Below are 72,089 nucleotides of genomic sequence, written 5' to 3'. Positions count from 1 at the left end.
AACCCATCCTCCCTATAGGCTGTCTCATCGTTGTCAGTGATCAGGCCTACCACTGTTGTGTCATTGTCAAATGTAATGATGGTGTTGGAGTCGTGCCTGGCCTTGCAGTCATGAGTGAACAAGGAGTACAGGAGGGGACTGAGCACGCACCCCTGAGGGGCCCCTGTGTTGAGGATCAGCATGGCAGATGTGTTGTTACCTACCCTTACCACCTGGGGGCGGCCCGTCAGGAAGTCCAGGATCCAGTTGCAGAGGGAGGTGTTTAGTCCCAGGGCCCTTAGCTTATTGATGAGCTTTGAGGGCACTATGGTGTTGAACGCTGAGCTGTAGTCAATGAACAGCATTCTCACATAGGTGTTCCTTTTGTCCCGGTGTGAAAGGGCAGTGTGGAGTGCAATAGAGATTGCATCATCTGTGGATCTGTTGTGGCGGTAAGCAAATCGGAGTGGGTCTGGGGTTTCTGGGATGATGGTGTTGATGTGAGCCATGACCAGCCTTTCAAAGCACTTCATGGCTACAGATGTGAGTGCTACAGGTTGGCAGTCATTTAGGCAGGTTATCTTAGTGTTCTTGGGCACAGGCACTATGGTGGCCTGCTTAAAACATGCTGGTATTACAGACTCGGACAGGGAGAGATTGAAAATGTCAATGAAGACACTTGCCAGTTGGTCAGAGCATGCTCGCAGTACACGTCCTGGTAATCCGTCTGGCCCTGTGGCCTTGAGAATGTTGACTGGGTGCAGAGAGCATGATCACACAGTCTCATGCATGTTCCAGTGTTATTTGCCTCAAAGCGAGCATAGAAGTAGTTTAACTCGTCTGGTAGACTTGTGTCACTGGGCAGCTCTTGGCTTTGCTTCCCTATGTAGTCTAATGGTTTGCAAGCCCTGCCACATCTGATGAGCGTCAGAGCCGATGTAGTACGATTTGATCTTAGTCCTGTATTGATGCTTTGCCTGTTTGATGGTTCGTCGGAGGGCATAGCGGGATTTCTTATAAGCTTCCGGGTTAGAGTCCTGCTCCTTGAAAGCCGCAGCTCTACCCTTCAGCTCAGTGTGGATGCTGCCTGTAATTCATGGCTTCTGGTTGGGGTATGTACGTGCAGTCACTGTGGGGACGATGTCATAGATGCACTTGTTGATGAAGCCAATGACTGATGTGGTGTACTCCTCAATGCCATCGGAGGAATCCCAGAACATATTCCAGTCTATGCTAGCAAAACAGTCCTGTAACTTAGCATCCGCTTCCTCTGACCACTTTTTTATTGATCTAGTCACTGGTGCTTCCTGCTTTAATTTTTGCTTGTAAGCAGGAATCAGAAGGATAGAATTATTGTCAGATTTGTGAAATGGAGGGCGAGAGAGAGCTTTGTATGCATCTCAGTTTGTGGAGTAGAGGTGGTCCAGAGTTCTTTTTCCTCTGGTTGCACATTTAACATGTTAATAGAAATTTGGTAAAACGGATGTAAGTGTCCCTGCATTAAGTCCCCAGCTACTACGAGCGTTGCCTCTGGGTGAGCATTTTCTTATTTGCTTATGGCGGAATACAGCTCATTCAATACTGTCTTAGTGCCAGCCTCTGACTGTGGTGGTATGTAAAACAGCTATAAAGAACATAGATGAAAACTCTCTTTTTAGGTAGTGTGGTCTACAGCTTATCATGAGAAACTCTACCTCAGGCGAGCAATAGCTTGAGACTTCCTTAAATATCATGTACCAGCTGTTGTTTACAAGAGTACATAGACCGCCAACCCTTGTTTTACCAGACACCGCTGTTCTATCCTGACAGTACATTGTATAACCAGCCAGCTGTATGTTAATATTTGTTAGTAGAATGGAGGGAAATGGGGGTTTATTCAATCACCTTTCAAATTTTCAGGAAGCAGCCCGACCTTCGGTCCCTCTTTCCCCTCCTCCTTTTCACACAGATCACGGGGGGTAGGTGTCACGTCCTGACCAGTAAAAGAGTCATTTGCCATAGTAGTATGGTCAGGGCGTGGCAGGGGGGTTGTTTTGTGTGTTTTGGGGTTTTTTGGTTCTAGGGGAATTTGTTCTAGTTTTCTATTTCTATGTTTCGTTTTTCATGTTTGGCCGAGTATGGTTTCCAATCAGAGGCAGGTGTCTTTCGTTGTCTCTGATTGGAAGCCATACTTAGGCAGCCTGTTTTCCTTTGGCTTTTGTGGGTGGTTGTTTTCTGTTTAGTATGTTAGGATACCTGACAGAACTGTTTGGCTGCCATTTGTTTTTTCTTTGTGAAGTGCTTTTTTCATTCAAAAAATAAAAGATGAGCACTCAACACGCTGCGCCTTGGTCTGTTCACTACGGCGCTTGTGACAGAACCACCCACCAAAAGAAGACCAAGCAGCGTGGGAGGAGGTATGTGGAGTCTTGGACCTGGGAAGAAATCCTGGATGGGGCAGGACCGTGGACAAGGCCGGGAGAGAATCGTCGCCTGCCGGAGGAGATAGAGGCAGCGAAGGCGGAACGGCGTTACTGGGAGGAACGGCTGGAACGTCAAGAGGAGGCTGAGAGGCAGCCCCCCCCCCCAAAAAAATGTTGGAGGGGCATACGGGTAGTTTGGCTAGGTCAGAGAGGAGCCTAACTTCCCGGGCGTACAGGAGAGAGCCGTGGAGGTAAACTGGAGCCAATAAAGGAGTCAAGCGCTGAGTTCGACGCGAGATTCCGGGAAATGGTACTGGCAGAGAGGGCACTGCGGAGCGGGCGTGCAGAGGGACGAGAAATGCATTACGGGGTGATGCGCACTATCTCGCCCATCCGCACGCACAGTCCGGTGCGGTCGGTATGGGCCCCGCAGCGTTGCCATGCGAGAGTTGGCCGGCAGCCAGGAAGAAGTGAGTCGGCTCAACGCATCTGGCCTCCAGTGCATCTCCTTGGCCCAGTTTATCCTGCGCCTGCTCTACGCACAGCAGCCCTCATTCCCCAGCACAGCCCAGTTCGCCCTGTGCCAGCACTCCGCCCGTGCCAGGCTACAGTGACCATCCAGCCAGGACGGGGTGTGCCAGCCAAGAGCTCCAGACCTCCGGTGCGCCTCCACGGCCCAGTGTACCCTGTGCCTGCTCTGCGCACCCAGTCTCCTGTGCGTCTCCCCAGTCTGGTGAGACCGGTTTCAGCTCCCCGTAGGAAGCCTCCAGTGTTGATCCATGGCCCGGAGCCTGTAGGGATGATCCATGGCACGAAGCCTCCAGTGATAATCCATGTCCCGGAGCCTCCAGTGATGATCCATGGCACAAAGCCTCCAGTGATGATCCATGGCCCGGAGCCTGTAGGGATGATCCATGGCATGAAGCCTCCAGTGATGATCCATGGCTCGGAGCCTGTAGGGATGATCCATAGCACGAAGTCGCCAGTGATAATCCACAGCCCGGAGCCTCCAGTGATGATCCATGGCACAAAGCCTCCAGTGATGATCCAAGGCACGGAACCTACTGCGACACCCCTCAGCCCAGAGCCTCCAGCTACGCTCCTCAGCCCGGAGCCTCCAGCTACGCTCCTCAGCCCGGAGCCTCCAGTTACGCTCCTCAGCCCGGAGCCTCCAGCTACGCTCCTCAGCCCGGAGCCTCCAGCGACGCTCCTCAGCCCGGAGCCTCCAGCAACGCTCCTCAGCCCGGAGCCTCCAGCGACGCCCCTCAGCCCGGGGCCTCCAGCGATGCCTCTCATCCCGGGGCCTCCGGCGACGCCTCTCAACCCGGGGCCTCCGGCGACGCCTCTCAGCCCGGGGCCTCCGGCGACGCCTCACAGTCTGGGGCCTCCGGCGACGGTCTGCAGCCCGGAGTCTTTGGCGACGGTCTGCAGCCCAGAGTCTTCGGCGACGGTCTGCAGCCCAGAGTCTTCGGCGACGGTCTGCAGCCCAGAGTCTTCGGCGACGGTCTGCAGCCCAGAGCCTTCGGCGACGGTCTGCAGCTCAGAGCCTCCGGCGGTGGTCGGCAGCGCAAAACGGGGGCTACGCCCGGAGCCAGAGCCACCTCCGTAGCTGGAGGATTGGTGGAAGGGCTTGGGTGTAGCACAGGAACCGTCGTAGACGGTGGCCACCCTCCCTTCCCTCCCTTTAGGTTTGGGGTTGTTTTTGTGGGTTTTTTGTTTGGGGTGCAGTCGGGGTCTGCACCTTCGGGAGGGGGGGGGTACTGTCACGTCCTGACCAGTAAAAGGGTCATTTGCCATAGTAGTATGGTCAGGGCGTGGCAGGGGGGTTGTTTTGTGTGTTTTGGGGTTTTTTGGTTCTAGGGGAATTTGTTCTAGTTTTCTATTTCTATGTTTCGTTTTTCATGTTTGGTCGAGTATGGTTTCCAATCAGAGGCAGGTGTCTTTCGTTGTCTCTGATTGGAAGCCATACTTAGGCAGCCTGTTTTCCTTTGGGTTTGTGGGTGGTTGTTTTCTGTTTAGTATGTTAGGATACCTGACAGAACTGTTTGGCTGTCGTTTGGTTTTTCTTTGTGAAGTGCTTTTTTCATTCAAAAAATAAAAGATGAGCACTCAACACGCTGCGCCTTGGTCTGTTCACTACGACGCCTGTGACTGCTTCCTCGGGCCTGTTCCCGAGGAAGCAGTATATCCTTCTAGCCGGGCTCATCAGAGTCATGAAAGGAAAAAAAGGATTCTACCAATCCGTGGTAAGTAATCGTAGTCCTGATGTCTAGAAGTTATTTTCGGTCATAAGAGACGGTAGCGGCAACATTATGTACAAAATAAGTTAAAAAATGAGTTACAAACAATGAAAATAAACAAACAGAAACACAATCGGCTGGGGGCACGTAAAATGTCTGCCTTCTCCGGCGCCATCTTACTTCATATCCTTTTACCAGTTCTGGCATTGCAAATATTAAAATGTATGCTTCCATTTGCCAGGATAGTCTGATTGGTACCTTAACCTCAGATTGCTATGTAAAACAGCCGCTCTCTGAGAAAAACATGAAAATGTGTAATGATGGCTGCAATTGTGCCAGTATGCATGTATGAGGGAAGTACTATGGTGTGTGTGTTCATTTTTGCTGAGGACAATAAGACCAAAGCTCAATAATCTTCAATAATCACAGGGAGGGAGTGAGGGAGGGGGAGAGAGAGGAGAGAGAGAGAGAGAGAGAGAGAGAGAGAGAGGAGAGAGAGAGAGAGAGAGTGCTTCTGTCATATATTCTCTTAATTACCACATTGTATGAGTTAAACCATGTAGAATATTGGACTGTTGAAAACTACAACTCCCTACTACATCGCACAGGTCTCTACAGAAACTGAGCATCAAGCTCACAGAAAAAAATGAAATGAAATGGAATTCAAATAATTTAATCCATGAAACATTTTGGTTAATTGCTCGGCATTATTACCAGATAAAGGGGGCTATGCAATGAGCAGTGGAATGAGGCGCAATCTCCTCTCATCACCTGACTTCAATGTCATTTTGTGTGTACACACATACACACGTGCACACACACAGACACACACACACCATCAGGTAAAGGTCTCCCATTGGTGATCTGTGAGTTGCCTCAGTTCAAACAGATCAATATGACGCTGGCACATCCCTCCCTCCGCCAACCAGGAGAAAACAATTAGAAGCCATTGATCCTGTGCCAGTCCCCTCCATAAATATGCATGTGTCCTTGACCTACCTTCTGAGAGAAAATATAGGCAGAGAGAGAGCGAGAGACCAGAGAAAAACCAGAGATGAACCAGAGAGAGACCAGAGAAAGAAAGAGACCAGAGAGAGACCCTTTGAGACCAGAAAGAGGCAAGAGAAAGAAAGACCAGAGAGAGACCAGAGAAAGAGCAGAGAGAGAGAGAGAGAGAGACCAGAGAGACCAGAGAGAGACCAGAAAAACAGAAACACCAGACAGAGACCAGAGAGAGATCAAATAGACCAGAGAGAGACCCTTTGAGACCAGAAAGAGGCAAGAGAAAGAAAGACCAGAGAGAGACCAGAGAAAGAGCAGAGAGAGAGAGAGAGAGAGACCAGAGAGACCAGAGAGAGACCAGAAAAACAGAAACACCAGACAGAGACCAGAGAGAGATCAAATAGACCAGAGAGAGACCCTTTGAGACCAGAAAGAGGCAAGAGAAAGAAAGACCAGAGAGAGACCAGAGAAAGAGCAGAGAGACCAGAGAGACCAGAGAAAGAAAGACCAGAGAGAGACCAGAGAGAGACCAGAGAGAGATCAGATAGACCAGAGAGACCAGAGAGACGAGAGAAAGAAAGACCAGAGAGAGACCAGAGAGAGATCAGAGAGAGACCAGACAGAGAAAGACCAGAGAGAGACCAGAAAGAGGCTAGAGAGAGACCAGAGGGAGACCAGAAAGAGATCAGATAGACCAGAGAGACCAGAGAGAGATCAGATAGACCAGAGAGACCAGAGAGACGAGAGAAAGAAAGACCAGAGAGAGACCAGAGAGAGATCAGAGAGAGACCAGACAGAGAAAGACCAGAGAGAGACCAGAAAGAGGCTAGAGAGAGACCAGAGAGAGACCAGAGAGAGACCAGATAGAGAGAGAGAGACTAGCGAGAGAGAGTCCAGAGAGAGACCAGTGAGACACCAGAGAGAGAAAGACCAGAGAGAATAGAGAGAGACCAAAGAGAGGCCAGAGAGAGAGAGAGACCAGAGAGACACCAGTGAGACACCAGAGAAAGAAAGACCAGAGAGACCAGAGAGAGAAAGACAAGAGCGACCAAAGAGAGAGAGACCAGAGAGACCAGAGAGAGACCAGAGAGAGAACCCCCCTCCACACACACACAGAAGGACACACACACCCGCAGAAAAACACATGGAAACACACGCACAGCCCATCTCTTTACTGCCCTAACACTACATCCATCCTGCGTTCAAAGCCGAAGGGTGTAATAGAACAACCCTGTGTCTCGTCGCCACGTCACATAGTATTAGCACACCCAGGAGATGGCTAATTCAGATGACAGCTGTCAACAGCCTGGTTTAAATAGCCACTCCATAAAATACATAGCTGGAATTGTATCAAAGCCACTATGGCGATGGATAAGTTTACAGTTTACGCAGTGTGTTTGTTAAAAGAACATTTACATTTACGTCATTTAGCAGACGCTCTTATCCAGAGCGACTTATAAATTGGTGCATTCACCTTATGATATCCAGTGGAACAACCACTTTACAATAGTACATCTATATATTTTTTGAGGGGAGGGTAGGGGGGGGGGGGGGGTTAGAAGGATTACTTAATCCTATCCCAGGTATTCCTTAAAGAGGTAGGGTTTCAGGTGTCTCCAGAAGGTGGTGATTGACTCCGCTGTCCTGGCGTCGTGAGGGAGCTTGTTCCACCATTGGGGTGGCAGAGCAGCAAACAGTTTTGACTGGGCTGAGCGGGAACTGTGCTTCCTCAGAGGTAGGGAGGCGAGCAGGCCAGAGGTGGATGAACGCAGTGCCCTTCTTTGGGTGTAGGGACTGATCAGAGCCTGAAGGTACGGAGGTGCCGTTCCCCTCACAGCTCCGTAGGCAAGCACCATGGTCTTGTAGCAGATGCGAGCTTCAACTGGAAGCCAGTGGAGTGACGTGAGAGAACTTGGGAAGGTTGAACACCAGACGGGCTGCGGCGTTCTGGATGAGTTGTAGGGGTTTAATGGCACAGGCAGGGAGCCCCGCCAACAGCGAGTTGCAGTAATCCAGACGGGAGATGACAAGTGCCTGGATTAGGACCTGCGCCGCTTCCTGTGTGAGGCAGGGTCGTACTCTGCGAATGTTGTGGAGCATGAACCTGCAGGATCGGGTCACCGCCTTGATGTTAGCGGAGAACGACAGGATGTTGTCCAGGGTCACGCCAAGGCTCTTAGCACTCTGGGAGGAGGACACAATGGAGTTGTCAACCGTGATGGCGAGATCATGGAACGGGCAGTCCTTCCCCGGGAGGAAGAGCAGCTCCATCTTGCCGAGGTTCAGCTTGAGGTGGTGATCCGTCATCCACACTGATATGTCTGCCAGACATGCAGAGATGCGATTCGCCACCTGGTTATCAGAAGGGGGAAAGGAGAAGATTAATTGTGTCATCTGCGTAGCAATGATGGGAGAGACCATGTGAGGATATGACAGAGCCAAGTGACTTGGTGTATAGCGAGAATAGGAGAGGGCCTAGAACTGAGCCCTGGGGGACACCAGTGGTGAGATCACGTGGTGCGGAGACGGATTCTCGCCACGCCACCTGGTAGGAGCGACCTGTCAGGTAGGACGCAATCCAAGAGTGAGCCGCGCCGGAGATGCCCAACTCGGAGAGGGTGGAGAGGAGGATCTGATGGTTCACAGTATCAAAGGCAGCAGATAGGTCTAGAAGGATGAGTGGTAGGTGTGTGTGGTGGAAGGTGTGTGTGGTGGTAGGTGTGTGTGGTGGTAGGTGTGTGTGGAGGAAGATGTGTGTGGTGGTAGGTGTGTTTGGTGGTAGGTGTGTGTGGTGGTAGGTGTATGTGGTGGTAGGTGTGTGTAGTGGTAGGTGTGTGTGGTGTGTGTGGTGGTAGGTGTGTGTAGTGGTAGGTGTGTGTGGTGGTAGGTGTATGTTGTGGTAATTGTGTTTGGTGGTAGGTGTGTGTGGTGGTAGGTGTATGTAGTGGTAGGTGTGTGTGGTGGTAGGTGTGTGTGGTGGTAGGTGTGTGTGGTGGAAGGTGTGTGTGGTGTGTGTAGTGGTAGGTGTGTGTGGTGGTAGGTGTATGTTGTGGTAATTGTGTTTGGTGGTAGGTGTGTGTGGTGGTAGGTGTATGTTGTGGTAATTGTGTTTGGTGGTAGGTGTGTGTGGTGGTAGGTGTGTGTGGTGTGTGTGGTGGTAGGTGTGTGTAGTGGTAGGTGTGTGTGGTGGTAGGTGTATGTTGTGGTAATTGTGTTTCGTGGTAGGTGTGTGTGGTGGTAGGTGTGTGTGGTGTGTGTGGTGGTAGGTGTGATGTGTGTGTCAGGTCAGTGTGACGTGTGTGTCATCACCTCCTCTCCTCTCCTCTCCTCCTCCTCCTCCTCTCCTCCTCCTCCTCCTCTCCTTCTCCTCATCTCCTCCTCACCTTCTCCTCCTCCTCCTCCTCCTCCTCCTCCTCCTCACCTTCTCCTCCTCTCCTCCTCCTCTCCTCCTCCTCCTCTCCTTCTCCTCATCTCCTCCTAACCTTCTCCGTCTCCTCCTCCTCCTCCTCCTCCTCCTCCTCACCTTCTCCTCCTCTCCTCCTCCTCTCCTTCTCCTCATCTCCTCCTCTCCTTCTCCTCTCCTCCTCCTCCTCCTCTCTTTCTCCTCATCTCCTCCTCTCCTCCTCCTCTCCTCCTCCTCTCCTTCTCCTCACCTCCTCCTCCTCCTCCTCCTCACCTCCCCCTCCTCTTTTGCGCCCCCTTCCAAAGAGCAATGTTGTCCTCCTCCTCTTCCATGCCTCCTTCTTACCTTCCTCCATTCTTCTGCTTCTTCCAGACATCGAGCTCCTCCTCCTCCTCCTACCCCTCACATCTGTCACTCCACTGTAATTATGAGAGGTGAAAGTAATGTGTCTCAGTATGAATAGGTTCAGGGGCCTGATTGTGATGTCTAGTGTTTCATTACCATGTCAGGGGCCGGATGGCCGCATGCGTCGCCATGTAGAAAATCCTATTTAGGCCCTCATTTAGGTGGCTCCCTGTCCCGCTGATAGCAATCACACTGTAATTGTGTGTGGGGCCTGACAGAGCGGGCCTCAGACAACAGAGAGACGGAGAGCGAAGGAGGGAGAGAGAGCGAGGAGGAAGTGAAAGAGAGAAAGAGATCTGACATCACATCCACATAGGTACCTTTATCAATCGGTCATTCCAGTTTTAATACGCAGAGCACTAATTGGGAGGAGAGATCACGTTAAGTAAATCATTTTGATTTATGACACAATCCCTGTCAGATATTACATATGTCCTTCCTGATTTGAAGACAACAACTAACCAGCCCTCTAGCAATCAATATTTGCACATTTTCCATGTCAAAGTAGTTAACTAGTTTAGTATTTATTACTTTTTCCCCCCAGACAAACATTTCTGAAGATCTGACCGTGTGTGTGTGTGTGTGTTTCCAGTGCTCCTAGGCCAGTGGATACTGGCTGTCTAATTGACTAATTTAAACGCTGTTTGCCTAAAGGAGGGCCTTTGCGTTAAATGTTTGATTGCCCTCATATTAAACATAGTTACTCCCATCGTCTCTTAATAAGGACTTTATGAGGTTTTCTTACTCCTCATCTCCCTTCTCTCTCTATTCACCTTGCATAATTAAGTAGAATATTCAAAAATATGGAAATGAAGAAGCTCTCTGAATTTGCATAATGGTCATTATACCATAGTATGCATTTTTTTCAGTTTGGTTTATGTGAGCAGAAGCAGGGGATGTTTTCTATGTGTTCTTCCCAAATGACACCCTATTCACTACATAGTGCTATGGGCCCTGGCCAAAAGTACTGTACTGTAGGGATTTGTTTTCCATTTGAGACACAACATTGGTCATGGCTCATCTAGTGTGGCTGCTCTCTGCTCAGTCAGTTAATGACCCTTGAACCAAGCCCAGTTTTACTACACTGTAGGAAACATTACATTACAATACGATAGTATCGATCGGTGGAACAACAATTACCTGTCCGTTTCCACAAGATAAGGTGCGACCAGTGAAGCATTTATTTATTTTTGGAAATACAACCAATATTTATCTTTCTATTTATTTTCCCTTTTGTACTTTAACTATTTGCACATCGTTACAACAAAATGTGAAATGTCTCAATTATTTTGAAACTTTTGAGAATGTAATGTTTACTGTTCATTTCTGATTGTTTATTTCACTTGCTTTGGCAAGGTAAACATGTTTCCCATGCCAGTAAAGCCCTGAATTGAATTGAGAGCGACAGACAGAGCGACAGACAGAGCGACAGACAGAGCGACAGACAGACAGACAGACAGACAGACAGACAGACAGACAGACAGACAGACAGACAGACAGACAGACAGACAGACAGACAGACAGACAGACAGACAGACAGACAGACAGACAGACAGACAGACAGACAGACAGACAGACAGACAGACAGACAGACAGACAGACAGACAGACAGACAGACAGACAGACAGACAGAGGGGGACTCTAACCACAGCACTTCACCACAAACTTCCTTATAGTAGTTATTCTCACAGTTGTTCATTTGACCAAAACCTGTGTATTTCTTATGATAAACACTGGACTGGAAAGAGATGTAAACCAACAGGTAGTTAATAGAGTTGTACCAAAGTAAGGAAAGACAAAAAGTTCTCTCAGAGCCAAAGTGATCCTCTTATTCCTCAACTACTCCAGTCTCTCTCCTCCGGTCTCTCTCCTCCGGTCTCTCTCCTCCGGTCTCTCTCCTCCGGTCTCTCTCCTCGGCCCTAATCTCTGGTGGGTCCTACTGTAGGGTTTTACTGGCCCTGGCTGACAGGGTGTCAGGCAGTTAGCCATGCTGTCTGTGGAGCATATACACACACACGCACACACACACACACACACACACACACACACACACACACACACACACACACACACACACACACACACACACACACACACACACACACACACACACACACACACAGACAGACACACACGCACACACACACACAGACACACACACACACACACACACACACACACTGTGTGACGTAGTCTGTCAAGTCTGTCAACCATGGTGTCTGTGGAGGAACAGCTCAGTCTGGGGGTCTCATTAAGCCCCCCACACAGACCTCATCCTAACCCTGTCAAGACCTCACACACAAGCACATGCGGGTTCATTCATTTGTTAAATGACTGTAATGTAATGTGTGTCTGACACTGACAGCAGATGAGGTTGTAAGGCAGTAAGAAGTGAAGCCTTACCCCTCCCTCTCTGCTCCCTTTCTCTCTCTCCTCTCCTCCCTCTCTCCTTTCTCCTCCCTCTCTCCTCTCCTTTCTCCTCCCTCTCTCCTCTCCTTTCTCCTCCCTCTCTCCTCTCCTTTCCTCCCTCTCTCCTCTCCTTGCTCCTCCCTCTCTCCTCTCCTCCCTTTTTCCTCCCTATCTCCTTCCTTCCTCCTCTCCTCCCCGCTCCTCTCCTCTCCTCTCCTCTCCTCTCCTCTCCTCCCTTTTTCCTACCTCACTCCTCCCCTCCCTCTCTCCTTTCCACCCTCTCTCCTCTCCTCCCTCTCTCTTCTCTTCCCTCTCTCCTTTCCACCCTCTTTCCTTTCCTCCCTCTCTCTTCTCCTCCCTCTCTCCTCTCTTCCCTCTCTCCTCTCCTCCCTCTCTCTTCTCCTCCCTCCTCTCCTCTCAACACCGCTGTGCACCTCTCTGACTTTTAGGCATATGATCAGCAGCAGCCACTAATGAATGGTCAGTCAGGTAATTGAGGCTCTGGTGGCGGCCGGGCGGCTTGACAGAGCAGGTGTCCCACATGGCAGCCTATTCCCTATGTAGTGCACTACTTTTGATCAGGGTCCATAGGGTTCTAGTCGAATGTAGTGCACTACATAGCGAATAGGTTTCCATTTGGAACACAGCCTGGGTGATGGCACAGGAATGCTAGCAAAGCTAGACAGACGCTAGCTCAACAGTAGCAACTCCCAGAGCTTAGCTGTACCACCAACTCACAGGTGACTCTGTAATGTGGAAAACATTGCATTTAGGTTAAGCAGACACCATTTTAATAACAGTTCCCTTGCCTGTGTTCATTAGAAATGTGACTGACAGGTAATTCAGGTGAATTTGTTGAATTGTCCACTGCAGCGGTTCTTAACCCACCAGCAGTGAAATAACTTGACAGGTAAAATCCTGATGAGACTGACTCTGTCCTAATATGGACACCGCAGACAGGAAAGGATTAAACAGACAGAGTTAAAGGTTAACATCCTCAGTGTCACACTATTATTGCACCCTGGAGTGATGTCACTATGCCTGCCATGGCTCTGCCAGAGGCGCTGACCTGAGGAGAGCTCAGAGTGAATTATGGGTTGTGTTTAATTCCCTTCTGTGACAGCCACAGAGATACATGGTAAATTGGATTTTTTGGAATTGCGCTGAAGCAGGTAAGGGAGACATTCCTTGTTGCCTCCCCTCTGTCAGGTATTGTTGAGAGTTTTCTCTCTCTCTCTCTCTCTCTCTCTCTCTCTCTCTCTCTCTCTCTCTCTCTCTCTGGGCTGTTGATGGGACAGGGCAGTAGCAATCTAAACTAATCTCATCTACACATACCTCAAAGTATCACACAACAGTGCCTGACTGAGTGACATCTGGTACATTTGCAGACCCACTGCTCAGTTCATCTCATTGCTAAAGTGACTTTTACCATTGGTTTTAGGGCACTACCTTAAAGGGTCAGACTGGGATGCCCCTCGTTGCACACGGAAGTATGCATACACATGCATGCAATCATCAACACACGAACGCCTTTCACTTTCAATGAGTATCTAAGTTTGGCTTGATATCTGGACTCCTGTCTGAGGAAGTCTATCGTTTCATGACACTCCAAAGGTGACCCTACAAACTGTCCTATGCTCTATTCAGTCACAGCTTCCCTAGAATCAAATAAAATCACATTTTGTTGGTCACATACACGTGGTTAGCAAATGTTATTGTGAGTGTAGTAAAATGCTTATACTTCTAGATCCGATAGTGCAGCAGTAGCTAACAGGTAATATCTAACAACTCCACAACTAAACCTAATACACACAATCTAGTAAAGGAATGGGATGAGAATATATAAGTATAAAATATATGGATGAGCAGTGACAGAGCGGCTAAGATGCAAAAGATAGTAAAGAATAGATAGTGAAGGATACAGTATACAGTATACACATATGAGATGAGTAAGGAGAGATATGTAAACATTATTAAAATGACTAGTGTTTCATTTATTAAAGTGGCCAATGATATCTGTAATGAACACGATTGGAGACAGAGAGCTGGTTTGAAGCGCAGGACGCAGCAGGTGTTTATTTTTAAAGGACCACAGGAGGAGGTAGGTAGCTGGGTCCAGGGGCAAGCAGAAGGTCATACACAGGGGGAGGCAGGTAGCTGGGTCCAGGGGCAGGCAGAAGGTCATACACAGGGTGTCCAAAAGGCAACAGTACAGGCAGGGAAAAGGCTAGTAACGTAGTCCGGGAGATCAGGCAATAGGTAGATAACAGGAAATCTGATGTGTGTGTGAGAACAGGTGATGAGAATTCATGTGATTGGGATCTGGAGAGAGCGGCGTTTAGGGGATCTATGTGTTTGAGAGTGTGAGCTGGAAAGTGGGCTGGAAAGTGAGCTGCATTCAGGGGATCTACGTGTTTGAGAGTGTGAGTTGGAAGCAGACGTTACAGTACCCCCCCTTCACGGGCTCATGACGGCCTAGGAAGCTGAGCAGGGGGCCTCCCCCGGCACGTGGAGCTGGGCAGTCAGGACGGTTACGGTGGAAAGCCAGGATCATGGCTGGGTCGAGGATGTCCTGGGCGGGGTCCCAGGACCGTTTTTCAGGTCAGTACCCCTCCCAATCCACCAGGTAGTGGATGCGACTTCCCAGGCGCTTGGAGTAAAGGAGGGCTGAAGTCCACAATCATCTCTTTTGTTTTGCTGACATTGAGTGAGAGGTTATTTTCCTGACACCACACTCTGAGGGGCTCCACCTCCTCCCTGTAGGCCATCTCGTTGTTGTTGGTAATCAAGCCTACCACTGTAGTGTCGTCTGCCAAATTGATGATTGAGTTGGAGGCGTGCACGGCCACGCAGTTGTGGGTGAACAGGGAGTACAGGAGAGGTCTGAGAACGCAACCTTGTGTGGCCCCAGTTTTGAGGATCAGTGGGGTGGAGATGTTGTTTCCTACCTTCACCACCTGGGGGCGGCCCGTCAGGAAGTCCAGGACCCAGTTGCACAGAGCAGGGTCGAGAACCAGGGTATCAAGCTTAACGATGAGTTTGGAGGGTACAATGGTGTTGAATGCTGAGCTGTAGTCAATGAACAGCATTCTTACATACAGTTGAAGTCGGAAGTTTACATAGGTTGTGAGTCATTAAAACTCGTTTTTCAACCACTCCACCAATTTCTTGTTAACAAACTATAGTTTTGGCAAGTCGGTTAGGACATCTACTTTGTGCATGACACAAGTCATTTTTCCAACAATTGTTTACAAACAGATTATTTCACACAGAAGTTTACATACACTAAATTGACTGTGCCTTTAAACAGCTTGGAAAATTCCAGAAAATGATGTCATGGCTTTAGAAGCTTCTGATAGGATAATTGACATAATTTGAGTCAATTGGAGGTGTACCTGTGGATGTATTTCAAGGCCTACCTTCAAACTCAGTGCCTCTTTGCTTGACATCATGGGAAAATCAAAAGAAATCAGCCAAGACCTCAGAAAAAAATTGTAGACCTCCACAAGTCTGGTTCATCCTTGGGAGCAATTTCCAAATGCCTGAAGTATAAACACCATGGGACCACGCAGCCATCATACCGCTCAGGAAGGAGATGTGTTCTGTCTCCTAAAGTTGAACGTACTTTGGTGCGAAAAGTGCAAATCAATCCCAGAACAACAGCAAAGGACCTTGTGAAGATGCTGGAGGAAACAGGTACAAACGTATATATATCCACAGTAAAACGAGTCCTATATCGACATAACCTGAAAGGCCGGTCAGCAAGGAAGAAGCCACTGCTCCAAAACCGCCATAAAAAAGCCAGACTACGGTTTGCAACTGCACATGGGGACAAAGATCGCACTTTTTGGAGAAATGTCCTCTGGTCTGATGAAACAATAATAGAACTGTTTGGCCATAGTGACCATCGTTATGTTTGGAGGAAAAAGGGGGAAGCTTGCAAGGCGAAGAACACCATCCCAACCAAGAAGCACGGGGGGTGGCAGCATCATGTTGTGGGGGTGCTTTGCTACAGGAGGGACTGGTGCACTTCACAAAATAGATGGCATCATGAGGAAGAAAATGATGTGGATATATTGAAGTAACATCTCAAGACATCAGTCAGGAAGTTAAAGCTTGGTCGCAAATGGGTCTTCCAAATGGACAATGACCCTAAGCATACTTCCAAAGTTGGGGCAAAATGGCTTAAGGACAACAAAGTCAAGGTATTGGAGTGGCCATCACAAAGCCCTGACCTCAAACCTATAGAAAATTTGTGGGCAGAACTGAAAAAGCGTGTGAGAGCAAGGAGGCCTACAAACCTGACTCAGTTACATCAGCTCTGTCAGGAGGAATTGGGCCAAAATTCACCCAACTTATTATGGGAAGCTTGTGGAAGGCTACCCAAAACATTTGACCCAAATTAAATAATTTAAAGGCAATGCTACCAAATACTAATTGAGTGTATGTAAAGTTCTGACCCACAGGGAATGTGATGAAAGAAAAAAAAAACTGAAATAAATCATTCTCTCTACTATTATTCTGACATTTCACATTCTTAAAATAAAATGGTGATCCTAACTGACCTAAGACAGGAAATTTTTGCTAGGATTAAATGTCAGCAATTATGAAAAACTGAGTTTAAATGTATTTGGCTAAGGTGTATGTAAACTTCCAACTTCAACTGAAGGTGTTCCTCTTGTCCAGATGGGATAGGGCAGTGTGATGTCGATTGCATTGTTTGTGGACCTATTGCGGTTGTAAGCAAATTGGAGTGGGTCTAGGGTAACAGGTAGGGTGGAGATGATATGATCCTTTACTAGTCTCTCAAAGCACTTCAGGATGACAGAAGTGAGTGCTACAGGCGATAGTCATTTACCTCAGTTACCTTAGCTTTCTTGGGAACAGGAACAATGGTGGCCATCTTGAAGCATGTGGGGACAGCAGACTGGGATAGGGATTGATTGAATATGTCCGTAAACACACCAGCCAGCTGGTCTGCGCATGCTCTGAGGATGCGGCTAGGGATGCCACCTGGGCCGGCAGCCTTGCGAGGGTTAACACGTTTAAATGTTTTACTCACGTTGGCCACGGAGAAGGACAGCCCACAGTCTTTGGTAGCGGGCCGTGTCGGTGGCACTGTATTGTCCTCAAAGCGAGCAAAGAAGTTGTTTAATTTGTCTGGGAGCAAGACGTCGATGTCCGCGACGGGGCTGGTTTTCTTTTTGTAATCCATGATTGTCTGTAGACCCTGCCACATACGTCTCGTGTTTGAGCTGTTGAATTGCGACTCCACTTTGTCTCTATGATGACGCTTTGCTTGTTTGATTGCCTTACGGAGGGAATAACTACACTGTTTGTATTTGGTCATGTTTCCAGTCGCCTTGCCATGATTGTCACAATGGTGGCTTGAGGAAGCAGGAGAGGTGGAGTCAGGCGCAGGAGACAGATGATTCCGGGAATAATACTTTTAATAAATATTTGCACGGAAAATACAAGCACAGAGTGCAGGATGTGCAAAATCGAAGGCACCACCCTCTACGAAAGAAAACTAGGGACGCAGCCCAACAATAATTCCATGGAAAAATACAAACCCTCACAAGCAACATCAGCCCAGACAATAAACAATCCCGCACAACCCACAAACCTAACTAGCTAGCCTAAATACCCCTCCCCACTAACAACTAATACAAAACAGGTGCGTAACTAACCTAGACCTAACTCACAGAACGTGAAACAGAGATCAGTGGCAGCTAGTAGGCCGGCGCCGACGACCGCCGAGCGCCGCCCGGCCGAGGAGGGGCGCCACCTCCCGTAGGTGTCGTGACAATGACTAAATGTGTCAATCCACGGTTTCTGGTTAGGGAAGGTTTTAATAGTCACAGTGGGTACAACATCTTCTATACACTTCCTTATAAACTCACTCACCGAGTCAGCGTATACGTCAATGTTATTGACTGAGGCTACCCGGAACATATCCCAGTCCACGTGATCGAAACCATCTTGAAGCGTGGAATCCGATTCGTCAGACCAGCGTTGGATAGACCTAAGCACGGGATAGACCTAAGCTTCCTGTTTTAGTTTCTGCCTATAGGAGGGGAGAAACAAGATGGAGTCATGGTCAGATTTGCCAAGAGGAGGGCGGGGGAGGGCCTTGTATGCATCGCGGAAGTTAGAGTAGCAGTGGTCAAGTGTGTTACTCGCTTGTGTACTGCAATCGATATACAGATAGAATGTAGGTAGCCTTGTTCTCAGATTAGCTTTGTTAAAATCCCCAGCTACAATAAATGCAGCCTCAGGATATATGGTTTCCAGTTTGCATGTCCAGTGAAGTTCCTTGATTGCCGTCTTGGTATCCGCTTGCGGGTGGTATACACAGCTGTGATGATAACCGAGGAGAGTTCTCTTGGGAGATAATACGGTCAGCATTTGATTGTGAGGAATTCTAGGTCAGGTGAACAAAAGGACTTGAGTTCTTGTATGTTGTTACAATTACATCATGAGTCATTAATCATGAAACATACACCCCTGCCCTTCTTCTTACCAAAGAGATGTTTGTTCCTGTCGGCGCAATGCACTGAAAATCCCATTGGCTGTACGGACTCCGACAGCATGTCCCCAGCCAGCCATGTCTTCATGAAACAGAGTATGTTACAATCCCGGATATCTCTTTGGAAATCAACTCTTGCCCTAATTTCGTCAACTTTGTTAACTAGGGACTGGACAATAGCGAGTAATATACTCGGAAGCGGTGGGTGGTGTGCGCGCATTGAAGCCTCGCTAGAAGACCGCTCCGGCACCCTCTCATCCGGCGGCGTTGTTTTGGGTCGGCCTCAGGAATCAGTTCAAATGCCCTGGGAGGTGCAGACAGATTTGCTTTGGGAAAATGGTATTCCTGGTCGTAGTGCTGGTTGTGCTGGTAAGTTGCATCTCTGATATCCAATAGTTCTTTCCGGCTGTATGTAATAACACTTAAGGTTTTCTGGGCTAACAATGTAAGAAGTAGTACATAAAAACAAAATACTGCAGTTTCCTAAGGACTTGAAGTAAAGTTGACATCTCCATCGGTGCCATCTTGTCAAAATGGAGAGGTAGACAGTTCCAGGGTATGAGAAGGTGACCCTATCAAACTGTCCTACACTCTATTCAGTCACAGCCTCCCAAGAGGCAGACAGTTCCAGGGGATGAGAAGTCTACTTCTAGAGTCTCTCCTTCCTCTCTCCACTCTGTTTTTGTCCTACCAGGTCTTTAGGGCATGAATGTAGGGAGACTGTTGAAAGTGGACATCGGGGTTAATACTTGGCTGTAAGCAGTACTCATGACTGGGGATTGGGAATGTATTGTGTACTGTAGCCTGTGCCTTTTCCATGAGCTAAAACTAGTGGACATGACATCTCCTTCCAACTGTCTGCCTTTGGGCGATTCTTGCGTTCATACCAATCTAAGAATTCAACTAACCTTCTCTACGTTGCTGTACACTATCTCATGAAATTAGGTAAACTTGTACAATTCAAAGTTTTTCCCTCAGAGGTGACCCACATGTACAGCTAGGAAGGTTGGAAGTCAGAATGACATTGGACAGAGATGTGGAGAATTGATAAAGGGATAGACAGGCTAGTAATGTAGTCTCCTTACTGCATGAAGATTTCAAATATGATGTAATTCAATGTGCTTATCAAACAGAGATGTGGAATACATAATGTGTTAGACATGTCATTATATTCTATATTCTATCAAAGATGACAGTGGAATCCACCAACTTCAGACAAGAGCAGCCCTTTCTATGTCACTTCCTGTAATAGCTGTCTGCTTCCCAGATGAAACCTTATTTCCTTTATAATGCTCTACTTTTGACCAGAGCCCTATCGGCCTTGATCAAAAGCAGTGCACTATAAAGGGAATAGAGCCCTATGGGCCTTGATCAAAAGCGGTGCACTATAAAGGGAATAGAGCCCTATCGGCCTTGATCAAAAGCGGTGCACTATAAAGGGAGTAGAGCCCTATCGGCCTTGATCAAAAGCGGTGCACTATAAAGGACATTTGGGATGCACCTGTCTCTATCGGTCCCAATCTCTGTCTTTTACCAGACATCTGTCCCCAGTCTTACCCTGTCCTGCCGGCGCAGTCATGCCACAGTGACATATAGCTACCATTAGCCAGGACATAGTTAAATTATGATAAAACCCCTCCCACCGCTTAGGCCCTGATTAAAGGCGCAGTCCAAGGGTTGATAAAGAGATCCCATCTGCCTCCCATCACCTAACAGCCATTGCTGTTCAGTTGGTGTTTTGCCTCATGCTTTCACATCACCACCACACATGCGGACGCGCACACATAGACACAACACACACACAGACACATAGACGCGCGCACACACACACACACACACACACACACACACACACACACACACACACACACACACACACACACACACACACACACACACACACACACACACACACACACACACACACACACACACACACACTGAGAGAGACATAGACGCACACAGACACACACACACAGACACACACACACACACAGACGCACACACACACAGACAGACGTACACACACACACACGCACACACACACACAGAGAGAGACATAGACGCACACAGACACACACACACAGACACACACACACACACAGACGCACACACACACAGACAGACGTACACACACACACACACCACACACACACACACACACACACACACACACACACACACACACACACACACACACACACACACACACACACACACACACACACTGGAGCTGATCCAGATGGATGTTCTTGGGAGAGGCAGAGGCATCCCACCTTCAACCCATTTTGGACCTGTCACACACACACACAAACATTCAGGCACACACACTCGGGCATGCGCACACACACGCGCTCACACACACCACCTCTAAGATCACAGAAGCACACTCTCATAGTGGCAGGTTTTATAAATGGATGAAAATAAAATATCAAATAAGCATTAAAGAAGAGAGAGGAGCAGAGGAGGAGAGATGGAGAAGAGGAGGAGGAGAAGGGGAGAGGAGGAGGAGAAAGAGGATAGGAGGAGAAAGAGGAGAAAGAGGAGGAGAGGATGAGAGGAGGAGAGGAGATAAGGAGAGGAGAAGAGGAGAAGAGGAGAAGAGAAGGAGAAGAGGTGAGGAGGAGAGGAGGAGGATAGGAGGAGAAGAGGAGAAAAGGAGAGGAGAGAAGGAAAAGAGGAGGAGAGGAGAGGAGAGGAGAGAAGGAGAAGAGAAGAGGAGGAGAAAAGGAGAGGAGAGAAGGAGAGTAGAAGAGGAAAAGAGGAGAGGAGGAGGATAGGAGGAGAAGAGGAGAAAAGGAGAGGAGAGAAGGAGAGGAGAAGAGGAGAGGAGGAGAAAAGGAGAGGAGGGGAGGAGAAGAGGAGAAGGGGAGAGAATGAGAGGAGAAGAGGAGAGAAGGAGAGGAGGACGAGAAGTAGAGGAGGAGGAGACAGAGAAGAGGAGGAGAAAAGGAGAGGAGAGAAGGAGAGTAGAAGAGGAGAAGAGGAGAGGAGGAGAAGAGGAGAGGGGGAGGAGAGGAGGAGAGGAGGAGGAGAGAAGGGGAGGAGGAGGTGGAGAAGAGGAGAGAAAGAGAGGAGGAGAGAAGGAGGAGAAGAGGAGAGAAGGAGAGGAGGAGAAGAGGAGGAGAGGAGGAGGAGAAGAGGAGAGAAGGAGAGAAGGAGAGAAGAGGAGGAGAGGAGGATGAGAAGAGGAGAGAAGGAGAGGAGGAGAGAAAGAGAGAAGAGGAGGAGAGGAGAGAAGGAGAGTAGGAGAAGAGGAGGAGAGAAGGAGAGAAGAGGAGGAGAGGAAAGCATTAATCCAATACAAGCCTAGCGCTCCACTGAATACAGGGGGATAGAGAGGGTGGGAGAGAGAGAGAACAAGAATGATCACCTCTCGTCTGTGTTCCGTCAAGGGAGAAATTACACATTTACTGAGTTTTTTTCAAGCGGCAATGGGTTCCATAGATCAAAACCAATGGATTTACGAGCCAATTTTCAACATGATATATAGACACCAGGAATCATTTTACCTGTGTTACCAGCCTCTCACCGCCTTCCATGCTCTGGGGTGAAGTTTCCCATGGGTACAGATCTAGGATCAGCTTTCCCTCCCCCAATCCTAAACTTAACCATTATTTTTATTTGACCTTTACTTAACTAGGCAAGTCAGTTAAGAACAAATTCTTATTTTCAATGACGGTCTAGAAACAGTGGGTTAACTGCCTTGTTCAGGGACAGAACGACAGATTTTTACCTTGTCAGCTCAGAGATTCAATCTTGCAACGTTTCAGTTACTAGTCCAACGCTCTAACCACTAGGCTACCTGACACCTCATTAGTGGGAAAAATGCTAAACTGACCCCAGATTAGAGGCAATTTACACCTCCTCCCACTGAAAACAGCTTGTGAGTCCCTCAGATATGCTCCCTGTCCAACTATAGCAGGTTCCTCCAAATGAATAGCACATCGCCAAGTAAGTTATGGTTTGCCACACTCTCTCCCTCTCTTCTTTTCTCTCTCTCTCTCTCTCTCTCTCTCTCTCTCTCTCTCTCTCTCTCCTTCTGTCATTCAAAATAATATATTCTAGATGGATGAGTAAAAATAAAGCCAATGGACATTGAATCAAACATGTTGGACACTGAAACAAACAATAATTTGACACTCTAACATACTAATTTGACAATGGTTTCGCACACAGCAGGTTTCAGATCCCACCTGTTCCACCACCAGTTCATGAGGATTTTGACTGTTAAGATGCACAGATACAGTAGGCCTACACATAGCCCTGGGACGTAGAGGTGCTGGGGATGCTGCAGAACCCCCAGAAAAATCATTACAAAAAAAATGTTACATATAGATACAGTACCAGTCAAAAGTTTGGACACACCTACTCATCCAAGGGTTTTTCTTTATTTTTACAATTTTCTACTTTGTAGAATAATAGTGAAGATATCGATACTATGAAATAACACATATGGAATCATGTAGTAACCAAAAAAGTGTTAACAAATCAAAACATATTTTAGATTCTCAAATTAGCCACCCTTTGCCTTGATGACAGCTTTGCACTGGGTCTTTACTAGTCCTGTATAGACATCTTCAGCGCGCGCATTTTTTTTTTTTTTTGCATCCATTTTCCTCAATCAAAAAAAATGGAACTGGAATTAAAATCCTTCTTCACTTCCTCAACTGACTGAATTTAAATAAAATTGAGTGAATATCCGTGGCTAAACTCCCTCCTCTTTCTGGCTGAGGGGGCTACTCGTCGTTTGGGCGAGCTGAAGTCTCCAATCACCAGTTCTGGATCCAGGTGCCATCGACCAGCACCAAGTGCTCTCCAGAGAATTGCCACTTGGCTTTGTGGATATAGGATATACACTGAGTACAAAACATTAGGAACACCTGCTCTTTCCTTGACATAGACTGACCAGGTGCATCCAAGTAAAAGCTATGATCCCTTGTTGATGTCACCTGTTAAATCCAATTCAATCAGTGTAGTTGAAGGGGAGGAGACAGGTAAAAGAAGGATTTTTAAGCCTTGAGACATAGATTGTGTATGTGTGCCATTCAGAGGGTGAATGGTCAAGACAAAAGATTTAAGCCCCTTTGAATGGGGTATGATAGTAGGTGCCAGGCGCACTGGTTTGGTTGTGTCAAGAACTGCAACGCTGCTGGGTTTTTCACGCTCAACAGTTTACTGTGTGTATCAAGAATGGTCCACCACCCAAAGGACATCCAGCCAACTTGACACAACTGTGGGAAGCATTGGAGTCAACATCAAATCAAATCAAAGTTTATTTGTCACGTGCGCTGAATACAACAGGTATACAATACAACCTTACAGTGAAATGCTTACTTACAGGCCTTAACCAATAGTGCAAAAAATGGTATTAGGTGAACAATAGGTAAGTAAAGAAATAAAACAACAGTAAAAGACAGGCTATAAACAGTAGCGAGGCTATAAAAGTAGCGAGGCTACATACAGACACCGGTTAGTCAGGCTGATTGAGGTAGTATGTACATGTAGATATGGTTAAAGTAACTATGCATATATGATGAACAGAGAGTAGCAGTAGCGTAAAAAGAGGGGTTGGCGGGTGGTGGGACACAATGCAGATAGTCCGGTTAGCCAATGTGCGGGAGCACTGGTTGGTCGGCCCAATTGAGGTAGTATGTACATATGTACATGAATGTATAGTTAAAGTGACTAATGATAGTTGGACCAGCATCCCTGTGGAACACTTTCAACACCTTGTAGTAAATCCCTCGACAAATTGAGGCTGTTCTGAGGGCAAAAGAGGGTGAAACTCTGTATTAAGAAAGGTGTTCCTAATGTTTTGTACAGTATGACGTAACACCTTGTTCCTGGCCGGGTTCCATACTGTATGTGCTGTAGACTACTTTTCTATCATTAAACACTACAGTATGGAAACAGACTACCTCGTTGGTAGCTTTCGAGGGTGATCCAAATCTATTCGATTCTAATCAGGTCATTACATCAACAAATGGAAACCTTGGCACTGTAAGGTTCTATCTAACATTTTGGTATAAAATGTGTTATTCATATAGTTGCTCTTCAGGTGGTCCTTCACATGTGAGATAAGTCTGATTTGTGAAAAGGAAATTTACGACAACAAAAAAGAATATTCTGAAAGTCGTTTCTGCGCAAACACCTTTGAACTTGGTGCTATAAGGTTGTGTCTGCAATCCAATCACACAATGCTGGGTTGTCCATAAACAAATAACTGTATGTAAGGTGATGTACTTATTGAATCATGAAGAGGAAGACATCTCAAAACAGTTCTGAGATCTGGGACATGAAAAATACTCCTTATCTCAAAAGCATCCATTCAGCAAATAGACCCTTATAGTCTCAAGTCCTTGATTATTCATATCATAGGTTCTGGTCCTCTTTTGCAATTACTTTCATTTTTTAAATCCACTTTTTCAGAAGAATGGCCATAACTTAAGTTATTTATGGTAAAAACAAATATATACAGGTGCCTTATATTATTTTTATCAGATTATGAAATTACAGGTGGCCTATAGTGCAGTGGTTCTCGGGACACCTGGGGGTACTTGGCCTATCCACAGGGGGTACATGAGAAGACTCATGGTAAAATGCACATGAGGGGGTACATCAGGGGTACTCTGGACAGAGCAAAATTCAGTTGGTAGAGTGGTAGAGTAGCCAAAAAAGGTTGTGAACCACTGCTATAGTGTGCTCCCCAGGCTGCACCCCAGTCCCCGCAGGCACACAGCTCGAAAATCTCCTCAAATGACTCACTTTCTAGGGACAAGAAAATGATCATCCATAAGCTATAACAACACAATAATACATTTTATATATTTTTTCTTGTAAGTATAGGTTACTATATAGGCTGTAAACTGAAGTGAATATTCCTATTCGATAACCACTATTTACATTACATTTACATTTTAATCATTTAGCAGACGCTCTTATCCAGAGCGACTTACAGTATTGAATGCATACATTTCATACATTTAAAAAAATATACATATTTGAGTTATTTTAACTTTTTTTTTTACTTATTATTTTTTTTTCTGTGCTGGTCCCCGTGGGAATCGAACCCACAACCCTGGCGTTGCAAACACCATGCTCTACCAACTGAGCCACAGGGAAGGCCCTGTAGCTGTGGCGTGCATGCGCTACAGGCAGAAGTCTTCACGCTTTTTGATGTATTTCAGAACTGCAGTTTCCTCTGCTTGGAGCAACAGTGAAGTGGGCAGGGTAGTACGGATTTCTTCTCTTGCATCTGCAAGCAGAGTCTGAACATCAGACAGGATGGCATTGTCTCCCTCAATCCGTGTAATGGCTACTGCTATAGGTTTCAGGAGTTTCAGGCTGCTTACCACTCTCTCCCTAAATACATCATCCAAGAGGATGATCTTGATGGGGCTGGCCATATCGGCAGACTGTGACATGGCCATTTCTTGGAGACTCCTTCCCCTCCAGGAGACTGTCAAACATAATGACAACACCACCTAAACGGGTGAAGCTTCAATGTGGTGCTCTTATTCTTCTCACTTTGCTTGGTGAGGTAGATTGGTGCTATAAGTTGATGACCCTTCACATACCTAACCATTTCCTTGCCTCTCTTGTACAGTCGTGGCCAAAAGTTTTGAGAATGACACAAATATTAATTTTCACAGTTTGTATGATGGCAATTTGTATATACCGTAAATGAAGCCCTACGTTTTTAATGTACAGTATTCATGGACGCCAAGGGAAGTTAGGTTTCCCCCAAAAATGTATCAATAAAACAATACAAAAACACATACAATAATTAATCTTTCGTCTCTCTGTGTTTCATAATTTTCCTTCAATTCACAAGAGGCTGAATGTATCTCACTGGAGAAAGCATCTGAGTGTCTGTATATGTGTAGCCAATCTATCTGATGCTGTCTGGTCAAAAATAGTATGACATTGTTGCCGCCCGTAGCATAGAACTCAAGGGAAGCCAGTGAGCATTTGACCTTCCTTGATAAGAAAACTATAAAATAATAGCCATTCAGCGTTGAGCTAAACTGAATGAGCTCAACTGTGAATGGTCCTGGCGCACCAAGAAAAAGTGTCAAGGGAAGCCAGTTGGGATTTGGCTTCTCATAAATGATATCACATTGAGTGCACAACGACATTGACAGAAAAAACGGGAATTGTTGCATCTTGTTGTGTTGTTGTCCTCCGGTGGCTAGCTAGCTAGCAAACATTTCCCCTTTCCTAAATTAGCGGAGATAGGGAATACGGAATGGGCTCGTGGTTTTACTTAATTCTCCTTACTGGCAAATGATTATAACGGCGATTCTGATCCAACCATAAGATCATACATTGTGCCCCTGGCCTGAGAGAATGGAAGTTCAATATGTAGTTAGATGTAGTAGGAAGTTAGGCTAGCGAGCAAGCATGGAATCGCTCTGAAAGTGATCCAAACAATAGCTCTCGTTATTGTTCTCCACTCTTTTTGTAGTTATCGTTGTAGTGTGAACGCCCCTCATCATTTGAATTATCGTTATAGTTATTGTCCTTGGTGTGGATGGCCCTTTAGAGCCTGCTTAAGGCCCAGTGGATAGGCATTGCTGTTTTTTACTTTTTCTATATCAATACGAAAACCTCCATGGAAGGGGTGTTTCACTAAAATTACAAACTTAACACATTTTATTGATAGTTAGCTAGTAGTTTACTGACTTTGGGTGTCAGAGACCAGAAAAATATATCGGTTTACTCATCCAGAACTAAGCTTTAGCAATGTTGCTAGTTCTCCATAGGATATAGTGTATTTATCATTTTAGTGAACTATCGCTTTAACAAATGTGTGATGAACATTAATTAATATACACTCAGTGGCCAGTTTATTATGTACACCACCCCATTCACGAAAATGGTTTGTTCCTACAGACAGTGAGTCACAAGGCCGTGACTTGCTATATAAACAGTCAGACAGGCATCGAGACATTCAGTTACTGTTCGATTGAACATTAGAATGGGCAAAACAAGTGACCTAATCGACGTTGAGCGTGATATGATCATTGGTACCAGGCTCGCCGGTTCCAATATCTCAGAAACGGCCGGCCTCCTGTGCTTTTCACGCACGACAGTGTCTAGGGTTTATTAAGAATGGAGCGACGAACAAAAAAACATCCAGTCAGCGGCAGTCCTGTGGGCGAAAACAGCTCGTTGATGAGAGGTCGAAGGAGAATGGCAAGAATCGGGCAAGCTAACAGGCGGGCCACAAACAGGCAAATAATGACGCAGTACAACAGTGGTGGTGCAGAACAGCATCTCGGAAAGCACAACTCATCGGTCCTTGACACGACCACACCTTGTTCGACTCCTATCATCTAAAAACAAGAAGAACTGTCTCCAGTGGGCACACGATCACCAGCACTGGACAATTGAGGAGTGGAAAAACATGGCTTGGTCCGATGAATCCTGGTTCCTGTTACGTCATGCTGATGGCAAAGTCAGGATTTGGCGTAAGCAGCATGAGTCCATTGCCTCATCCTGCCTGGTGTCAACGGTACAGGCTAGTGGTGGTGGTGTAATGGTGTGGGGAATGTTTTCCTGGCACACGTTAGGTCCCGTGATACCAATTGAGCAACGTTCCCATGTCCCAGAGAATTCAAGCTGTTCTTGAGGAAATCGAAGACTCCTCTCCATCACACATCACGCATCCCTATTTTTGAGGACAGTTTGCCTGGTGATTTGAGGGGTTAGCCCTGTAGGCTCGGCCCTAATTTATGTGTTCTCTGTCACATGGAGCTGCATGGAAAATGGTCCAGTAACAAAGGACAATGCCCAAGGACTAGTCAGCCCTTCCCCCTCTGATGGGACAAAATGTATATCTGTTACAGTGTTCAAAGGACTGATTATTGTGACAGAATAATGCTATAGTATCCATGTTTGGTATCTGTGTGAAACTTGTTCACTGAGGAGAACTCTGATGCTATCTACATGGATGTATGATCTCTGTGGTTACTGTTCACTGAGGAGAACTCTGATTCTATCTACATGGATGTAAACTCAGGAAACAAAGAAATGTCTTCTCACTGTCAACTGAGTTTATTTTCAGAAAACTTAACATGTGTAAATATTTGTATGAACATAAGATTCAACAGCTGAGACAAGCTGAACAAGTTCCACAGACATGTGACTAACATAAATTGAATAATGTGTCCCTGAACAAAGGGGGGGGGGGGGGGTCAAAATCAAAAGTAGCAGTCAGTATCTGGTGTGGCCACCAGCTGCATTAAGTACTGTAGCGCATCTCCTCCTCCTAGACTGCTCCAGATTTTCCAGTTCTTGCTGTGAGATGTTACCCCACTCTTCCACCAAGGCACCTGCAAGTTCCTGGACATTTTCGGGGGGAATTGCCCTAGCCCTCACCCTCCAATCCAACAGGTCCCAGACGTGCTCAATGGGATTGAGATCCGGGCTCTTCGCTGGCCATGGCAGAACACTGACATTCCTGTCTTGCAGGAAATCACGCACAGAACGAGCAGTATGGCTGGTGACATTGTCATGTTGGAGGGTCATGTCAGGATGAGCCTGCAGGAAGGCTACCACAGCGTTGAGATTGCCTGCAATGAAAACAAGCTCAGTCCGATGATGCTGTGACACACCACCCCAGACCATGATGGACCCTCCACCTCCAAATCGATCCCGCTCCAGAATACAGGCCTCGGTGTAACGCTCATTCCTTCGATGATAAACGCAAATCCGACCATCACCCCTGGTGAGACAAAACCGCGACTTGTCAGTTAAAATAACTTTTTGCCAGTCCTGTCTGGTCCAGCGACGGTGGGTTTGTGCCCAGAGGCGACGTTGTTGCCGGTGATGTCTGGTGAGGACCTGCCTTACAACAGGCCTACAAGCCCTCAGTCCAGCCTCTCTCAGCCTATTGCGGACAGTCTGAGCACTGATGGAGGGATTGTGCATTCCTGGTGTAACTCGGGCAGTTGTTGTTGCCATCCTGTACCAGTCCCGGAGGTGTGATGTTCGGATGTACCGATCCTGTGCAGGTGTTGTTACACGTGGTCTGCCACTGCGAGGACAATCAGCTGTCCATCCTGTCTGCCTGTAGCGCTGTCTTAGGCGTCTCACAGTACAGACATTGCAATTTATTGCCCTGGCCACATCAGCAGTCCTCATGCCTCCTTGCAGTATGCCTAAGGCACGTTCACGCAGATGAGCATGGACCTTGGGCATCTTTCTTTTGGTGTTTTTCAGTCAGTAGAAAGGCCCCTTGAGTGTCCTAAGTTTTCATAACTGTGACCTAATTGCCTACCGTCTGTAAGCTGTTAGTGTCTTAACGACCGTCCCACAGGTGCATGTTCATTAATTGTTTATGGTTCCTCGAACAAGCATGGGAAACAGTGTTTAAACCCTTTACAATGAAGATCTGTGAAGTTATTTGGATTTTTATGAATTATCTTTGAAACACAGGGTCCTGAAAAAGAGACGTTCCATTTTTTTCTGAGTTTATGATCTCTGTGGTTACTGTTCACTGAGGATAACTCGGATGTTATCTACATGGATGTATGATCTCTGTGGTAGCTTGTATCTGGACAGGGTGAGCTCAATTACTCTGTTTTGTTGTCTTCTTAGGAATTATGTCTAATTTACTTTGGCCTCATCCCCCACACAAGCTCTTAGATGCGCTGACACCCTTTGGAGATTGGGCCTTGGTGGTCAGGTTACGCGCTGACACCCTGTGGAGATTGAGCTTTGGTGGTCAGGTTATTCTGTAAACTTGCTATCATTTGATTGGTCAAAGGTGGTTGGTTTTGGGTTGAAAGGTTACACCTTCAGATGTTATATTAACAATTAAATGCCTTTTGTTCTCTCTCTTACCCTGTATCCTGCCCATGGAGGAAGGTTGTATGACTCATTTGAATTTCCTAGACTTTTAGGCCTCAGGTCTAGTCAGCATCTCCTTGTTCATGCCTTGTCCTGTAAGTTAACCTTAGGATCTATATTCTTGGAATAATGCCTTGTAATGCTTGTTAATGCTATGTAACTGAAGCTTCCTGCCTTGTATGTGAATACATTCAGTGTTAAAATATCTGCCTTTCATCTAGACAATTGTCAGACCAATTCTTACGTGTCAGTGTCAACTCATTGCCTAACGCTTGCTTATTGTAATCTTTATGGAGTCAAACATTTGAATAGGCTAATTACTTTGTCGTATATACCCCCACGTGTTAAATATTACTGCCCACTACAGTCCTACCTTTCAGGGTAGAGTTTGCCTGGTGATTTTGGAGGAGTCAGACTGATTCTAACATGAGTTACATACAGGTACTATGCTAGCCGTGAGATATTAGCACACAAGACCATTTGAAAAAACAAAGATGTTTATTGAATGGGTAATGGAGCAGATTGCTTTCCTCTCTTTTCAGACAGTGAGCACAACAGTCCATCTTAGCCTGTTCAAACTCTCCCACAAGCTAAATCTTTTGACTCATCTGAGTAAGGAAGTGTCACTTTCACCGCAATGACAGGGCGAGCCGCCAACTAAGAGGTAAGACACAAAACTACACAGCCCAGGAAACAAAACGGCAAGATGAGAAACAAAAAGACAGTGGCCAGAGGTCCCACCCCCCTGCCCCAATCTCAAATAGGCGTTTCTCTCCGCATGGCTCAATTAGCTCACTCTGGCTATTTACAGTTTATCTGGCCTCATCTCGGCCTGGGCGAAGGAGGGAGAGGAGTAATGAAATGGGATGTCAGCCGTTGTCTCTGCCATGATAGGCTGGTGGGGGGGGGGTCCATTGGCTGTAAAGGGAATGTGGTGGTGTTGGTGGGGGGTATTATTCCTGTGTATCAGTCGTATTTAGAGGTGTGTGTGATGGAGGGGGGGGGACGAGGCCTGGTTGTTTGTTATTTGTCAGAGGGGTGGATGTGATGGATGACTCTCCCACCCCCCATCTCCAGCATTCTGTTCTGTGGGCCGCTCAACCGAGGCCAGGGTGGCTGTGACCTCATCCACTCTCCTCTCCTCCACAGTCCCATAAAACACCAGGGCTTGACGTTACGGCTTCTTCACCTTCTTGATGGACGAGGAGCTGGATGCGGATTCTCTGCGTTTACGCTGGAAAGACACAAAAAATGCACCAAACGCTGTCAGCCATTGGTCCAGAACATGTATAAACCTGCATAATTACACATTAAACTATGAGAATACTAAGAACTGTGCCCATTGGAACATTTTCTACATGTATTCTCTTGACAAGTTGTATTCAGCTAACTCCTGTTAATACAGCAGGGTCGTGTATTCATTAGGATACACTATCAAAACAACAAAAATATGCATTTCTTATTGGACAAGTTTAGCAGGGATGACACAAACATGCAAAACATCCCTGCTATGGAGAAATGCAGGATGGAACTAATTAAACAAAAGAATATGATCTATATGATCAGTCTGTGTGTGTAAAATAAAAAGTGGTTAATATGAACCTAACTCACAGCTAAAAAAAGAAAGCCATCCAATGTTATTTGTTGCTTAGACTTAGACTTTACTGCAAATGACACTCGAGTCTTGAGAAAGATAGCCTTTATAATAGAACGCTTGTGACCACACACACATCTAAATATTGCACTTGGGGAAAAAATATCTTAAAGTAACAATAGAATGAACCAAACAGGCATTCTATTTTTGTTGTATTATAGTGGCCACTATTGATATCGATCAAGAGCACAAGGCTACATGTGTGCAAAAATAACATTTACTGAGTAAAATAAAGTAGAATCCAGCCAGTAGTGATCCAAACCCCGCCTCCTCTCCCCTCCCAAACTTTTCTCATCGGATCTACACGAATCACGCGTTTTGCATCCCTGGTTGAGGTAGTCCCTCCCGGTCTGTTTAATTCCGTTTCAAATCATATCAAATTTTATTTGTCACATGTGTCGAATACAACAGGTGTAGACCTTACCGTCAAATGCTTACTTTGGTGCCTAATGGTTTTTGTGAGTGGGGTGGGCTGAGAGACTTACTGAGTTGGGGGTGAGCGGAGCTCCCACCACATCGATGATCTGCTCCTTGGCCTCGCCCTTGATGTCGTCTGGGCCGGGCCAGGCGGGCACCTCGGGGCCCCCAGGGGCCTCTAGTCCTCCTCCTCCTGGGGGCCCGACGGGGACCCCTCCTCCTCCAGCCTTCAGCAGGGCCTCGTAGCGGTGGCGTAGCATCTGTTGTTCGTACTCACAGTTACCGTGGGCCTGCTTCAGCTCATAGACCAGCACCAGGTCACTGCGCAACTCGTTGAACATCTGGACTATCTCCTCTGTGGGCATGGGGTTCAGGTCTACACAGAGAGAGCAGCGTAGGGAAAGATGAAACACACACACAGATAGGAAATATCCCACTAACCACTGTACGAGGCCCACAATGCATTGGCAGTAAGCAAACGGTTTGCCTTGTTTTACTTGATCTACATGGACAAATCAACTCAAAGGATATTTAAGTCCAACTATCTAGTCAGAGTGCCTCAGTCTGTGTTCGCTCTATTTTATATTTCACCTTTATTTAACCAGGTAGGCCAGTTGAGAACAAGTTCTCATTTACAACTGCGACCTGGCCAAGATAAAGCAAAGCAGTGCAACACAAACACCAAACCAGAGAGTTACACATGAAATAAACAAACATGCAGTCAATAACACAATAGAAAAGTCTATATACAGTGTGAGCAAATGAGGTAAGATGAGGTAAGGCAATAAATAGGCCATAGTGGCAAAAATAATTACAATTTAGCAATTAAACACTGGAGTGATAGATGTGCAGAAGATGAATGTGCAAGTAGAGATACTGGGGTGCAAAGGAGCAAAATAAATAAATACAGTATGGGGATGCGGTAGTTGGATGGGCTGTTTAGAGATGGGCTATGTACATGTGCAGTGATCTGTGAGCTGCTCTGACAGCTGGTGCTTAAAGATAGAGAGGGAGATATTTATACTGGAATGGTAAATGTTATTACCAGACCTGGGTTTAAATGTTACCCTGAACAAAAATATAAATGCAACATGTAATGTGTTGGTCCCACGTTTCATAAAATAAATAAAAGATTGTATAAATGTTCCATATGCACAAAAAGTGTCTCTCAAATTTTGTGCACAAATTTGTTTATATCCCTGTTAGTGAGCACTTTTCTTTGGCAAGATAATCCATCCACCTGACAGGTGTGGCATATCAAGAAGCTGATTAAACAGCATGATCATTACACAGGTTCACCTTGCGCTGGAAACTATAAAAGGCCACTAGTTGAGGGAGTGCGCAATTGGCATGCTGACTTTAGGAATGTCCACCAGAGCTGTGCCAGAGAATTTAAATGTTGCATTTCTCTACCATAAGCCGCCTCCAACGTCATTTTAGAATTTGGCAGTACGTCCAACTGGCCTCAAATCGTAGACCACGCCAGCCCAGGACCTCCACCTCCAGATACTTCACCTGCGGGATCGGACAGAATTTCTGCAAACTGTCAGAAACCATTTCAGGGAAGCTCATCTGCGTGCTCATCGTCCTCACCAGGGTCTTGACCTGACTGCAGTTCATCATCGTAACCGACTTCAGTGGGCAAAATGCTCACCTTTGATGGCCACTGGCACGGATGAATCCCGATTTCAATTGTAACGGGCGAGCGGTTTGCTGCTGTCAGTGTCCCATGGTGGCGGTGGGGTTATGGTATGGGCAGGTATAAGCTACGGACAACAAACAACGAGCACAATTGGATTGTCGTGCCATTCATTCGCCGACATCACCTCATGTTTCAGCATGATAATGCACAGTCCCATGTCGCAAGGATCTGTACACAATTCCTGGAAGATGAAATTGTCCCAATTCTTCCATGGCCTGCATACTCACCATTACATTTACATTTAAGTCATTTAGCAGACGCTCTTATCCAGAGCAACTTACAAATTGGTGGATTCACCTTATGATATCCAGTGGAACAACCACTTTACAATAGTGCATCTAAATCTTTTAAGGGGGGGGGGGGGGGGGGGGGGTTAGAAGGATTACTTTATCCTATCCTAGGTATTCCTTAAAGAGGTGGGGTTTCAGGTGTCTCCGGAAAGTGGTGATTGACTCCGCTGTCCTGGCGTCGTGAGGGAGCTTGTTCCACCATTGGGGATCCAGTCATGCTCTGGATCGACGTGTACGACAGCGTGTTCCAGTTTCTGCCAATATGCAGCAACTTCGCATAGCCATTGAAGAGGAGTGGGACAACATGCCACAATCAACAGCCTGATCAACTCTATGCGAAGGAGATGTGTCGCGCTGCATGAAGCAAATGGTTGTCACACCAGATACTGGTATTGTAATCAGTATCTGTATCTGTAATCACACCAGTATCTGTGACCAACAGATGCATGCATGCATATATATATATATATATATATATATATATATATATATATATATATATATCCAGTCATGTGAATTACATAGATTAGGGCCTAATGAATTCATTTCAATTGACTGATTTCCTTATCTGAACTGTAGCTCAGTAAAATCTTTGAAATTGTTGCGTTTATATTTTGTTCAGTGTTTTTAGGTATTTCAATTACATTCAAAGTCATTTGGAAGTAAGTACTTGGATATATTTTCTTTGAAAAAAACAGTTTTTGGAAATACACAAGTATTTCATAATACACCGACTCAAATGCACTCCCATGCCTTTAACCCAGACCGTTTTGGTATTTGAAATAATGTATTTGGAAATAAGTATTTGATTCGGAACACATTATTTGGGGGGGGGGGGGGGGGGGGGCAGGAAGCCTTGTGGTTAGAGCTTTGAGCCAGTAACCGAAAGGTTGCTGGATCGAATCCCCGAGCTGACAAGGTAAAAATCTGCCGTTCTGCCACTGAACAAGGCAGTTAACCCACTGTTCCCCAGTAGGTCGTCATTGTAAATAATATTTTTTTCTTAAAACTGACTTGCCTAGTTAAATAAAAGGTTACATTTAAAAAAATAGATATTTTTTAAAATACTCTAATACACAGAAAATAAGTATTTCAATAACAAATAATACACATATTTGAACCCAGGTCTGGTTGTTTGTGTGAGTCAGACAGTGCCTTGGTTTGCTGTTTAACATTTATGCTGAGGAGATTATGGTAGGTATTATGCCTAACTGAACTCACCCACTTCCCTCTCTGTCAGGATCTGGTCAATGGCCTTGATCTTCTTCTGGCCTACCGAGCTTGGCAGCTTCATCTGTAACACACACAGAAAATAATACTTTGGGGTGTATGGGGATAAACATCCTCACCTCTGGCGGTTAATTCGTTTGAAATGCACTTCAGCGGGGCTGATCAAAATGCTTCAATCTGCCCCAGTTTATTTGACATTATCTGTGGAGCACTCCACTCCTTTACCCACAATGCATTTTACATAGAGAGCAGCAGCTCCCCATTAGTCATGGAGATGAATAAGCCCCCTCTGCTACATCCTGAAGATATTAGCTTGCCGCTAATGGCATAAATCATGGTTTTGCTAATGAGAGCAAGGGCTAGGTCCCAAATGGCCCCCTATTCACTAGGGCTGGGAATTGCCACGGACCTCACAATACGATATTATCACGGTACTTAGGTGCTGATACGATATGTATTGCGATTTTATATGTATTGCGACTCGATAATGTGATTTGATTGCGATTCGATGTTCCAAACATATTGCTCTCTATACGTCTGCTGCAGAGAGACAAGAGAGAGCATGAGAAAATGTGTTTGTCAGTCATGGAAATAAAAGTGCTGAAAACATGTAGGGTCACTATTTAAAAAGAAGATGGAGAACAAACTATAGGATGAAGTTTTGGTGCAGGTACAGCCGACTCGCGCTAGCTAACACTGGAACTAAATAAATGATCCTTTTAAAATGGAGCGTTAGTGGAGTTTCCAAAAACACCTCAAATGGTGTTCCAATGGGAGTTCTTTATGGTGTTTCAAATGGGAGTTCTTTATGGAGTTTCAAATGGGAGTTCTTTATGGAGTTTCAAATGGGAGTTCTTTATGGAGTTTCAAATGGGAGTTCTTTATGGAGTTCCGATGGGAGTTCTTTATGGAGTTCCGATGGGAGTTCTTTATGGAGTTCCGATGGGAGTTCTTTATGGAGTTCCGATGGGAGTTCTTTATGGAGTTCCGATGGGAGTTCTTTATGGAGTTCCAATGAGAGTTCCAATGCGAGTTCTTTATGGAGTTCCAATGCGAGTTCTTTATGGAGTTCCAATGCGAGTTCTTTATGGAGTTCCAATGCGAGTTCTTTATGGAGTTCCAATGCGAGTTCTTTATGGAGTTCCAATGCGAGTTCTTTATGGAGTTCCAATGCGAGTTCTTTATGGAGTTCCAATGCGAGTTCTTTATGGAGTTCCAATGCGAGTTCTTTATGGAGTTCCAATGAGAGTTCTTTATGGAGTTCCAATGCGAGTTCTTTATGGAGTTCCAATGAGAGTTCTTTATGGAGTTCCAATGAGAGTTCCAATGAGAGTTCTTTATGGAGTTCCAATGAGAGTTCTTTATGGAGTTCCAATGAGAGTTCTTTATGGAGTTCCAATGGGAGTTCTTTATGGAGTTCCAATGGGAGTTCTTTATGGAGTTCCAATGGGAGTTCTTTATGGAGTTCCAATGGGAGTTCTTTATGGAGTTCCAATGGGAGTTCTTTATGGTGTTTTAATGAGAGTTCTTTATGGTGTTTCAAATGGGAGTTCTTTATGGTGTTTCAAATGGGAGTTCTTTATGGTGTTTTAATGAGAGTTCTTTATGGTGTTTTAATGAGAGTTCTTTATGGTGTTTTAATGAGAGTTCTTTATGGTGTTTTAATGAGAGTTCTTTATGGTGTTTTAATGAGAGTTCTTTATGGTGTTTATGGAGTTTCAATGCGAGTTCTTTATGGTGTTTTAATGAGAGTTCTTTATGGTGTTTTAATGAGAGTTCTTTATGGTGTTTTAATGAGAGTTCTTTATGGTGTTTTAATGAGAGTTCTTTATGGTGTTTTAATGAGAGTTCTTTATGGTGTTTTAATGAGAGTTCTTTATGGTGTTTTAATGAGAGTTCTTTATGGTGTTTTAATGAGAGTTCTTTATGGTGTTTTAATGAGAGTTCTTTATGGTGTTTTAATGAGAGTTCTTTATGGTGTTTATGGAGTTTCAATGCGAGTGCTTTATGGTGTTCCAATGAGATTTCTTTATGGTGTTCCAATGAGATTTCTTTATGGTGTTTCAAATGGGAGTTCTTTATGGTGTTTCAAATGGGAGTTCTTTATGGTGTTTCAAATGGGAGTTCTTTATGGTGTTTCAAATGGGAGTTCTTTATGGTGTTTCAAATGGGAGTTCTTTATGGTGTTTCAAATGGGAGTTCTTTATGGTGTTTCAAATGGGAGTTCTTTATGGTGTTTCAAATGGGAGTTCTTTATGGTGTTCCAAATGGGAGTTCTTTATGGTGTTCCAAATGGGAGTTCTTTATGGTGTTCCAAATGGGAGTTCTTTATGGTGTTCCAAATGGGAGTTCTTTATGGTGTTCCAAATGGGAGTTCTTTATGGTGTTCCAAATGGGAGTTCTTTATAGTGTTTTAACCCTTTCACGTGTGAGTTCCAAATATCTAACAGTCGCCTCAGCGTGAGTTTTTTTATGCACGTGATGTTTGAACGTTCTCTCCATTCCAGGATGTGATTGTTACTTAACCTGTTATGGCTAGGGGGCAGTATTTTCACAGCTGGATAAAAAAACGTACCCGATTTAATCTGGTTACTACTCCTGCCCAGTAACTAGAATATGCATATAATTATTGGCTTTGGATAGAAAACACCCTAAAGTTTCTAAAACTGTTTGAATGGTGTCTGTGAGTATAACAGAACTCATATGGCAGGCAAAAACCTGAGAAGATTTCATGCAGGAAGTGGCCTGTCTGACAAGGTGTCGTTCTTCTTGTCTCCGTTTATTGAAGAGTGAGGATCTTAGCTGTCCCGTGACACTTCCTACGGCTGCCATAGGCTCTCAGAAGGCGGCAAAACGCTGAATCGTGGCTTTGCAGGCTCTGGCTGAAAAAAAGTAGCGCGTTTGGGTAGTGGCTGGTTACAGTACTGTGATACTCAGGCTCGTGCCCGCGTCGACCGAAAGCTTTGTTTTCTTTCCTCTGTTTAGCTAAATGGACATTCCCGGTCGGAATATTATCGCTTTTTTACGAGAAAAATGGCATAAAAATGGATTTTAAACAGCGGTTGACATGCTTCGAAGTACGGTAATGGAATATTTAGATTTTTTTTGTCACGAATTGCGCCATGCGCACGACCCTTATTTACCATTCGGATAGTGTCTTGGGACGCACGAACAAAACGCCGCTATTCGGATATAACGATGGATTATTTTGGACCAAACCAACATTTGTTATTGAAGTAGCAGCCCTGGGAGTGCATTCTGACGAAGACAACAAAAGGTAATCAAACTTTTATAATAGTAAATCTGATATTGGTGAGTGCTAAACTTGCCGGGTGTCTAAATAGCTAGCCCGTGATGGCTGGGCTATGTACTTAGAATATTGCAAAATGTGCTTTCACCAAAAAGCTATTTTAAAATCGGACATATCGAGTGCATAGAGGAGTTCTGTATCTATAATTCTTAAAATAATTGTTATGCTTTTTGTGAACGTTTATCGTGAGTAATTTAGTAAATTGTTAGCAAATTCCCCGGAAGTTTGCGGGGGGTATGCTAGTTCTGAACGTCACATGCTAATGTAAAAAGCTGTTTTTTTATATAAATATGAACTTCATTGAACAAAACATGCATGTATTGTATAACATAATGTCCTAGGTGTGTCATCTGATGAAGATCATCAAAGGTTAGTGCTGCATTTAGCTGTCTTCTGGGTTTTTGTGACATTATATGCTAGCTTGAAAAATGGGTGTCTGATTATTTCTGGCTTGGTACTCTGCTGACATAATCTAATGTTTTGCTTTCGCTGTAAAGCCTTTTTGAAATCGGACAGTGTGGTTAGATAAAGGAGAGTCTTGTCTTTAAAATGCTGTGAAATAGTCATATGTTTGAAAAATTGAAGTTTTTGTATTTTTGAGGAATTTGTAATTCGCGCCACGCCTATCATTGGATATTGGAGCAGGTGTTCCGCTAGCGGAACGTCTAGATGTAAGAGGATAAACAACAACACTGAATGGCTCAGAGTAGGAGTGAGAGGTTACCGTGATTGACTGCCTGCACGCGCCATTTGTATCAATAAATCACTATCAGAAAATGTTTTGTGTGGTATTATTGATATATTTAGTATTTTATTGACGTTTTTCAATTACCCGTGATAAATCATGCATTCCGATTTTTGCATAAATTGTAATGGGCGCATAGTATGTGTGTAAAATAATGTTTTGAAGGTTGTACTGATTATGATGAGCTAAGCTAATTCCAGCTATGTGTATGGAGCCATATTTGTTGACATACAATGCATTCTGGGTTTCACGTAATCATCCGTTTGACCAAAGATGTTATAACAAAATGAGGTGAGTAAGAGTTCACTCATTTTTTGAGGACTTCTGCAAATGAATGGTGGGTTGTGAACGACAGTAGATGACACACCCCTTCAACATGCATACTGTAAACAGACCAAACTCATCTTGTCTTCTCTTATTATCTTCAGTTTCTGTGAGGAAAAAATGCATGGCTGCGCGCTGAAACTAATCGACGGATTACTTTCAATTTCTAGAAAGTGTTTTACCAAAACATTTTTCGATCAATGGTGAGCTCACTCGTGATGTGATTAATTATACATAGTAATTGCTATTAGCTAATTCATATTGTAGTTTACGTCAGCCGAGAGTTAGAAAATATGACCGCTTGTGTTGCGTCAATCTTTCCTCAGTTAGCGCTAGGACAAATGTAGCCTACATTTTTCCAGTTAGGATGATTGTGATATGCTATAGATACTTCTGTGAATATCTGAACATTGCATTCAAAAATAAACTGCTCACATTCTGGACATAACTTTGTAACGACTGTTTGTGTAAATAGTTTCTGAAAAAAGTGTGGCCAGCTCAAATGCTGATTGTTGCGTCATTGGCCGTCACTGGCCGTTCTAAATGAGCGTTCTAAATGAGTGTTCTAATCACACGGGGTGTGATCGTACGCTTCAGGGACCACTGTAGAACGATCACACCCCGTGTGATGGTACGTGTGAAAGGGTTAATGAGAGTTCTTTATGGTGTTTCAATGCGAGTTCCTTATGGAGTTTCAATGGGAATGCTTTATATTGGTCTTTGAGAGGGAAGCTGAGGTCATATGGTGATATTTGGAGGGGGAACCATCTAAGCAAACCAATATACAATTCCTATACAGATCATGTGTGACTAATAATTTTAGTGCATGGCCATGCTTACCCTCTGGCTGCGCAGCGTGACTCCAGCTGATTTGAAGTCAGGGAATTTGATTCCTGCCGTCTCAGGAACAGTCTGTTGTGGACAGACAGGGAAACAGTAGAGAGGTGAGCACAGAGACAAGACAAACAAGCAGGGTGGCATCAGGTTCCTCATTAAGGGATTGGGCGAATGGGAGAGTGTTTGTATACCGGTTTCTCCATCTCTCGTTTCAGCGGGAGCTTCTTCTTGGTAGCCTTGCGCTCGGCACGTCTCATCTCTGTGTTGGTGTCTGCTGCTGTGATGAGCTTCTGCAGGTCCTGGGCCTTCTTCTCACGATCCTTCTTCCTGCTCTCCATCTTCCGTAGCTCCTGCATCAGATACTCCTCTTCTGCCACCTTCAGGGCAAAACGGGGAAGTGCAACATGAGCAGGGGATTAAAACAGAAGAATGAGTTACCAATAATATAATTAAGCAATAATGCTCGACAAGGCCTGAGGAGTGCCTGGACACAACGAGGAGTGCCTGGACACAACGAGGAGTGCCTGGACACAACGAGGAGTGCCTGGACACAACGAGGAGTGCCTGGACACAACCCTTAGCCTTGGTATAGTGGCCATATATCACAAACCCCCGAGGTGCCTTACTGCTATTATAAACTGGTTACCAACATAATGAGAACAGTTCAAACAAATGTTGTATGACATCAGCCAATCAGCACTCAGGTGTTGAAACAACCAGCTTATAATGGTCTGTGACCTCTGGACATACATTAAAGACCTTCACAGCTTGATAGATGCAAATCTATCTTGGTCACATGGTCTGTTTCTAGTTGGAAATACTTCAGACATTGAATTGGATTCGATGAAATTGTTAATGTGTGCCCTAACTGCTGCCAAAAAGGCAATTGTTTTTTTTAAGTGGTTTGAGCCAAATACTTCTACAAAAACTTATTGGAGAACTTATTCTTATTCTGTAGCTACAAAAACTCTAGTGGGCTGGTCAGAGGCCATCTCCATCATCAAAGACCTGGGTTAGCTAACTGCTGTTTCAACCCCTTCTTGCTCATGTTTTGTTGTTGTGGTAGTCTGTGACAGCTATCTCATTTGATTGGCACTGATAAAACCCCCCCCCGTAATAAAAAAAACAAAAAATATATATATATAAATAAATAACACTAAAATAATTTAGGCCTATGCCATATAGCCACCCTTCTGTCCAAATCAACATTCAATTTTGTATTTAACTAGGCAAGTCAGTTAAGGACAAATTCTTATTTACAATGACGGCCTAAGAACAGTGGGTTAACTGCCTTGTTCAGGGACAGAATGACAGATTTTTACCTTGTCAGCTCGGGGATTCGATCTAGCAACCTTTCGGTTACTGGCCCAACGCTCTAACTACTAGGCTACCTAATGAGTGCATTGTCTTAGTTTATGCGATCCTAGTGAGAATCTAACCCACGACCCTGCCAAACTCCGTCCAGGAGTTAGACACCAGATACATTATAGGAATCAAAGGCTGAAAGTAATTGCACCTCAAAGGGATAGTGTACGATTTTGGCAAATAAGCCCTTTTTCTACTTTAACCCAGAGTGAGATGAACTCATGGAAACCATGAAATTGCTCAGTAGTATTTGCGCAATAGCTGTACCCTTAGACTTCTAGTAATTGGCGTATGCTAGTTAGCAATGGTTCGCAAATCTACTTTCAACTTCCTTCAAACTGCACACAGAGACATAAAAATGGTAACCATGATTTCTTTTGACTATGGGTAAGTAGACAACTATTATCTTGGACTAACCCTTTAACCTTCAACACTAACAGTGGAATTGTCTTTGGGGAGGTGCTGCTAACCTGATCAGGCGTGCGGTTGAATAATCTCTCCAGCTGCTCTTTCCTGCGCCTCTCGTGACCAGCGTCAAATACGTACATCTTGGGCTCTGTCCCTGTTGCAGCGCGGACCTTGGTCAGCTTACCGCAAATGTTGTAGTAACGTTCCTTCAGGTCCTCCGTTGACCGTTTCTGAAAGTACAAATACAGAAATGTTTCCGGCAGGTACAATAATCATGGGAAGACATATTTCATGATGCATCACATTCAAATATTTGCCACCCAAAAAGTCCAATATTCTAAATGTTTCGAAATACTTGAATCCTTCTTTTCTGTATTGTGATTTGTGGATTCAAATGATGTATTTAAAATGTGTGTGTGTGTAATGTCAGTCATAGATATAGCCTCCTCACTCTGTATTGCTGATGGTCGTAGCGGTCGTGGACGACGATGAAACGCAGGTCAAAGCGCTTGCACAGGTCAAACAGGTGGTCCGTCTCCGCCTTGGTCCAGCCGTCATCATGGAGATACATCTGGTACTCCTGCTCCGAGTACACTGGCACCTGCACTGCCTAGGGAGGAGGCGACGGAGAGAGATTTTTGCAATTGCTTTGGTAATAAAGCCCCTTTGAATTGAAAGAGAGCGAGATGGGTGGTCACGGGGAGGGAGAGAGAGGGAGGGAAGGGGTATAGAGTGAGAGAGATGGAGAGAGAGATGGAGAGAGAGAGAGGGAGATGGAGGGTGAGAGATGTGTGAGACCGACAGTGATGAAGTGAACAATAAAGAGATAAAAACAATGAGAGAGAGCGGAGAGAAACCTCTCTCCTTACCTTGTTGAAGCGGGCGAAGGGGTAGTCCTTGCCTTCCTCTGCCATGCGTCTCCAGTGGTGGAAGACGGCTCCGTCTCGGCGGGCTGGGTTGGTGAAGGGCATCCATTTCCAGGGTCGCACACGCTTACAGCCCAACTTGGCCTTCACTGTCCGGTAGCCCTGAGTAGTGTCACTGGGCAGCAGGGGGGGAGCATCTCTGCTGAGAGACAAGTGGTGGTCAGAATACTAATTCAGTGACACGCCCTATTAAACGCAGCAATACAGAAATTAAATCACAAGTAAATACCATTTTATGAGAGATCAGTGTTCACGTAAATCAAATTTTATTGGTCACATTCACATATTTAGTAGATGTTATGGCAGATGTAGCAAAATGCTTGTGTTCCTAGCTCCAACAGTGCAGAAGTATCTAACAACTCAAAAGTAAAAGAATGGAGTATGTTCAGCCCAAGAGGCAGGGCAGCCAGACAGAGGGAGTTGGGTCAAACAGGGTTCCTACTTCTTGTCTGAGTAGAGCAGGGCGTACACCTCTCTGTGCATCCCCTCTGGTCTCTTGAAGGTCAACGTTTCAGTTGTTTTCTTGGCCTTTTTCTGTAATGTGGGGGATTACGGTTGAGTGCAGATCAGTTGTGCAATTTAGATGTAAACGATAGACTGTCAGTTGATAGGCTTCTGCTAATGAAACTCAACAATGGACAGTTGGGACACAGTAAGTTGTTCCACACAAGCCACTCTCACACACCATCAACAGACAGGTCATGACCAGAGGGCATCATTCTTACCTTCTCGGAGTTGATGAAATCCTTCTTACTGATCGGACCATCATTGTCCCCTCCCGCCAACTCCAGAATATCTCTCACATCGGCACCAGCTGCCATGATGACGTGTGCTGTAAAGAATAGTTACTCTGTATTTGTATTCTGTCATTGTGTGTCAAATGTTTATGTCATCGCCTGATAGCTCACCTAACTATCAAGCTACATACCGTATGTTCATGGCTAAACATGGCAAGCAGAGTTAGCAAGTAATGTAGCTAGCTAATCTCTTTGCAGAGGCTACTACTCGGTCTTTGCAGAAAGCCAACGTTAGCGGTCTATAATTTATGCATTAATTATTTAGTTAACATATGTATTAGGTGTATTCAAAGAGGATACCTGTATTTTGTGTCGATAATTTAGCTAGTTGATGCGTCGCTCACGTTGACTAGTTAACGTTAGCTTTCAAGCAAATATGTTAAGCTAGCCGGCTTTAGCAAACGTTGCCGCGCTAAAGCCCAGCAGGGACATAGCTAGTTATGGAATACTTAATTTTCAACGTAACGTTTTACCATTTACCTTTTTGGTGAATCCACGCGTCTGTTTGTGTCTATTTAAAGCTAATATTCTGTGAAAGTATAAAAATTGGCTAGCTAGCTAACCGGCTAACAACAAGACATAATCAACAAGCTTGCGTTCAGCGGAAACAGGAAGTAATTCTTCTTCGCCAGTAAAGCCGCTTCTGTAATAGGTTTGTCGCCACCTACTGATGTGGAGGAGTTGAACTTGGAACTAAATGATTTATCCCCATTTGTTTTTTATGTTTCTATTTATTTCACCTTTATTTAACCAGGTAAGCCAGTTGAGAACCAGTTCTCATTTACAACTGCGACATGGCCAAGATAAGGCAAAGCAGTGCAACACAAACAACAACACAGAGTTACACATGGAATAAACAAACGTACAGTCAATAACACAATAGAAAAGTATATATACAGTGTGTGCAAATTAAGTAAGATTAGGGAGGTAAGGTAATAAATAGGCCGTAGTGGCGAAATAATTACAATTTAGCAAATAAACACTGGAGTGATAGATGTGCAGATAAATCATTGATAAATGATGTGACACAACTTGTGCCATATGTTGTCATATATAAGACATGAATACATGTAGAGAAGCAACATGTTAACGGCTTCATTAAAATCATTATTAAAAACAAGTTTATTATTGTTCTGAACATGCCCCACATTTTCCAAAGTACATTGAAATTGGAATGATACTGTGTCGCCTGGAAGAAACATTCAGAAAATGATTGGATGGGTTAACAACAAAGATTACATAAAATTACAATTTTGAGTGAATTGCTTTCTTATACTTGAATACAGATGAATTCAACATCAAAAATGAAAAATAACACATTTTTTGTAACCTGTCCACTCTATTTTCTCATCTTCCTCATCCTCTACTTCCTGTTCATTCTGCTTGATCTCAGTGGTGTACTCATACTGAACCACACGCGGTAGGAGAACAGTTCTGAGTGGCACGGGTAGGCCTGGACCACACTTCTGTTGACTGGGATTTTGACTCAGCCAACAGTGAAATCCTGGACATGGAATATATACTCCCCTTCACACATCAGGACAACCTTGTTGAGGTAACGGATGCCATCCTGGTATTCTTTGGGCAGCTCCCTGTTATTCTGGGCAGTTTGCGAGACCATTTGCAGCATTGCACAGTGGAAATAGTTGTTTGAGCATTCATGGTTGTGGATATACACCCTGGTATACCAGTTTAGCTTTTAAACAGGGCAAAATAAGCACTGTTGTGCACAGGGGTGTTGAAGGAGGCACTGAGTCATGGCTTGCCAGTGTAGATCCTGGGTGTGTATTCCACTTTTTTATGGAGGAGGTTCCCAAGCAGCATCCGGAAGGGCAGCACATTGAACTGAACGCCCTGCAACATGCCGGCATTATACAGCTCTAGTTGGTCCATGTACAGTTTAGACTTATCTTTGAGGTTGAAAACATTTTCAGCAGCGATCATGGGGAAAGGGATGCAGTCCAAAAGGGCCACCTGGTCTTCGTGGGTGGATGAGTTACCCTGATCCAACACCCAGTCCTCCAAACCTTTTAGCAAGAAGGCCTCCTCTGGCACTACCACGTCTGAACGGGCCAGAAGGGCCTTTACTGTGCCCAGGCCAAGACCAGTCCAGGCTGGGGAATGGCTCAGTGACTTACAGTTCCAGGCAAGGTAGCGCAGACAGGTTTCCTGCAGAACTGGGTTGCCTGTACAGACGGAGTGCTCGTACAGAGAGGTCTGGGTCTGGAAGGAGGAATCCTCTGGGAGCAGTCAGGTGAACAGCCTCCCTGCCGCCTCCTGGAGCTGTGTCAGACTCCAGTCGAACACCATCTTGTGGATGCACTGGGCAGAGGACGCAGTGATGTTGATTTGCCTTGTGTACAAAGATACCTGGGGAAGAAGGAGACACAAGATACATGGATTCTCTGCCACGACACAGCTTTGACGAAGAAAGGGTGGATGTAATAGCAGGCTAACTAGGCTAACGTTTGTAAAGTAGAGCAGGTTGGTCTCACCTTACATTAGGAAGTTGGTGAAATGAGGGCGGCAGTTGAGTCTAACGTCTAGGTTGAAGTTAATGAAGTTCTCCTCCTTTGAGACATTTAAGATGGAGGCCTCTGGATCGAGAGTGACGATCAGCTTGTGAACACAGATGTTTTCCACAGGGCTGTTTGCGACCCAACCCGCACCATGATGTCAAAGTCACAGTCGCGTCCACTTTCAAACAGCCCCCCCATGTGGTTAGCAAGGCCTGCGTTGTGGTCCAGTGTGTAGACACGGCTGATATTCTGAGCAGATTCTGATCAAATAAAAAAATATTGGTCAACCACATCATATATTGATCAAGCACATCATATTTTGAAAAGCACAAACAGTATATAAACAAAATATTATCAGAAATGTATCATACATTTTCTTCCAATCTAACAGAACGATTCATTGTAAACCGGTGGAGGCTGCTTAGGGGAGGATGGCTCATAATAGTGGCCGGAATGGAATGAATGGAATGGTATCAAACATGGTTTTAATGTGTTTGATACCACTCCATTCACTCCATTCCAGCCATTATTACGAGCCGTCCTCCCCTCAGCAGCCTCCACTGTTGTAAACTGAGCACCTCCTTGAGCATGTACTGTAACAGTCGTCTATATTAGCATCCCAAAGTGAGCCATGGACCAAACATTTCTGCTGCTTCAATTTTCATTAAGTGCATTTCAATGATACTGTGTCTGGTCTTTAGGTCTTTGTGGATGAGTTTTTGTGGTCATTGGTCAGTCTTACCTCTCTCACAGACCACACCAGCATCCTCAGCCTGTTGGCAGTCAGTGACCCCCCCCCCCCCCCCCCCCCCCCAGGGTTTGAAGAGACATTGGGACAGGTCTTGCCCTGCCCCATCACAGCTTATAGAGCCTGTGTCCAGATTACAAACGGGTCATGGGTCAATAAAAACAAACAGTGAATGTGTGATATTCTGTACCTATGCAAAGATACACATGGGGCTAGTTTCCCAGACACAGATCAAGCCTCCATTGAATCAAAACTGCGATGAGAAGTTATACAGATCCAACCTAACTTGTCCGTATATTCCAGCCACCATGGCAGTGAGAGCACCAGGGTAGTTGAGATGGCGACACACCACCTGTGCCTCAATAATGTCCCAGTTGTCATCACACACGGTCCCCCACTGTCCATTATAGTAGACCTCCACACAGCCCTCAGAGAACAGCTTACCCCCCACCAGCCTCATGGCCCCATTCTGTAACCCTAAATGGAGGCATTATAGTATTTATGTAATTTAAAAAAGGCTTCATAATTCATCAAGGTCATGTTAACTGACTGATATTATCTCATAGAACAAAATGTATAAGATCTGCGAAGTCTGTGTTAACCTCAGACCTTATTTTCAGCATTTATCCCCAAACCCTATTCTTTCCCCATTCATTTTCCCCAAAGGAATGGCTGAACGAACCAGAGGTAACTCATTTCCGTTTTTTAGGACTGCAAGCTGGCGAGCTCTATAGTCCCCCAAAGGCAGCGATAAATCAGTCACCCAGTACCAGATAACCAACTAAACAATCCTTCAGGATCGCATGATCTTGGCCAAAAGGGTACAGATCACAAAAGGGTACAAATAACAACAAAATGATCAATAAGTTAAAAGGATAATAATAAACAAGCATCCAACATTGTCTACTCTAAAATTAGGTTATGCTTTTTTATACTATTTAAGGCTGGTTTGTCAGACACTGATTTAACCTAGTTCTGGATGAACAAACAAACATACAGTGGAAACTTTTTTATTTGATATATAATGTAAGCTAAAAAAGTATATTTTGTGTGCAATAGGTCATCACGCACTGATTTTTATCGGCAACAAGTCCATTTGGTGGAAATACCAATGGTGGGAAAATGCACATATTTTTCAATTGGATGGAAACCTAGCTACTGACAGCTACTCAATTAGCCCATGCTGGTACATGAGATTGGTAAATTAGACTAGTTAGTCTAGACAGCTATCTAAATGTGTAGTATTCATAGCCAAATTACTGACTGGGCACGCAGGGCACATGCCACAGAGGCCCTGACCCTCAAGAGGGCCCCCATTGATTTTGATAGTCACTCTCACTCAGATATCATATTAACATGGCACAAGTTAACTGCAGGAAATTAGCTCATAAAACTGAAAACATTTCTCCCCACCTCATCGCAAAATATGTAGAACTGCAGGAAATTAGCTGTAAAACAACAACAACAAAAAACAGTTCTTTAAAGCAAACGTATTTGTTTATCTTTCGTTAATAATATATGTTTTCTGCTAGCAGATCCCTCTGTATAGTTTTTAATTCTGGTGCTGAGTTAATTTGAGTTAATGTGTAGCAGATAATTGTAGAGTTAATAGACTATGTCTGCACCATCGAGAGCATCCTGACGGGTTGCATCACTGACTGGTATTGCAACTGCTCGGCCTCCGACCACAAGGCACTACAGAGGTTAGTGGGTACAGCCCAGTACATCACCGTGGCCAAGCTTCCTGCCATCCAGGACCTCTATGCCAGGCGATGTCAGAGGAAGGCCCTAAAAATTGTCAAAGACTCCAGCCACCCTAGTCATAGCAGTACCGGAGCGCCAAGCCTAGGTCCAAGAGGCTCCTAAATAGCTTCTAACCCCAAGCCATAAGACTCCTGAACAGCTAATCAAATGGCTACCCAGACTATTTGCATTGCTGTTCTCCAAATAGCATTTTAGAATAGTTTTATTGTGTAGAAATGCAGTAAATGAGCTTCAATTTAAGATTCCTTGAATATAATTATTAATACAGTTTAAACGGGTTTTAAACCAATTTTCTATATATATAGCCTCTAAAATAAATGTAAACAGACCATAAATGTCTACATTTTTGTTTTCTGTGGAAAGCTGTGAGTGTTAAAATACAATATCAGTACTTGTTGCATTTACAATTTATCTTAGTCCTATCACCTATCATGGCTCCCAAGTGGCGCAGCGGTCTAAGGCACTGCATCGGAGTGCTAGAGGCGTCACTACAGTACCTGGTTTGATTCCAGGCTGTATCACAACCAGACGTGATTGGGAGTCCCATAGGGCGGCACAGAATTGGCCCAGTATCGGCCGGGTTTGGCCGGTGTAGGCTGTCATTGTAAATAACAATTTCTTCTTAACTGACTTGCCTAGTTAAATAAAGGTTAAAATAAAAACAAATAAAACATCAGCTGGTTTCAGTCAGTGTATGGTCATGGCTAGAATGCATACAGATTGTGTCAAATGAATGCCAAAAGTTAGCATTTTAGCTAACCCTTTTCCCAACCTTAATCTCATTTTCCTAACCTGCTATGTTAGTTCTTCTAACCTACTAAGTAACCTTTCCTAACCTTTTACAAAAAGTAAAATCTGACAAAAACTGTATACCATCTAGTTAACACCTCAGTGGCTGTGGAATGAATGCAGTGTTGGCAGTTAATTATAAAAATGTATGGAATCATTCGTCTAAAACTGTCTGGCTATCTAGCTAACAAACATACAGTGCAGATAATATTCAAATTCATTGTTTTACAGGACATCTTCTGACAGTACTAGCAAACCATAGTTGACCAACTCCCTTCCCAAAAAGGCTGACTTTTTCTAGTTCTATGGTGCACTGTACCAGGAGGGAGGAGGCAACGCTGCTAAGCAACGGTACACATAGGGTGCCAACGCACAACTTGAGCCAACTGGGATTTCCAGCTAATGCATGTCGTTTTGGCCTGATATTTTGGCAGTATACTAACAGCAGGTAATCTATTATTTTCAACAAAGCAATTCACGTTTCAATGTAGACGTACTTATGTGCGACTCACTCGATAACATTGCTTGTTAGTTAGGCATTTGATTCAAACTTCTAAAAGCAGGCTTTTAGCTAGCTACTGTAAGGTATTGTTAAAAGGCTAGTTAGGTCATCCAGCTAACTAGCTAGCTACTTTTTCCACATTAAAGCTCTGCTTTGCCCTCTTTGTTTGACAGTGTCAAAAGCAGTAATGTCCACAAGCAAGGAACAAGCAGCTATCAGTAAAGTTATGAGTTTCCTTCAAGAGTGGGATCATGGCAACAAGACGGTGCGCAGCCGCATACTGACGGTTTTTCTGACTCAAAACACTGGAAAGACTTGCCCTGAGTTAGAACTGGAATTCGCACAGGTTGCCAGTCTCTTTCTGGCTCGGCTCACCGCCTGGATGAGGCTGACGTATCCTTGCATAATGCATTTGATGTGGTTAGATAACCAGTCCAGTGCTATTTATTGATTTATTTTATTTCACCTTTATTTAACCAGGTAGGCAGGTTGAGAACAAGTTCTCATTTACAATTGCGACCTGGCCAAGATAAAGCAAAGCAGTTCGACACATACAACAACACAGAGTTACACATGGAGTAAAACAAACAAACAAACATACAGTCAATAATACAGTAGAAAAATAAGTCTATATACAATGGTGTCATTCATAGCCACATACAAAGGCAGCATGTTTGGAGAAGGGGATGCAAAACAAATGTGGTGTATTTTGGCATTTTCATTTACTCAGGCTCATTCAGCTACATGTTCGGAACATGCTTAGGTCTTCAACTGAAAGCAGTTGGTGTGTTCCTCTCTGCAGCTAGCAAGTAAGTGGAAAAACATTGTCTGAATATGTATAGCTAACACATTAATCTCTTGCACCATAAGGCTTAGTCACGTACCCTTTATCTTTCCACAGTCATCGTTATCTCATAGAGTTCCTGGAGGTTGGAGGGGTCCTAACCCTCCTGGAGATCTTAGGTCAGAAACAGACCAAGGAGGAGGACAAGGCAGAGGCCATTCAGCTGCTTCAGATAGTCTCAAACGCTGGACGCAAGTACAAAGAGCTAATCTGCGAAAGCTATGGTAAACAACTCACCAAACTATCTCTATGATACATACTGTGTTTTTAGTATGCAGTTGGATTTCTAAATTGTTACAGTTCAAATTGAAATGATCTATGTAGAGAGAAATGATTCGCTGTTATTGCTCCAAATGTGTTGAGTTTTTCAGTCTATGATTAAAGACTGATTGGCTAATAATAATTCATTTCATTTGTAAAGCGCTTTTGTCAGACTTAGGGCGCTAAAAAATACAAGCGAATAATAATAAAAACAATCCAAAACACAGAACTTAGAACATAGACAATCAAAGCTATATATAGGTGTCGCCAGATCCGGAGGACATGAGAATGGAATTAGCAGAGGTCCTTGAAAGCGTTTCTGAACAGCACGGTCTTGAGCTGTGCCTTAATAACCTTTTACTGCAGTGGGCTAAAACAAATCTACTTTGAAACCAAAGTATACACCTCACACACATGGTTATGGGCAACAACAAAACAATAAGAGTTGAAATGTATACAATTTTGAGTTTGCACCCCAATATTACACTTTATATACATCACAGAAGACTGAAATATAACAAAACTGTTTGACATAGAAACACCAGATTTGCGGCTGTTAAAAGAAATCATGTTTATTAATGATGAAATTTTGAAGTATATGAATAACATTCCACCCATGAGGCCAGTAGTCATTTGACTGCAGGAAAGGGCTATAGGAGGACAGAGATTCTGCAGCCCTAATAGTTTCTGGAAGTGCATTCAACAGCCATGGAGCCGCGCAACTGAAAGCCCTGTCACCCCTAGTTTTTAGTCAGCTGCAGGGCTGCTGAAGGGAGAAGGACCTAGAGGATCGAAGGGTGTGTGTTGTTGATTGGTTAATGTTGTTTGATTGGTTCTCAGACCATATCACTGTGTCCACTGTTTCCTCTCTCCACGTGGCTTGCAGGTGTGAGAGCCATTGCAGAGTGCCTGGCCAAGTCCAAGACAGAGGGGACCCAAGAGACAGCACGGGCCCTGCTGGAGTCCCTGGCCCATGGAAACCCCAAATACCAGAACCAGGTGTACAGAGGTCTGATCGCCCTGCTGACCTGTACCTCGCCCAAGGCCCAGCAACTGGTCTTGCAGACCCTCCGCATAGTACAAGTATAACAACACACATACACACAGGCATGCATTCAAGTGCATTTACACACACACACACACACACACACACACACACACACACACACACACACACACACACACACACACACACACACACACACACACACACACACACACACACACACACACACACACACACACACACAGGCTCAACTACCATGGGACATAACAGCTGAAAATCCAGCTGTGTGTGAACTTGTCATACACACCTGACTGCTGTGGCTTGAGTGTATTTATGAAGGTAAATGACTGGATATAATTCTGACCCCTAATAGGACATAGTGAAGGAAGCCCACCCCAGCATCGTGGGACCTCTGTTGAATTTGTTGAGGTCCCTGCATTTGGAGGTGCAATATGAGGGTAAGTAATAGCTAGGTGTGCGTGTCAACTCTCAGCTATCCAGACAGCCTGTTCTACATGTATTTCAAATACAGATCTCTTCCATTGACATCTTCAACATCCACTTGTACTTCACGCTGTAGTATCTGATTCCTATAGTATGCAGTATTATTTTATAATCTCTTTTGTAATTATTGTGTTGTCTATCTCCCCCCTCTCTCCCAGCTATCGAGCTGATCACAGATCTCAGGCAGTATGAGGTCAGACCGGCGCTGCTCACAGGTCTCGTAGCGCTGCTCAAACCGGCTATGGAGGGAGTGCAGACATACAAGATCCTGGAAGGTCTCACATCTTCTCCTTATTGGTTCCCCAGTAAATGAGAGGCAAAGTCATTGTGCATCTAGTCATTGTGTAGTTCTCATTGCAACCCACTAAGAGCAACCCCATAGGACGTTTCTTGCTACAGTTCTAACAGTCCATTTATTTCACACACAAGATGTGATATTGCATACGTCTTTTAACATAGTCATCATGCCTGAAGCAATGTAGATCCCCTTTCAGCATAGAGTTCTAGGTAATTATTTTTTTTTGGTCTCAATAAAACACTTGAACTGTTATTGATGTGTTGAGGTCCATTCCATCAGACCCAGAAATGACCAAGATGACTGAATCCCTGCCAGTGTTTGTCCAACAAGCTGCGGCAGCCAAAGCTTTAAGGTGAAGTCAGAACCCTCATAATGGCTATCCCTTAGAAATGTCATTCTGACATGGTCTGTGAATTTGCACAAACTGTCTGAAATTGAAAACTGAAGTTAAATGCTGTATATTAGTAGAATCAGCGGCTAATCTGATTTATTTGTCACTCACTTGTTAACTTAGAAGCGATTTGCTTGTTATTTTATATTGCCACTCAGCCCATATTTAGTACTTTAAATGTAGTGACATACAGATCAGTACAATTAGTACAATCCAGGCTGTATCACAACCGGCCATGATTGGAAGTCCCATAGGGCGGCGCACAATTGGCCCAGCATCGGCAGAGTTTGGCCGGTGTAGGCCGTCATTGTAAATAAGAATTTGTTCTTACCTGACTTGCCTGGTTAAAATGTAAAAAAAATTGAAATGTGTATTAGCCTGTAACAGTAACGTTCATCCGATACCAGTGCTGACCGTTTTGACTGTACGTGCTGAAGGTTGCTTGCTCAGGGGAATCAGGAGCTGTCACGGGAACTCCTTCCTCTCAGAGTGGTGCACCACTTGATGTATGCTATGGGAAACCAGGAGCACGCTGACGCCCAGAGACAAGCCAGCCTGGCGCTGGAGGTAAATCCAATCAAATAGGTACACACCAGAGTTGGGGAATTGAAGGCAGTCAATTCAGGAAGTGATTTGAATAAAAAATGGAACAACTTTTGAAATAAATATATTCTACTTTTCAGTTTATTAAGAAGTTTTTAGCTTTTTTCAATATTGAATTGGAATTTCAGTTTACTTCCTGAATTGACCCCAACCCTGGTACACACACACACACATACACATACACACACACACGCACACACACACACACACACACACACACAGTAGAAAAGAAATGCATTCATCTAGAATGCATTTGCACATCTATCACAGTTGTGATAGTTTTAATTTTGTAGATTCCAAAGACAACAAAATCACCCACAGACCCTGTCTCTCTCTCTCTCACACAGGCATTCTGTATACTACCCTGTATATCAGTACTGCGTAGATACTACCCTGTATATCAGTACTGAGTAGATACTACCCTGTATATCAGTACTGAGTAGATACTACCCTGTATATCGGTACAGTGTAGAATATAATCACTCAAGCCAAGTCTTATCTCTGCCTTTGTCTTTAGCATTTTGTCCGTACATACCCAGTGGTGGAGGAGCATGTACGCAGAACCATGGGTACCAATCTGTTTGCAGCCTTCATGGTGAGCTGAAATCTATTTTGTATGTAAGAGTATACATCTACACTGAACCAAAATATAAACACAACATGCTACAATTTCAAAGATTTTACTGAGTTACAGTTCATATAAGGACACCATTCAATTGAAATAAATTCATTAGGCCCTAATCTATAGATTTCACATGGGTGGGAATACAGATATACATCTTTATTTTACTAGGAAAGTCAGTTAAGAACAAATTCTTATTTTCAATGACGGCCTAGGAACAGTGGGTTAACTGCCTGTTCAGGGGCAGAAGGACAGATTTGTACCTTGTCAGCTCGGGGATTTGAAATTGCAACCGTTCAGTTACTAGTCCAACGCTCTAACCACTAGGCTACCCTGCCGCTACCCTGCCCTAACTTTAAAAAAAAGGTAGGGGCGTGAATCAGAAAACCAGTCAGTATCTGGTGGGACCACCATTTGCTTCATGCAGCGCAACACATCTACTTCACATAGAGTTCATCAGGGTGTTGATTGTGACCTGTGGAATGTTGTCCCACTCCTCTTCAATGGCTGTGCAAAGTTGCTTGATATTGGCGTTAACACTGGAACGCGCTGTCGTACACGTCGATCCAGAGCATTCCAAACATACTTAATGACTGATGATTGGCTGAGAGAAATTGATGAATTTTTTTTTTGTGGGGGCTGTTTTGTTAGACTTCAGTGCGGCTTTTGACATTATCGATTATAGTGGAAAAAAACCGTTTCATGTGTAATGGCTTTATTGTGGATAAAGAGTTACCTGTCTAACAGAACACAGAGGGTGTTCTTTAATGGAAGCCTCTCCAACAAAATCCAGGTAGAACCAGAAATTCCCCAGGGCAGCTGTATAGGCCCATCCGTGAATAGCATTCTTTTCCAGCATGCCATTGGCCATTGAACAAGTATTTTCCCACTGAATTTGTTTACGACGTCGAACTGCAGTCAGGTCAAGACCCTGGTGAGGACGACGAGCACGCAAATGAGCTTCCCTGAGACGGTTTCTGACAGTTTGTGCAGAAATTCTTCGGTTGTGTAAACCCACAGTTTCATCAGCTGTCCGGGTGGCTGGTCTCAGACGATCTCGCAGGTAAAGAAGCCAGATGTGGAAGTCCAGGGCTGGTGTGGTTACACATGGTTTACACGTCTAGTTTTGATTTACATTTAATTGGTTGTCAACTAACGGGAATTCAACATGAAATCAACAAAAAATGTCATGATGTCATTGGATTAAGGTTAGAAGCTTGGTGAAAAAAAGACTAAATGCTCGTATGTTGATGACTTTTTGCAAATCCAATCAGTTTCCCACACTGATCCAATGTCATCACTTCGATTTTTTGGGGGGTTTAAATGATGTGGAAATAATGCTGATTCAACCAGTTTTGCCCAGTGGGTGCACACCTGACACACAGCAGACTCAGGGACATCCATTCTGTTGAAAATTATGCCTCTGTCTCGAACAGACCTGTCATAAGTGAATGCTTCCATACTGACACGACTCACGTGATCCACAGCAGAGGGAGGGCTGTGACATGCTGGTCTGGACAGAAGGTCGTTGTAAATGCAGTGTTCGCGCAGAGTTGTCCTTATTTCTGCTGAGTTTTGATTGATTCTCTGAAATGTTTTTTCTTTCCTGGGGAGTTAAGATTAGGACTCATGTTTTTTGGATTTGAAAATACAACAGTTGTATTGAAAGGGGGTGGCACTCTGGGGCTGTGTGTGGTCGTCCATGTTGGTTTGAGGGAGACACAGAGGAGAACCAATCAGTAAAAAAGCACATCCCATGCATTATCGACGCATTGTGCCGAGTCTCGACAACATGAAAATAGCCTTTCTAGACTCAGAAGTCAGGAGTACTTCGAGTTAGGTGTTAGCCAGACTAAATAGCACTGGCTAGAGTGGCCAACTGGTCTGAGCAATGATGTGTATAAACACTGGACTGCTGATGCTATGTATTGGCTATTGAGAAGCTTTGAAACCACGGGTCGGCCATATTGGCACTCCCCAGTAGGCACAGTCATCCATAGGAATGAATGGAATTCTATAGTATTTCAATGAAATGTTTCAAGGACAAAATTACATGTATTTAAGTATTGTTGTTGTAGTGGGAACAGTAACATTATTAATTCAAAAAAAGAATACTTTATGATTTTTTTTATAGATGTTTATTCTTTTTTTTTACGTTTATCTCACATAATATAATTTAGAGGTATGCACTAAGGTATCTGTAATAGAAATGTGGCAAAAAACCAATGTAGACATTAAGAAATCAATTTCTATAGCTTTCAAAATATTTTTTTTACAACAGTGCCAAGATGGTGGCAGGGTGTATATATGTATATAAATCATTGGGTCCGAGTCTTCACTTTTTTTGAGATTACAATGCATTCAAATTACTTTTATAAAAAAAAAATGTTTTGTTTGTTTCTCTACAATTTTTAGCACAAACCTGAGACTCTCTACATGAAGATGGATGAAGTTCAAGCAGATATCCTGCTATCAAATAAAGTCAAAATTTCGGAAGGTAATTGTATGAGACTTTCTCTTCAGTTTTGTAATATTTGTGTAAGTAAACTTGTATCCCTAAGCCTCACATCATTAATAATAATAATAGTTTATTTAGCTTTTATATTACTGTAACTTTCCATTACAAAATAGAATTTCAAATGAATATCTTTCATCTTTTTATTTACAGTTCTGGAGCACCAGAGCTCAGAAGACTGAACCAGACAAAGTACAGGCATGCCATTTTGTATAATAATAGTTTACACTTTATTTTCATGTTACAGTAAAATAAATCAATAAAAATAACAAAGTATTCTGCCCATATTATTGTTTTTGAACCGATTGCTTAGCAACGGTAACCATGAGAAATGCCTTTCAAATGAAGAGAATAAGTGGTTTAGCCTGGGTACCAGTGTTTATAGCTAACATTCCACTTCTTGCTTGCACTGCTGTCATTTGCCAAAGAGACTTGTCTTTCTTCAATCTTCAAATATGAACATTCTATCATAAATGAGCTCAAGGAGATAAGGATTGGTCCTGATTCCATAACGTTCAGTGCTATCCGGAATCATTTGGACGTCCCTACCCTAAACCTTAACTCCTACCTTAACCATTTTAAATTTAAATTTTGGGTGTGTTCGTAAATTAAATCTGGAGTGCCAGAGTGCGCTCATCGTGTTTGTAAATTCAGAGCGTTGTCAAGCAGTTCCGGAGTGCCAAGTCTAGGACAAAAAGGCTTCTCAACAGTTTTTACCCCCAAGCCATAAGACTCCTGAACAGGTAATCAAATGGCTACCCGGACTATTTGCATTGTGTACCCCCCAAACCCTCTTTTACGCTGCTGCTACTCTCTGTTCATCATATATGCATAGTCACTTTAACCATTTCTACATGTACATACTACCTCAGTCAGCCTGACTAACTGGTGTCTGTATATAGCCTCGCTACTGTTATTTTCAACTGTCTTTTTACTGTTGTTTTATTTCTTTACTTACCTATTGTTCACCTAATACCATTTTTTGTACTATTGGTTAGAGCCTGTAAGTAAGCATTTCAGCTGTTGTATTCGGCGAACGTGACAAATAAACTTTGATTTGATTGTCCGTTCGTAAATTCAGAGCGTTTTACTCCCCTAGCAGACGTCCTAAGGATCCCGGATTTTAATCTTCAAACGAAAACCAATCTGTCAAAAATTGCTAGCTCACGTCTAAATTCTCAAACTAAATACATACGTCTTCGCTTCGATTTTGAGCCTCACAATACACCAATTTGCCTAGCTAACAGCTACATATTTGTCTTGGACTTTGTTATAATTATAATTCTGTTTTTCGAGGATCCACATGTTGTCATGGAACATACTAATGTTATTTCCAACAACCAATGAGCAACTCCGCTGGAAATCCAGCTTCATATTGAACGTTGAGATTGCCGAAAACCAGTTTCAAACCAGTGACAGGAGAGGCAAGAAGTGGAATGATAAACAGACTGCTTACCACTTATAGTCTGGGTACCAATCTACCCATTTGTTATGTAAGTGTAAATAAATTCAGGAGTACAAATGTGCTAAAAAAATCTATAATTGTGTTTAACATGATTTTTTGAATGACTACCTCAATTCTGTACCCCATACATACAATTATCTGTAAGGTCCCTCAATCAAGTAGGGAATTTCAAGCACAGATTTAACCACAATAACCAGGGAGGTTTTCCAATAACTCGCAAAGGGCACAGATTGGTAGATGTGTACAAATTAAAAAAGCAGATGCTGAATATCCCTTTGAGCATGGTGAAGTTATTAATTAGGCTTGGGATGGTACAGTATATCAATACACCCAGTCACTACACATATACAGGTGTCCTTCCTAACTCAGTTGCCCGTAGAGGAAGGAAAACTGCTCAGGGATTTTACCATGAGGCCAGTGGTGATTTTAATTTTTTTTGACACCACACTCCAAAAAGCAAGTTCTGCAGGCTCTAGTTTTGTCTAATCTTGATTATTGTCCAGTCGTGTGGTCCAGTGCTACAAGGAAAGATCTAGTGAAGATGCAGCTGGCCCAGAACAGAGTGGCACGTCTTGCTCTTCATTGTAATCAGAGGGCTGATTTAAATACTATGCATGCCAGTCTCTCTTGGCTAAGAGTTGAGGAGAGACTGACTGCATCACTTCTTCTTTTTATAATTACATTTACATATTACATTTTAGTCATTTAGCAGACGCTCTTATCCAGAGCGACTTACAGTAGTGAATGCATACATTTCATTTCATGCATTTTTTTTTTGTACTGGCCCCCCATTTATAAGAAACATTAATGGGTTGAAAATCCCAAATTGTTTGCAAAGTCAACTTACACACAGCTTTGACAGACAAACTTATCCCACCAGACATGCCACCAGGGATCTTTTCACAGTCCCCAAATCCAGAACAAATTCAAGAAAACGTAAGTATTATATAGAGCCCTTATTGCATGGAACTTCCTTCCATCTCATATTGCTCAAATAAACAGCAAACCTGGTTTCTAAAAACAGATAAAGCAACACCTCGTGGTACATTGCCTCTCCCCTATTTGACCTAGAGAGTTTGTGTGTATGCATTGATATGTAGGCTATGTGTGCCTTTTTAAAAATGTACATTTGAAGTCGGAAGTTTACATACACCTTACAGGCTGATCACACCGCTCGTGTCGCGTGCGTTGCAAAATAAATGTGGAAATCTATGTTATTCAATTATTGCACCCACACTGCTCGCCCGCTCCAACGAGCGTCTGCGTTGCCATGGACTAAAATAGAAATCAGTTCTATTTCTGAAGCAGATCGCGCTGCAAGTCCTGCCTCTCCCATGTCCTCATTGGTTATACCCACGTGGGTGACTGAAAGACGAACGAGGTAAGTGGCGGTAATGCACCACATTTATGAAAGTTGCCAATCGCAATATAAAGTCAAGAGAAGAAAAAGCCTGGAAGGAAGAGAGATGACTAGTAACGATTCGGTTGACCGTTTTATGTGTGGTTAATTGGCGGAGTAGAGGACCTTGTGCATTTCAGGTAAAATAACAACTCAATGTTTATATCCCAGGACAAATTAGCTAGCAACAGCAAGCTAGCAAACATTGACAAATTAGCTAGCAAGTGCAAGCTAACTAGCTAAATTGCCATAAATGTTTAATGCTTTTCGACCTGTCCCCAAATTAATATAATTGGTTCAGAGTTTGTTTTGATATTTTAACCTGCGTTTGGTGTGGGGGGACAAAATAAATGTATGCACGATGGCGCACGCGCGCAGCCAGGTTGGGTTCCGTGTTAGCAAAATACATTTAAACTCAGTTTTTCACAATTCCTGACATTTAATCCTAGTAAAAAGTCCTCATCTTAGGTCAGTTAGGATCACCACTTTATTATAAGAATGTGAAATGTCAGAATAATAGTAGAGAGAATGATTTATTTCAGCTTTTATTCCTTTCGTCACATTCCCAGTGGGTCAGAAGTTTACATACACTCAATTAGTATTTGGTAGCATTGCCTTTAAATTGTTAAACTTGGGTCAAACATTTCGGGTAGCCTTCCACAAGCTTCCCACAATAAGTTGGGTGAATTTTGGCCCATTCCCCCTGACAGAGCTGGTGTATCTGAGTCAGGTTTGTAGGCCTCCTTTCTCGCACACGCTTTTTCAGTTCTGCCCACAAAGGGCTTTGTGATGGCCACTCCAATACCTTGACTTTGTTATGCTTAAGCCATTTTTCCACAACTTTGGAAGTATGCTTGAGGTCATTGTCCATTTAGAAGACCCATTTGCGACCAAGCTTTAACTTCAGGACTGATGTCTTGAGATGTTGCTTCAATATATCCACATAATTTTCATTCCTCATCATGCCATCTATTTTGGAAGTGCACCAGTCCCTCCTGCAGCAAAGCACCCCCACAACATGATGCTGCCACCCCCGTGCTTCACGGTTGGGATGGTGTTCTTCGGCTTGCAAACATTCCCCTTTTTCCTCAAAAGATAATGATGGTAATTATGGCCAAACAGTTCTATTTTTGTTTAATCAGACCAGAGGACATTTCTCCAAAAAGTACGATCTTTGTCCCCATGTGCAGTTGCAAACCGTATTCTGGCTTTTTTATGGCGGTTTTGGAGCAGTGGCTTCTTCCTTGCTGAGCGGCCTTTCAGGTTAGGTAGATATAGGACTCGTTTTACTGTGGATATAGATACTTTTGTACCTGTTTCCTCCAGCATCTTCACAAGGTCCTTTGCCCTTGTTTTGGGATTGATTTGCACTTCTCGCACCAAAGTACGTTCATCTCTAGGTGTCTCCTTCCTGAGCGGTATGATGGCTGCGTGGTCCCATTGTCACGGTTGTCGTATGATGTAGCGGACCAACGTGCAGTGTGATTATCGGTCCACATATTTTATTGAACTGTGAAACTATGCAATACATACAAAATAAACTGAATAAACAAAAACAACAAACCAGGAGAAAAGTTAACATACACGTACGTACTCAATACAATCTCCCACAAACCCAGGTGGGAAAAACACATACTTAAGTATGATCTCCAATTAGAGACAACGATGACCAGCTGCCTCTAATTGGAGATCATCCCAAACAAAAACCCAACATAGAAATACAAAACTAGAACATCACAACATAGAAAATCTAAACTAGAAAAAAAACTGTCACGCCCTGACCTACTCTACCATAGAAAATAACAGCTTTCTATGGTCAGGAAGTGACACCCATGGTGTTTATACTTGCGTACTGTTGTTTGTACAGATGAACGTGGTACCTTCAGGCGTTTAGAATTTGTATTTTTAATTTTTTTATTTCACCTTTATTTAACCAGGTAGGCAAGTTGAGAATAAGTTATCATTTAAAATTGCGACATGGCCAAGATAAAGCAAAGCAGTTCGACACATACAACAACACAGAGTTACACATGGAGTAAAACAAACATACAGTCAATAATACAGTAGAAAAATAAGTCTATAAATGTGAGCAAATGAGGTGAGATAAGGGAGGTAAAGGCAAAAAAGGCCATGGTGGCAAAGTAAATACAATATAGCAAGTAAAACACTGGAATGGTAGATTTGCAGTGGAAGAAAGTGCAAAGGAGCAAATTAATTAAACACAGTAGGGGAAGAGGTAGTTGTTTGGGCTAAATTATAGATGGGCTATGTACAGGTGCAGTAATCTGTGAGCTGCTCTGACAGCTGGTGGTTAAAGCTAGTGAGGGAGATAAGTGTTTCCAGTTTCAGAGATTTTTGTAGTTCGTTCCAGTCATTGGCAGCAGAGAACTGGAAGGAGAGGCGGCCGAAGGAGGAATTGGCTTTGGCGGTGACCAGAGAGATATACCTGCTGGAGCGCGTGCTACAGGTGGGTGCTGCTATGGTGACCAGCGAGCTGAGATAAGGGGGGACTTTACCTAGCAGGGTCTTCCAGGATACCTGGGCCAGGTCGATTAGAAAGGCCTGCTCGCTGAAGTGTTTCAGAGAGCGTTTGACAGTGATGAGTGGAGGTCATTTGACCGCTGACCCATTACGGATGCAGGCAATGAGGCAGTGATCGCTGAGATCTTGGTTGAAAACAGAAATTGCTCCCAAGGATGAACCAGACTTGTGGAGGTTTTACAATTTTTTTGTGATGTCTTGGCTGGTTTCTTTTGATTTTCCCATGATGTCAAGCCAAGAGGCACTGAGTTTGAAGGTAGGCCTTGAAATACATCCACAGGTACACCTCCAATTGATTCAAATGATGTCAATTAGCCTATCAGAAGCTTCTAAAGCCATGACATCATTTTCTGGAATTGTCCATATCTGTTTAAAGGCACAGTCAACTTAGTGTATGTAAACTTCTGACCCACTGGAATTGTGATACAGTGAATTAGAAGTGAAATAATCTGTCTGTAAACAATTGTTGGAAAAATTACTTGTGTCATGCACAAAGTAGATGTCCTAACCGACTTGCCAAAACTATAGTTTGTTAACAAGAAATTTGCGGAGTGGTTGAAAAATGAGTTTTAATGAATCCAACCTAAGTGTATGTAAACTTACGACTTCAACCGTATGTAGTTCTGTCCTTGAGCTGTTCTTGTCTAATGATGTTCTGTATTATGTCATTCTGTATTATGTTTCATGTTTTGTGTGGACCCCAGGAAGAGTAGTTGCAGGTTTTGCAACAGCTCATGGGGATCCTAATCAAATACCAAAACAGTTACAGAGTTTGATGGTTGTGATCGGATAAAACTGAGGATGAATCAACAACATTGTAGTTACTCCACAATACTAACCTAAATGACAGAATGAAAAGGAACCCTGTACAGAATAGAAATATTCCAAAACATGCATCCTGTTTGCAACAAGGCACTTGAGTAATACTGCAAAAAATGTGGCAAAGAAATTAACTTTTTGTCCTGAATAGAAAGCGTTATGTTTGGAGCAAACACAACACGTCACTGAGTACCACTCTTAATATTTTTAAGCATAGTGGTGGCTGTATCATGTTATGGGTATGCTTGTCATTGGCAAGGACTAGGGAGTTTTTTAGGATGAAAAAGAAACGGGATACAGCTAAGGACAGGCAAAATCCTAGAGTAAAGCCTTGTTCAGTCTGCTTTCCAACAGACACTGGGAGACGAATTCACCTTTCAGCAGGACAATAGCCTAAAACACAAGGCCAAATCTACGCTGGAGTTGCTTACCAAGACGACATTGAATGTTAACTGAGTAGCCCATTTACAGTTTTGGCTTACATCGGTTTGAAAATCTATTGCAAAACTTGAAAATGGCTTTCTAGCAATGATCAACAATCAACAGAGCTTGAAGAATTAAAAAAATAATAACGGTAAAATATTGTACAATCTTGGTGTGCAAAGCTCTGAGACTTACCCAACATGACTCACAGCTGTAATCGCTGCCAAATGATGTTTTTAACATGTATTGTCTCAAGGGTGGGTGAATACTTATATAATCAAGATATACAGTGAATTTGGAAAGTATTCAGACCCCTTGACTTTTTCCACATTTTGTTACGTTACAGCCTTATTCAAAATGTTTTGCCTCATCAATCAACACACAATACCCCATAATGACAAAGCAAAAACAGGTTTTTATACATTTTTGAAAACGATAGAAAAACCTTTGACATATTCATTTAAATATATTCCGCTATTGTTATCATATAGAAACATAATGGAATATTGTACATAATATTAGCATCAACATACATTATTGTTTCATTCAATTTCACATAATCATTTCGTATTTCATCAACTGTTGATGATGCTCATTATATATTATGGTTGAACCAAAAGATTACATGTAACAAAAATGAAATGAAATACAAAATTATTATGTGAAATTGAATTAAACAATAATGTATGTTGATGCTAATATGATGTACAATATTCCATTATGTTTCTATATGATAACAATAGCGGAATATATTTAATATGCCATATACTATTTTTTTTAACAGTTTCACTAATTAATTTGAATTAACTTAATCATTATGACACACCCCTCACTATTGTCATTGGTTACACTAATTGCACTGTGTGTCTACATAACCTGGTTCAAGTATTCATGACATTACCCTGAGGAAGGCACAGTGATGCCATAAACATTGGTAAATACCCTTTAAATTGCTGGGAGATTATACATGGAGTGTGCGACTTTCTTTATTTTGATAGTTGATAGTTTATTCACCGTTAGTCAGCACCTCCACACAAACTATTATTCTGGGTGTGCGCCAGCTCATGTTTTTTTTATCAACAATGTGAGCCAAACATAATCTCCACTGCTTGCTTATATTCGTTTTTTAAAATGTTTTTGGTTCTTTCAGAGGTAGATCCCCCAATAGATCCTTATAGACGTATTGCTCTGTCATGGTGTGCAGTCTGGACTCCTATTGTTGGACTCCTATTGTTGGACTCCTATTGTTGGACTCCTATTGTTGGGCCTATCAGTCTTTGGTGCCAGCTGTATGTACTTATTTAGTATTGCAACCCATACTTACTACATTCACACTCACAAATAGGCCTACCCATACAGTACCAGTCAAATGTTTGGACACACCTATACTCATTCAAGGGTTTTTCTTTATTCTTACTATTTTCTACATTGTAGAATGATAGTGAAGACATCAAAACTATGAAATAACACATGGAATCATGTAGTAACCAAAAAAGTGTTAAACAGATCAAAATATATTTTAGATTCTTCAAAGTAGCCACCCTTTGCCTTGATGACAGCTTTGCACACTCTTGGCATTCTCTCAACCAGCTTCATGAGGTAGTCACCTGGAATGCATTTCAATTAACAGGTGTGCCTTGTTAAAAGTTCATTTGTGGAATTTCTTTCCTTCTTAATGCGTTTGAGCCAATCAGTTGTGTTGTGACAAGGTAGGGGTGGTTTACAGAAGATAGCCCTATTTGGTAAAATACCAAGTCCATATTATGGCAATAACAGGTCAAATAAGCAAAGAGAAACGACAGTCCATCATTACTTTAAGACATGAAGGTCAGTCAATACGGAAAATGTCAAGACCTTTGAAAGTTTCTTCATGTGCAATCGCAAAAACCATTAAGCGTTATGATGAAACTAGCTCTCATGAGGACCACCACAGGAAAGGAAGACCCAGACTTACCTCTGCTGCAGAGGATAAGTTCATTAGAGTTACCAGCCTCAGAAATTGCATAGCCAGATAAATGCTTCACAGAGTTCAAGTAACAGACACATCTCAACATCAACTGTTCAGAGGAGACTGCGTGAATCAGGCCTTCATGATCAAATTGCTGCAAAGAAACCACTACTGATGGACACCAATAATAAGAAGAGACTTGCTTGGGCCAAGAAACAAAAGGAATGGACATCATACCGGTGGAAATCTGTCCTTTGGTCTGATGTCCAAACTTGAAAGTTTTGGTTCCAACCGCCGTGTCTTTGTGAGACGCATAGTGTGAAACATGGAAAAGGAGGTGTGATGGTGTGGTGGTGCTTTGCTGGTGACGCTGTCAGTGATATATTTAGAATTCATGGCACACTTAACCAGCATGGCTACCACAGCATTCTGCAGCGATACACCATCCCATCTGGTTTGCTCTTAGTGGGACTATCATTTGTTTTTCAACAGGACAATGACCCAACACACCTCCAGGCTGTGTAAGGCCTATTTGACCAAGAAGGTGAGTGATGGAGTGCTGCATCAGATGACCTGGCCTCCACAATCACCCAATCTCAACCCAATTTGAGATGGTTTGGGATGAAATGGACCACAGAAAAGCAGCCAACAAGTGCTCAGCATATGTGGGAACTCCTTCAAGACTGTTGGGAAAGCATTCCTCATGAAGCTAGTTGAGAGAATGCCAAGAGTGTGAAAAGCTGTCAAGGCAAAGGGTGGCTACTTTGAAGAATCTAAAATATATTTAACACCTTTTTGGTTACTACATGTGTTATTTCATAGTTTTGATTTATTCACTATTATTCTACAAGGTAGAAAATAGTAAAACTAAAGAAAAACCCTTGAATGAGTAGGTGTGTCCAAAATTTTGACTGGTACTGTATGTGTTTCTAAAGTCATGTGTTACTTTTTAAATGGTTTTACCTATAGCGATAGGTGAACCAAAGTGTACCGATGCTCAATTAGCCAAGCTATGGAATAGTATTAGCATTCTGATCAATCAAAACATTCAGTTGATAAAGAAAAGGGTCACACTTCAGGAAGAAAAACTATACTGATTAAGGAAAATACTTAGTCCAGACTGCAGATGATTCCAGGTTAAAAGACAAGACGAAGCTAAGCAGTGAGACGAACAAACTCAAGAAAGTCCTCACCAGTTCACTGGAATTGACTATTGTGTTGTATTGAGCAATGAGATGGAACAGCTTCAAAAACACATTGAACATTTAACCAATGAAAAGGAGAAGTTTTTAAGCGAAACATACACTCTTCAGACAGAATTTGATGCAATGAAAAACCTCAGTTCTCAGTTAAGTCAAGACAAAAATGAGAAAATGGAAGAACATACCCAACTGAGAAGCGAGAGAGACCGTCTTATGCCTATAAGGTGACTGAAGAAAAGGAGATGTTGAAAGATCTGAATGACACCTGAGATAGATTGATAATGTGACTTAACATAGAGACCAACTTCTACTGGACCTCAGCAATGTCACTGATCAGAACACTACCTTAACCAGTGAGAGGGATACTATTTTCTTCACAATCAGAAACAAACAAAATGGGAGGACTGATATGAAGAACAATAAGGAAAGAGTTCAAACTGCCTTCAGCTCCCTATTCACCAAAATCCCCCAGATGGCTATTTATTGTAGTCACCTCAAGGTGTAGGCTAAGTAAAGGGCCTCCTGTATTTAATATGGGAAACACAGATATTATTTACTTTATATGTCCATAACCACCCTTTGTATATGTCATTCTTCTTAGATGTTTTTTTCAAAATGCACATTTTTACTGCAACTGTCAAAACAGCATTTTAACATAGTGAGTTTATGTATTGTTTTTTTTCTTCCTCCCTGACCCATGCAGTTTGTCAGAGCTGTCCAGATGACTTGGTGAGACATTACACCAAATATTACTGTTTTTCCAAAGAGACCGTGAACTGGCAATCCAGTCATAACTACTACATCAAACGGGGTGAGAGAGATGGCTATTGTGCAGTCATGTAGACTACTGCACACCAGGGGCGGAAATCCCAGGGGGGACGGGGGGGACACGACCCCCCCATCCTGGGAAAAATATGATTTGTCCCCCCCAATATATCACTGAAACATAACTATGTAATTTAAATAATATTAATAATACGCAATGAAAGCAATTGTGCTGATTATAGACACTTAATAGCGCGTTTTTAAGTTTCAAAAGATTGCGACCCCCCCCCCCCCACCCTTTGCCTCACAATGGTTTGATCCACTGCCAGTTCCTTAGCTTGCTAGGTAACATAGAGGTTGTATCTACTGTCTGAAAGGCACTCAATGCACGTAACTGACGTGAGGTTAATCTAGTCAATCGCGCACACACACTAGCTGAATATGCAGAGCTAGCGCGCAAATATGAACTATTAAGCTAGCTAGTACCTATTCCATTTATGTGGCGTCGTCAAAGATGGAATCTTTGCTATCATCAATTTATTCCAAGATCAGCATGCATGTAAGTTAGTGCTTCAAAGTCCCTGTGATAAGGTTAGCGATAAACTGAACAGAACTACACTCTCTTCTACCATTGTTTTAAATATATTTAATGGTCTCATTGCAAAAGCTAAATTGTCGAAAGGGAACTTTTATTTAAATATTTTATTTCACCTTTATTTAACCCGGGTAGCAAAGATTATAGCAAACACCAATGAATTGGTGCTCGCTAGCTTTGCAAATTCAACTATTGTTAGAAGCCAGCCAATATGAAACAAACGATTAAAATTACAAAAGGTTGCAGCATATGTTGTGTAAATGGTGAACTCATACAGCTGTCAACTCTTGTCACTGCAATCCGTTTCACATTTGCTAGCTACCTTTTAGATCGAAGCCCATATAGAATGATAGAAGATAAGATGATAGAAGCCCATCTCCTACTGTAAATAACCTACATACTGTGTGTGTGTAGCCAACCAGGTAGAAAAATGGCAGAAAAATGGCAGAAAAAAGACGGACATCAGAGTATTTTTCAGTACACCAAAACGCAAAGTAAGAACCCTAGTAGCCTAATATCTCAAAGACTAGTTGATAAAATGTTCATAAGAAAGAAATGAAATTCTAATGGAAATGTTTCACAATGATGTCATTAGGCAGAGCAGGCAACAGATGGCACAGACAGCAGAGTTGGGGACAGATATGCAGGGACAGACTGGCAGAGACAGGGAGTCTCAGGTAAGTTTGTTGAGTCTTTGTTTGGCAACATTATGAAAGGTTCTCAATTTTTTTTACTTGTAAATTAGGAACATAATTTGAAAATGCCATGGATACCTCCACTCTCAACTTAAACTGGTGACTGAACTAAGATTTGTTAAAGGCAATGGTATTGCTGTTGTGATTAGTTGTGTAGTTTTGGGTACCGGTAGTTAGGAGTACGGCAAACACCTTATTTCTTTGGTTCCTCAATATACACTGCTCAAAAAAATAAAGGGAACACTAAAATAACACATCCTAGATCTGAATGAATGAAATAATCTTATTAAATTCTTTTATCTTTACATAGTTGAATGTGCTGACAACAAAATCACACAAAAATTATCAATGGAAATCCAATTTATCAACTCATGGAGGTCTGGATTTGGAGTCACACTCAAAATTAAAGTGGAAAACCACACTACAGGCTGATCCAACTTTGATGTAATGTCCTTAAAACAAGTCAAAATGAGGCTCAGTAGTGTGTGTGGCCTCCACGTGCCTGTATGACCTCCCTACAACGCCTGGGCATGCTCCTGATGAGGTGGCGGATGGTCTCCTGAGGGATCTCCTCCCAGACCTGGACTAAAGCATCCGCCAACTCCTGGACAGTCTGTGGTGCAACGTGACGTTGGTGGATGGAGCGAGACATGATGTCCCACATGTGCTCAATTGGATTCAGGTCTGGGGAACGGGCGGGCCAGTCCATAGCATCAATGCCTTCCTCTTGCAGAAACTGCTGACACACTCCAGCCACATGAGGTCTAGCATTGTCTTGCATTAGGAGGAACCCAGGGCCAACCGCACCAGCATATGGTCTCACAAGGGGTCTGAGGATCTCATCTCGGTACCTAATGGCAGTCAGGCTACCTCTGGCGAGCACATGGAGGGCTGTGCGGCCCCCCAAAGAAATGCCACCCCACACCATGACTGACCCACCCCAAAACGGTCATGCTGGAGGATGTTGCAGGCAGCAGAACGTTCTCCACGGCGTCTCCAGACTGTCACGTCTGTCACATGTGCTCAGTGTGAACCTGCTTTCATCTGTGAAGAGCACAGGGCGCCAGTGGCGAATTTGCCAATCTTGGTGTTCTCTGGCAAATGCCAAACGTATTGCACGGTGTTGGGCTGTAAGCACAACCCCCACCTGTGGACGTCGGGCCCTCATACCACCCTCATGGAGTCTGTTTCTGACCGTTTGAGCAGACACATGCACATTTGTGGCCTGCTGGAGGTCATTTTGCAGGGCTCTGGCAGTGCTTCTCCTGCTCCTCCTTGCACTAAGGTGGAGGTAGCGGTCCTGCTGCTGGGTTGTTGCCCTCCTACGGCCTCCTCCACGTCTCCTGATGTACTGGCCTGTCTCCTGGTAGCGCCTCCATGCTCTGGACACTACGCTGACAGACACAGCAAACCTTCTTGCCACAGCTCGCATTGATGTGCCATCCTGGATGAGCTGCACTACCTGAGCCACTTGTGTGGGTTGTAGACTCCGTCTCATGCTACCACTAGAGTGAAAGCACCGCCAGCATTCAAAAGTGACCAAAACATCAGCCAGGAAGCATAGGAACTGAGAAGTGGTCTGTGGTTACCACCTGCAGAACCACTCCTTTATTGGGGGTGTCTTGCTAATTGCCTATAATTTCCACCTGTTGTCTATTCCATTTGCACAACAGCATGTGAAATTTATTGTCAATCAGTGTTGCTTCCTAAGTGGACAGTTTGATTTCACAGAAGTGTGATTGACTTGGAGTTACATTGTGTTGTTTAAGTGTTCCCTTTATTTTTTTGAGCAGTATACATTTACCATATTAAACGTAGGCTATGTGTTACAGCACTACTTTTGGTGTCCCCCTCAGGAATTGCTCTTGAGAAAATGTAATGTAATTGTCCCCTCCAAAGTTGATATCAGATTTTCGCCCCTGCTGCACACACTGTAATAGCGGATTAGTATATTTTAACTAAACAATATCAAGTTCAAACTATCTTAGACTTTTTTTCTGCAATCATATACTTTAAAATTTTTATTAAGATAAAGCCCTGGGTTCGGTTTCCCGATATTGATGGAACTTAGGCATACGTGTGTTTTAATGATGCATCTTTAAAATAACGGCCGAAGATGTCACACCCGTTTCCCAAAACACCACGCAGTGCACTCGTTACAGACTTCAACCTAACTATATCATTACAGGAGCTGTAATGATGCCAGAATATTGGCTAAAGAGCTTGCTGTAGCTCTTAAACTATTTATGGCTAAATCTTCTCTTTTTTTACACAATACAGTTTTCCCATCAAGAGCCTATTATGTATTTAAGTGTTTGTATTATGTTTGCCGTGTGTTATGTATTCTAAGTGTTTGTATTATGTTTGCCGTGTGTTATGTATTTAAGTGTTTGTATTATGTTTGCCGTGTGTTATGTATTCTAAGTGTTTGTATTATGTTTGCCGTATGTTATGTATTTAAGTGTTTGTATTATGTTTGCCATGTGTTATGTATTCTAAGTGTTTCCTCGTGCTATTCTGTATGCAATGTGTGATTATGTAAATTATGCATTTCTTCAATTTGTATAAACTGTGAGCAAGAATAAATATAGCCAATGTCAAAGTTATCGTTCCCTAGTTCTCTATAGTAAATATAATT

At 43.6% G+C, this 72,089-nt stretch overlaps 2 protein-coding genes across 3 annotated transcripts; one reads left to right on the top strand and one right to left on the bottom strand.

Annotated features, from left to right (window-relative positions):
• Positions 1-31,034: 31,034 nt before the first annotated feature.
• Positions 31,035-44,852, bottom strand: LOC106574008 (DNA methyltransferase 1-associated protein 1). 2 transcript variants are annotated; one of them, XM_014149508.3, is made up of 11 exons: positions 44,714-44,852; positions 44,162-44,268; positions 43,879-43,970; positions 43,380-43,578; positions 42,962-43,120; positions 42,573-42,740; positions 40,929-41,114; positions 40,741-40,812; positions 35,513-35,585; positions 32,368-32,675; positions 31,035-31,462 (listed from the first exon to the last, which is right to left on the bottom strand). In XM_014149508.3, exons 2-11 carry the CDS (start codon positions 44,255-44,257, stop codon positions 31,403-31,405), a joined length of 1,413 nt encoding a protein of 470 aa, XP_014004983.1. In that variant the 5' UTR covers positions 44,258-44,268; positions 44,714-44,852; the 3' UTR covers positions 31,035-31,402. The 2 variants fall into 2 exon arrangements, with proteins under 2 accessions (XP_014004983.1, XP_014004984.1); XM_014149509.3 differs by having other exon boundaries at positions 43,380-43,575.
• A 5,518-nt stretch (positions 44,853-50,370) lies between these two features.
• armh1 (armadillo like helical domain containing 1) lies at positions 50,371-59,336 on the top strand. The gene is made up of 12 exons (XM_082962766.1): positions 50,371-50,501; positions 50,729-50,948; positions 51,296-51,364; positions 51,457-51,623; positions 52,547-52,743; positions 53,040-53,124; positions 53,329-53,445; positions 53,748-53,820; positions 54,297-54,426; positions 54,980-55,057; positions 57,500-57,581; positions 57,753-59,336. The coding sequence occupies exons 2-12, from the start codon at positions 50,743-50,745 to the stop codon at positions 57,779-57,781; spliced, it is 1,233 nt and encodes a 410-aa protein (XP_082818892.1). The 5' UTR covers positions 50,371-50,501; positions 50,729-50,742; the 3' UTR covers positions 57,782-59,336.
• The last annotated feature ends 12,753 nt before the right edge of the window (positions 59,337-72,089 follow it).

The sequence above is a fragment of the Salmo salar genome, chromosome 16 (assembly GCF_965601325.2).
Source record: "Salmo salar chromosome 16, fSalSal1, whole genome shotgun sequence".
NCBI lineage: Eukaryota > Metazoa > Chordata > Actinopteri > Salmoniformes > Salmonidae > Salmo > Salmo salar.
This window is presented reverse-complemented; position numbering and strand designations above follow the sequence as displayed.

Excerpts from the sequence above, each read along its gene's own strand:
- LOC106574008 (XM_014149508.3), bottom strand. The coding sequence starts at position 44,257 with ATGGCAGCTGGTGCCGATGTGAGAGATATTCTGGAGTTGGCGGGAGGG. Across the intron at positions 43,971-44,161 it reads ATTTCATCAACTCCGAGAAG|AAAAAGGCCAAGAAAACAAC; the intron begins GTAAGAATGATG and ends CCCACATTACAG. Across the intron at positions 35,586-40,740 it reads TCACGCTGCGCAGCCAGAGG|ATGAAGCTGCCAAGCTCGGT; the intron begins GTAAGCATGGCC and ends TGTGTGTTACAG.
- armh1 (XM_082962766.1), top strand. The coding sequence starts at position 50,743 with ATGTCCACAAGCAAGGAACAAGCAGCTATCAGTAAAGTTATGAGTTTC. Across the intron at positions 53,125-53,328 it reads TTTGGAGGTGCAATATGAGG|CTATCGAGCTGATCACAGAT; the intron begins GTAAGTAATAGC and ends CCTCTCTCCCAG. Across the intron at positions 55,058-57,499 it reads ATCTGTTTGCAGCCTTCATG|CACAAACCTGAGACTCTCTA; the intron begins GTGAGCTGAAAT and ends TACAATTTTTAG.